At 45.5% G+C, this 72,089-nt stretch overlaps 1 protein-coding gene across 1 annotated transcript; it reads left to right on the top strand.

The window, feature by feature from the left end:
* Positions 1 to 39,668: 39,668 nt before the first annotated feature.
* Positions 39,669 to 51,032, top strand: LOC144482171 (uncharacterized). The gene is made up of 4 exons (XM_078201380.1): positions 39,669 to 39,696; positions 41,375 to 42,046; positions 48,492 to 48,582; positions 50,945 to 51,032. The coding sequence occupies exons 1-4, from the start codon at positions 39,669 to 39,671 to the stop codon at positions 51,030 to 51,032; spliced, it is 879 nt and encodes a 292-aa protein (XP_078057506.1).
* Positions 51,033 to 72,089: the final 21,057 nt, after the last annotated feature.

Raw genomic sequence — 72,089 nt, 5'->3', positions numbered from 1 at the left:
ACCCTTATCTGTAACGAATAAAATGAACTATGTAAAATGAATTAATGGACAGAAGACCCCTGTCTGCTCAAGAGAAACAAGACAAAGAAGATAGAAGTATTGTTAATGCATCAGTTAGCTGGACTAGTTGAGCAAGTAGTCGACTCTACTAAAAGGTGGACTGAAAATAAAGAAAAGATTAGAGAGTTAGAATCCAGAGTAAGGGAACTGGAGAAACAAAACCATGTGTTAGAAGAAAAGCAATGGAGAGAGGAAACTGTTCCTACCTCCTAATGAGTCCACAAAACAGGAACCAACCGCTCCTCCAGAGGAGTGGGAAGCGCCAGAACGCAGCTTAGCGCCAGTAACCCGAAGGGGAACAGATGCAAAGCCAAAGGCAAATTATAACCCCTTCACCCCAGATGAGAGACAGCAAATAATGGTTTCCCTGGGTAAATTACAACCTAGAAGCGCAAACACTAAATTCGGGGAAGAATTAGATACAACCTGAGTCAGACACCAATTACACCTGAGACGTACACTAGCTGGTCAGGGCAGCCTGTCCAACGGATAAGTGGAGGCAGGTAGCAGGTGGAACCGCCGCTCCTCCAGCACAGGATTATAGTGGGAGACATGTAGACACAGGTATTCGTCCTAACATTGGAGATAGATGCCCGACAGACACTCCTCACCCAGTTTAAAGCAGAGATTGAGAGGGTATTAGGAAATGCTCCCACTCACTGGTGCAGAAATACCACAACAAAACAGTTAAGAGGGGAATAGTGCACGATAAAGAGGGATCAGTGTATGTGATAATGAGGGAAACACTAAGACTTGGGAAATGTTGAAGTGGGAATGTGAGAAGTATGAGAATGACAAAAGAGATAGAAAAGAACAAGAGAGACTGCAAAGGAAAGACGAGACCGTGAAAAATGACTAGAACGGCAAGCCGAACAAAGGAAAGAAAAAAACCAGGAGGTATCTGGTTTGCCAATGTGGTTCCAAAATACTGATATGGGTGAACAGGAGGAGGAGCATTGGTGGAACAGACCCAGTGCCGCTGCAAAGACAGAAGGGACTCAAATCAGGCTAAATTGGTTAGTCTCAAGTGTGATAGGCCAAAGAGGAGAGTAAAGGTTTAAAAGAAACAAGCAGGCTGTGTACATGGCTCTGTACGGCACAGAGAGAGAGAGAGAGAGGATGTAATTGCGCGATCGAGAGCCTCATGTGGTGGAATAGGGTATAGCAGATCAAAGTAAATTGCTTCTCTGCGTGCAAGTTGAATAGATTACTTTTCCCCAGTTGAAATGTTACGAAAGTGCAATTGAGACCAGGAGCTGTTGAAGCCTGGAGTGTTTGTTCCAGGCAGTGGATGCAATGCTTTGCACCTTGGTTTAGCCTCGGGGGGCTGGGGAAGTGTTAAAACTGTTAGAGATTAAAGTGATAAGATTTCTTGAATTTACTTCTGTTTTGAGCTTAATTACAGTTTGGAGGACAGAAGAATAAAATCGACCGTCTTAATCAACGTTCTGTATTATTTTTAAATGTTTTACTTTCTTTAATGTTTTCATGTTCAGAAAGGATTTTAACCTTGGAAGGGACCATGTGCTCTTTCCTTTGTCTTGAAGTCGAAATTATAAGAGAGTTAGTTGAGAAGTTAGGGAAAAAAATAAGTAATTTTGTGGAGAAGTAGAAAAGTATGAACAAAAGAATGAGGCAAATATACTGTCTATGAGTCAGTTTAAGGTATATCAAGTTAGTGAAATGAATCGTAGTTCTGATTACTCCAAGTTCCAGCCGGAGGTTAATTAATTAGAACCTCAGTTGTCAATGCAGATAAGGATGTTGTCGTTAAGTATTTTTAATCTGCATTTGTTGCCAAACATTGCTAAACTTTGTAAAAACATGGATTGTTGAAACTTGTGTTGCCATCAACTGGCCAACAGTCCTTTTACTCGTTCGAAATAACATTTGGAAATTCAAGGCTTGTATTATGTTGTTTCGTTAACATGCACAAATTACATCGTCTAACATTGATGATCGTTCTGACTCGCCCATCCAATGGAAAACCTGACTACACTAGTAACACCAAGGCAAATTGCCCAGTTAGAATGCAGTATTAAGGTCCACAGAATATAGTGATTTACGAACGTCTGATAGTTTAGTATTCTGTAACTGGTTAAAATTATGTCCTGCCGTTGGAATTTCATGTGCCATCTATTGTTCAAGGTTTTTCAAATATAAAAACACTGCAAAGCTTAAAACCTAGCCAGTTAAAAAATCAAACCAAAACGTTTCTAATCAATCAACTATTGTTATTGTTGTATGTATTGTACCTACTTTGATTTTGGTTTGGCGTCTGTTATTTTCCCAGAGTGCAGGGGTTTGATCTGGAACTCAGTTTAAAAATAGAAACAACTTAAATTAAAAGGGTTTGGATATCACAGTTATGATGTGTAAAGCGGCATGATACACCTGCCGCTCGAATATTATACAGTATAAGCACTGCCATATAGAGCCGAGAATAAAATCAAATCCTGAAAAGCCTTAACCAATTTTATATAATATATATTGTGTATTGATAACAACATAATTCTGTAGGAGAAAAAGCTATTTATTTCCAAGCTAAATGTTGGTGCATTTGAATGCACTTCTTTGTAGGTAGGGTAGTGGCATTTTGTGAAGTACTGTAATGCGGCGCTTGCACGCTAACAAATGATCAAATAAGATGTAATGGAAGAGTACATCATATAAAGATCGGAGGTGTATAGCATGTGATTTTAATGGGGAAAGCGATGTCTTTTGATAGAAATATACACAAATTAATGGATGTCCAGCTGCAGCCAGTGCAAAGTGTTATTTGATTCACACTGAGCTTTCTATGGAAGGGGGATATGTAATTAAATGTATAATGCACTAGCTAAAGCCATACAGACATCGGCAAAAATGTGGGCAGAGGTATTGCCCACTATACTAATGCGATTAAGGGCTACCACAAACCGGACAACCGAATTATCCCCTTATGAACTAATGACAGGACGGGCGATGCAATTACCAGAAAGCATCATAACAGATGGGACCGATGTTGGTCCACTAAAAGATAAAATCAAGAGATATGTTTTGGAACTAAGCACCCAACTAAAAGGGATGCGCAAATTGGTAAAAGGCTGTCAGGAAATAAGAGACGCAGAGAGAGAAATGCTCCCTGACATCCCAACAGCGGGACGTCCTAGTGAAAACACGACCTGACAAACCAGGGTTTGCCCCAAAACGGAATGGCATATGAAGTTATAATTAGTGGTGACACCTGTGCCTGTATAAGAGGGAAAGTTATATGGAAACATTAGACTCAGTTGAAAGAATATGCTGGGACTAATTGGAAAAATATGTGATATACTTCAATTGCAGATATAAACAGACAACGACTGACCTCCAAACAAACTGACCGGGTTTGCGGGAAGTTGCGCGCGGGCGGTATAGCCTTTGAACCATTGTATAACGGTTGCGCAGATGATTAATAAGTGATAGGATGCTTCTCATGCTGCTTCTCACGACCCGGCCCCTGTCAGCCACTGAGAGAAAGTATGGATGGAATTATGAGGATTTAGGGATGAAGAACAGTGGACATCTTTGTAACGATGACTCTGTCTATTGTATGTACACCTTTGTGTATATGTCTTATCTGTATGCATCACAGTCGAATCTGAGCAAGTGCTGGGTCTGTTTACGCATTCCCACGCACGGAGGAAAGGGAGGAAGTCCTTTATTCCCTATCCCTTTATCAGCTCCGGAAATGATAGAATGGATTTTAAATCAGAATGGAACCCAGGAAGGGACAAGGAAACAAACATTTAAATCCCCATCGGCTACCACCATGCAGGGTACGTTTAATATCAGCAACAGTGATGTTGTTTTCGGACTAGGGGGGCGGAGGGTGCACTTTATCGACCTTTAAGAAATATTACCAACCCAGCTATGACAGATCAGATTCACCACCCTCAACAATGGGGATCTGTCTGCCTGATAAGAAATGGAACCATACCTGTTGGCCATAGCTACTGTCTACAGCAGATTAATGTCACTAATGAAGCCTGGGCCATGGTACAATAGGTCACAATCCAGTACCCCACAGCCACTGTCCCAGTGAGCCTCTCCTCCGCTTATGTAAGCAGGATGACTGAATATAATGGTACCTATTTTGTCTGTGGAAACAATGCCTATTCGCGGCTTCCCTGGAATTGGGCAGGATCGTGTTATTTGGCATGTGTGGTGCCCTATATTCACCATTACACTGACTGACGGGGCCACCCCGAGATACACCTGCTTAGGGCTGCTCGATTATGTGCTAGCCTCCCAGGAACATGTGACATAGTTGGCTCCGAATGCTGTACATATATTCCCGATGCTTCGGAGAATATAACTCGCTTGGAAGATCATATTAAATATGTGGTGAAAACAATGCAGGATGTGGAGAACCAATATCACAATTAAAACCCTCCAGGCTGGCTGGGGGAATGGTTCGGGTCGTGGGGTTCATACCTGATGCATGGATTGATTGTATTAATTGTAATTGTAATTGCTTGCTGTGTTTGTATGGCATTATTGAACGCCTGTTGTAAAACAGTAAGGGCGCAGATTATGCCGGGCACAAGTGTACAGGCAGAGGGGGCAGACCTCCTGACAAAGAACGAGGCCCATATGTTGATAACATTTGGTTCTAAGTTGGTCATGGGGTCATGTTTGGACCTGGCCCGACCAAAAGGGGGAATGAAGACGGGAATGGGTTAATGAACTTTGTGATACTTTGGGATTTGTGAGAAGCATTGTACAGCTTGTTTTTGTGTCGGCAGAACATGTTTTCGTGCATCCACCCAGATAAGAGAAACAGCTGCTGTGTGCAAGCGCATGATTTTCCCAGCTAATTGTGTTCAGGAATGTGGCTAACCCAGCTGGCATAAGCTAAACTAGGCTCCACTTTATGTTATTTTATATTCTGTACCTTTGTTTAACACGGTGGAGCTGCCAAGTATGCCTTCTGTGATCGTATAATCATAGATTCATATGTTTTCATTATATACTATTCATCCTCACAGATATAAAGTGTTATATAGGCCCCTGTACGTCAGTTAACTTGTTTGTGCAAACCTATAATCTAAACAACCAACAGGAGTCACATAGAGGCGACAAAACAGACAGCCTTGAGATGGCTATGATTACGCGGACTACGCAAAGTATGGAATCGCTCAGGAAGCAATAATCGTGAGAAAGTGCGGACGTTACCATGGGCGAAAATATATGTATAAATATTTGATCTTAACTCGTATTCAATGAGAAGTCTGTGAAAATAAACTACTGTACTTCGACTCACGACTCGTCTCAGAAGTATTATTTAGCTGCAACAACCTCTCTCCACTTGCATTATCTGCAACTGCAAAGACTTGATTACCTGTTAAGACTCGCATTAGGGGGTAGGGGGCAGAGAATTCAGATGGTGTTCGTAAAGCAGAAGTGGAAATAAATAGGGTTGGGAAGCATTTTCTGATCAGGGCCAGTGTGATCTCCTGGACTCGTTTCGATCACCACAGGGGGTCGGAGAGGAATTTCCCAGATTTTTTTTTCTCCCCATATTGGCCCTGGGGTTTTCACTCTGGGTTTTCGCCTCTCCCTGGAGATCACATGGTCTGGAATGGGGGGGGGGGCGGGTGGGGGTGAGTTAATAGCTTGTGATGAACAAAGCATCGTAGCTGTGAGGGACAGCTCGGTGGATAGGATATTAGGATGTAGATAGGCTGGAAAATTGGGCGGGGATCCTGGATTCAGGATTCAATCCTGGACCGGGGAGCGGCACGGGCTTGGAGGGCCGAAGGGCCTGTTCCTGTGCTGTATTGTTCTTTGTTCTTTGTTCATTATCTTGTAATTGAGTCTGTATCCATATATGCCCGTTTTGTGAACCCAACTCTCGACTCACCTGATGAAGGAGCAGTGCTCCGAAAGCTATCAATTAAACCTGTTGAATTTTAACCTGGTGGTGTGAGACTACTTATTGAGCTCCAAAAGCAAACAGCAGCAACGAACTCAAACAGCAAAACAGAAACGACAAGCTCGAGCAGCAAACAGTAGCAATTAGCTCCAGCAGCAAACAGCATCAAGGAGATCCAGCAGCAAACAGCAGCAAGCAGCTCCAACATAAACCGCATCAACAGCAACCAGCCCCAGTAGCAAACAGTTTCAACAGCAACCAGCTCCAACATAAACAGCTCTGGCAGCAACCGGCCCCAGCAGCAAACAGAGGCAAGCAGATCCAGCAGCAAACAGCAGCAACCAGCTCCAATCACAGACAACCCCAGCAGTTTACAGAAGCAATTAGCTCCACTGGCAAACAACAGCAACCAGCTCCAGCAGCAAACAGCAGCAACCAGCTCCAGTAGCAAACAGCAGGAAATAAATTCAACCCCAAGCAGCAGCAAGCAATCCAGCAGCAAACGGGAGCAAGCAGATGGAACAGCAAGCAGCCCCAGCAGCAAAAAATTCAAAAGGAAACAGCAGCAAGCAGTTCCAACATCAACAGTTTCAACAGCATTCAGTTCCAGCAGCAAACAGCTCCAGCAGCAACCAGCTCCAGCAGCAAACAGAAGTAGCCAACTCCAGCAGCAACGTGAATCAACTAGCTCCAACAGCAATTTGCAGCAACCAGCCGTAGCAGCAAAGAGCAACAACCAGCTCCAACAGCAAACAGCTCCCACAGCAAACACCTCCAGCAGCAAACAGCGGTTAGCAGCTCCAAGAACAACCAGCTCCAGCAACAAACAGCAGCAACCAGTAGGGTGAGACATAAGCTTAGTTATCAGAGTGAAGATTGGCTGTTCAGGGAGCTGGATCATAATCACAGTCTGTTCCAAAACGGACCTCTCAGAGAATCAAGCTGCTGTTCAACAAATAAAGTAGAAACACATTTGTCTGTGCCACACTCCATTGGTTATACTCTAAATTAGACCACTGGCCCCAAAACAACGCAACAGTCATTGATCAGAAAGTATATTGTATTTGTTAAAAAACATCAGATGGATTTTGGGGGATTTTGCATTGTGGGAATTCCAAAAAGGTAAATAGATTTAGATTGTAGAGGATGGGGTGGAGGGTCATCCATGTATATTCTCTGGGTAAACAAAACCGCTCTTCATTACTGATGTTGTTCTTCATTGTTAATTGTAAATGTTGTTTTTCATTGTTAATCGTAAATGTTGTGTACTGTTAATACAGCTCTATGCAGCTGTCATTCTTGTTGTTTATTTTACAATTTAACAATTGTTTCATTACTTGAATAACGTACAATAGGTCTGACAACTTTTTCTCACTGTGTTTGGTCTCCTTGCTCATGTTATTTCCAAATCGCAACAATGAATAATTGAGGACCAACAGTCTGGGATTCCCTTCTGTGATTTGGGTTGTGCTCAGATTGAACATCAGCGAGATTTATAACAGTAGCCATGAAGTAACGGCAAAACGGGGTGATCAGTTATGGGAACAGGGCCTACAAACCTGTTAGAGTTCTTTGAAGAGATAACAAATAGGTTAGACCAAGGAGAGCCAATGGATGTTATCTATCTTGACTTCCAAAAGGCCTTTGACAAGGTGCCTCACGGGAGACTGCTGAGTAAAATAAGGGCCCATGGTATTCGAGGCAAGGTACTAACATGGATTGACGATTGGCTGTCAGACAGAAGGCAGAGAGTTGGGATAAAAGGTTCTTTCTCAGAATGGCAACCGGTGACAAGTGGTGTCCCGCAGGGTTCAGTGTTGGGGCCACAGCTGTTCTCTTTATATATTAACGATCTAGATGACGGGACTGGGAGCATTCTGGCCAAGTTTGCCGATGATACAAAGATAGGTGGAGGGGCAGGTAGTATTGAGGAGGTGGGGAGGCTGCAGAAAGATTTAGACAGTTTAGGAGAGTGGTCCAAGAAGTGGCTGATGAAATTCAACGTGGGCAAGTGCGAGGTCGTACACTTTGGAAAAAAGAATAGAGGCATGGACTATTTTCTAAACGGTGACAAAATTCATAATGCTAAAGTGCAAAGGGACTTGGGAGTCCTAGTCCAGGATTCTCTAAAGGTAAACTTGCAGGTTGAGTCCGTAATTAAGAAAGCAAATGTAATGTTGTCATTTATCTCAAGAGGCTTGGAATACAAAAGCAGGGATGTACTTCTGAGGCTTTATAAAGCACTGGTTAGGCCCCATTTGGAGTACTGTGAGCAATTTTGGGCCCCACACCTCAGGAAGGACATACTGGCACTGGAGCGGGTCCAGCGGAGATTCACACGGATGATCCCAGGAATGGTAGGCCTGACATACGATGAACGTCTGAGGATCGTGGGATTATATTCATTGGAGTTTAGGAGGTTGAGGGGAGATCTGATAGAAACTTACAAGATAATGAACGGCTTAGATAGGATGGACGTAGGGAAGTTGTTTCCATTAACAGGGGAGACTAGGACGCGGGGGCACAGCCTTAGAATAAAAGGGAGTCACTTTAGAACAGAGATGAGGAGAAATTTCTTCAGCCAGAGAGTGGTGGGTCTGTGGAATTCATTGCCACAGAGGGCTGTGGAGGCCGAGACGTTGAGCGTCTTCAAGACAGAAATTGATAAATTCTTGATTTCTCGAGGAATTAAGGGCTATGGGGAGAGAGCGGGTAAATGGAGTTGAAATCAACCATGATTGAATGGTGGAGTGGACTCGATGGGCCGAATGGCCTTACTTCCGCTCCTATGTCTTATGGTCTTATGGTCTTATATATTGGTACACACAAGAGACAGGAACATTAGAGAGGTGGATATAGAAAGTGAGACTGAAGTCTGTGTCGTGTGGCTGGGAGATCTCGAACGGGGCAGCGTGTCTTCATCTCGGACCAGTGAACAGGAGATTAATTCCACAGTCAAGAGAGTAGAAGCAGTGTGAGATTTCCCTGAGGAGCAGCAGGGTACTGTATGGTAATGTTACTGGAGTTTGTTATAGATCAACTATTTAACATGTTATGGCCCAGTTGTCGGGAGCCCCTAATCAGTTAATAACATTTATCAACAAGAGACATTAAGGCACTGGCAGAACAACCAGCAAATAGTTAAATGATGCTTAAAACAAGATTACAAGCGAACAAATGAATAGTTTACATACATGTGAATACAGTGAGAGAGAGTAATTAAGTAATCATGATTTAAAAAGTATGTGCTGATGTTTTGAATGTATTTTAAATGTTGCATGAACCATTGTTCACTTTTGCCAAAGGCAAGTCAGAAACATAGAAACATAGAAAAACTACAGCACAAACAGGCCCTTCGGCCCACAAGTTGTGCCGAACACATCTCTACCTTCTAGACGTACCTATAACCCTCCATCCTACTAAGCTCCTATTGAGTTCGCCTCCACCACCACTGATGGCAGCCGATTCCACTCGCCCACCCCCCTCTGTGTGAAAAACGTACCCCGAACATCTCCCCTGTACCTACCCCCCAGCACCCTAAACCTGTGTCCTCTCGTTGCAGACATTTCCACCCTGGGAAAAAGCCTCTGAGAGTCCACCCAATCTTTGCCTCTCAACATCTTCTACACCTCTATTAGGTCTCCTCTCATCCTTCGTCTCTCCAAGGAGAAAAGACCGAGCTCCCTCAGCCCATCCTCATAAGGCATGCCACTCAATCCAGGCAACATCCTTGTGAATCTACTCTGCACCCTTTCAATCTTTTCCACATCCTTCCTATAGTGAGGCGACCAGAACTGGGCACAGTACTCCAAGTGGGGTCTGACGAGGGTCTTATATATCGCAAGATGTGATGGTAAACACGAATATTTCAGAGCCAACACACGAGGATTTTAAAGTTAGCAAAATTCATATCAGAAATCTTCTTGTGCAGAAACAGATATTGCAGTTTCATGAATTGGTATACTCATTGTCCAAATCCAGGATGGAAGCATGCCCCGGCGTGTCTATCCAGTTTGGCAATGATCCAGTGGGAACATTCACTTGGACCCATACAGTGAGGGTCTAGGGTAACCTGGTGACGCAGAGGGTACTTTAGTCAAAATGGGAGTGAGCGTCCGGATTTAATGGAAAAATGCGATATCATTATGCTGGATGGTAAATTGCAATTGGCTGCGGTGCATGACAGGAATTATTATTGATATGTGTACCTTAAAGATGATTGATTTTAAGCTAAGGTAAGGAGGGAATGATCGTTAAGAAAACCTATATCTGATCTGCTTTGAATTGCAAATGTAAGATCTATTCGGAGTGTTCCGGCTGCTCAACCTGAGAGCTGACTCGACGCTCTGATGACCTCCAGGCAGCTGTTCGTGAAATAAAGTTATGCCTTTCGTTCAGAAACATTGGCTTCGTGAGTCTTGTATTGTCGAAGATTTCCTGAATGTACGGGTCACCTCACGTACCCCACCAATAGGCCCTCAAGCGGGCTTTCGGCTCGCACTTTACGGGTGCACTGTATGACAAGTGCGAGGGACACAGAGAGGGTTTAATTTAACCAGCACTAATTTCCCCTCCCAACACACGCCCATTTCTGAATTCTGAATTCTCCCTTAATATGTGGTCCAGTGCTTTCCACAACCCGTCAGTTTGCAGTGATTTAATTCTCCATGGAAAAGAAAACTGCAGTAAGTTTGAGAGCAGAAAACATAAGAGGGCTTGTTAATTTTTCATACTCAGGGAACGTGGCAAGAGTTTATGACAGCTCCTGCCATTTCTTGCATTCATGCAACAAAGGATGGATAAATGATAGAAAGTGGTACAGAGCAAGACCGCAATAACAGCAATACGATGGTTATAGTTTTCCTGTGAGTCCAGAGTCCATGATTAAAGATCCAGTGGTGTATTCCTTCAGAGGTCAGGAGACTGAAGTTGATGAAGGATGATACGCTCTTCCGGATTGGAGGTAAGATTCAGTTTGTTGATGCATCTCTGTCACAGCAAACTCTAACATCAATCAGCAATTAATTGTTAGGTTGGATATAGTAAGAGATACAGATTGTATTAGATTATGATTTTAAATTGAATGTGTTAACACTGCATTAGTTTTATTATGGCGGAAGTGAATGATAAACAAGCTGGATTGTTTACAAGCTTGTTTACAATTCACTGCAGCCATAATAAAACTAATGCAGTGTGAACACGTTCAATTTAAAATGATAATCGAATACAATCTGTATCTGTTACTATATCCAACCTGTTTGAACAGAGGGAAGTACGATAGGATGAGGGCTGAATTGGCTAAGGTGGACTGGGAGAGCAGACTGGTAGGTAGGACAGCTGAGGAACAGTGGAGGATTATTAAGGAGATCCTTTTCAGTACTCAGGAACAATATATTCCGGTGATAAAAAAGGGTTGTAAGAAAAGGAATAACTAGCCGTGGATAACGAAGGAAATTAAGGAGAGTATTAAATTAAAGAACGATGCGTACAGAGTGGCCAAAAATAGTGGAGAATCGGAAGATTGGGAAAACTTTAAGAAACAACAAAGAACGACTAAGAAAGCGATAAAGCAAGGAAAGATAGGTTATGAAGCTCGGCTAGCTCTAAATATAAAAAATGATAGTAAAAGCTTTTTCAAATATCTAAAAAGGAATTGAGTGGCAAGAGTGAATGTTGGACCCTTGGAGGACGAGAGCGGGGATTTAATAGTGGGAAATGAGGAAATGGCTGAAACTTTAAATAAGTTTTTTGTGTCGGTCTTCACGGTGGAAGACACAAATAGTTTACCGAATATTAACGATAGAGGGTTGGTAGGAGGAGAGGTACTTGATACAATTAATGTTCCCAGGGAGGCAGTGCTTGGTAGACTAACGGGACTGAAGGTGGACAAGTGCCCGGGCCCGGATGGAATGCATCCCAGGGCACTGAAAGAAATGTCAGACGTAATAGCGGATGCGTTAGTGGTTATTTATCAAAATTCGTTGGATTCTGGGGTCGTGCCGGCAGATTGGAAAAATTGTTACGCCGCTCTTTAAAAAAGGAAATAGACAAAAGGCGGGTAACTACAGGCCGGTTAGCTTAACGTCTGTAGTTGGGAAAATGCTGGAATCCATCATTAAAGAAGAAATAGCAGGCCATCTGGATAAGAATGGCTCGATTAAGCAGACGCAGCATGGATTCATGAGGGGAAAGTCGTGCTTGACGAACTCGTTGGATTTTTATGAAGATGTGACTAGTGCGGTTGACGGAGGGGAACCGGTGGATGCGGTGTTTTTGGATTTCCAAAAGGCGTTTGATAAGGTGCCTCACAAAAGGGTGCTGAAGAAGATTGGGTCACACGGAGTTGGGGGTAGGGTGTTAGCGTGCATTAGGGATTGGCGATCCGACAGGAAGCAGAGAGTCGGAATAAATGGGTTGCTTTTCTGGTTGGCAGATGGTAACTAGTGGCGTGCCACAGGGATCGGTACTGGGGCCTCAACTATTTAGCATTTCTATAGACGATCTGGAGGAAGGGACTGAGTGTAGGGTAACAAAGTTTGCAGAAGACACAAAGATAAGTGGAAAAGTGAATCGTGTGGAGGGCGCAGAAGGTCTGCAGAGAGATTTGGACAGGCTGAGTGAGTGGGCGAGGATCTGGCAGATGGAGTATCACATTAACAAATGCGCGGTTATTCACTTTGGAAGAAATATTAGCAAATTGGATTATTATCTAAATGGAAAGAAATTACAACATGCTACTGTGCAGAGGGACCTGGTGTCCTTGTGCATGAGACGCAAAAACCCAGTCTGCAGGTGCAACAGGCGATCAAGAAAGCAAATGGGATGTTGGCCTAAATCGCAAGGGGGATAGAATATTAAAGCAGAGATGTCTTGATGCATCTGTACAGGGCATTGGTGAGGCCGCAGCTGAAATACTGTGTGCAGTATTGGTCCCCTTATTTGCGGAAGGATATATTGGCCTTGGAGGGAGTGCGGAGAAGGTTCACCAGGTTGATACCAGAGATGAGGGTGTTGACTGTGAGGAGAGACTGAGCAGATTGGGTTTGTATTCGTTGGAATTTAGAAGGCTGAGGGGGGATCTTATAGAGACCTATAAGATAATGAAGGGGCTGGATAGGTTAGAGATTGAGAGATTCTTTCCACTTAGAAAGGAAACTAGAACTGGAGGGCATAGCCTCAAAATAAAGGGGGGTCAGTTTAGGACAGAGTTGAGGAGGAACTTCTTCTCTCAGAGGGTGGTGAATCTCTGGAATTCTCTGCCCACTGAAGTGGTGGAGGCGACATCGCTGAATATATTTAAATCACGGATAGATGGATTCCTGATCGGTAAGGGAATTAGGGTTTATAGGGATGAGGCGGGTAAGTGGAACTGATCCACTTCAGATCAGCCATGATCTTCTTGAATGGCGGGGCAGGCTCGAGCGGCTAGATGGCCTACTCCTGCTCCTATTTCTTATGTTCTTATGTTCTTATGTCCTTATTGCTAATATGCAGGTGAAAAAATTTGTTCCAATCGAGATATAAAATTCCAAGCGGCAAAATGAAGTGATAATTAGCAGGATATGTTGAACTTAGTGAAATTGCTCAGCACACACAGTTGAATAAACTTTCAGTTTTGTGTTACAGTGTGAATCGTTTATAGGACACATGAGTAAATCCTAACAATTATTGGGCTTGATGTTATTGCTTGGGGTTTAATGTTAGTAATTATTTGGATATTGTGCTGGATAATCATGAACGTTGCATTTCCTTTCAGTTGTTCTCACATAAATGTAGTGGAGAATCGGCCTCACTCGCTGTGTCCTTCTGAGTTACTCACTCAGTTCATCAGTCGGCCTCACCCTCGGTCAGTCAGCCAGCCTCACTCACTCGGTCAATCTGCCTTTCTCACTCGGTCTGCCTGCATCACTCAATCGCTTGGACAGTCAGCCTCCCTTGCTTGGTCGGTGACGCGGACTCGCTTGCTCAGTCGGCTATCAGCCTCACTCGCTCAGCCAGTGATTCGGCCTCAGTCGGTTACTCGGTCTTACAGGCTCTATCGTTCACTCGCTCGCTTGGTCAGTTGACTTCACTCAGTCGGTCAGTCAGGGGCCTCACTACTCGTTCATTCTGCCTTGCTTGCCTAGTGATTCAGTGAACCTCGCACAGTGGCTCAGTCAGTTGGAGTCTCTCATGATTCAGTCTGCCTTATTCACTCAGTCGGCCAGACAACCTAATTGCTCGGTCTGTCAGAGAGCATCAGTCACTTCATCAATCGCCCTCGTTCGGTCATTCTGACTTCATCATAGAATCATAGAAACCCTACAGTGCAAAAAGTGGCCATTTGGCCCATCGAGTGTGCACCGACCACAATCCCACCCACGCCCTATCACCATATCCCTACACATTTACCCGGTAATCCCTCTAGCCTACGCATTTCAGGACACGAACGGGCAATTATAACATGGCTAACCAACCTAACCCACACATCTTTGGACTGTGGGAGGAAACCGGAGCACCCGGAGGAAACCCACGCAGACACGAGGAGAATGTGCAAACTCCACACAGACAGTGACCCAAGCCAGGAATCGAACCCAGGTCCCTGGAGCTATGAAGCAGCAGTGCTAACCACTGTGCTACCGTGACTTTTCGGTCAGTCAGAAGACCTTGCCCGCTTGGTCAGTCAATCTAGTTTCGTCAGTCAGTCGGCCTCACTTCGCCGGTCGGTCAGTTGGCTTCGCTCAGTTCGTTAGGCAGATGGTCATTCTCGGTCCGTCATTTGGTCAACCTCACTCACTCATTCAGTCTGTTGGCCTCACTCGCTCGCGTGGACAGTTGGCATTGCTCGCTCAATCTATTGTCCTCGGTGACCTGATCTGTTGATCATTCAGCTCGCTCGCTGAGCCATTTGGAGAATCGGGCTCATGCAAATGTTTGGTCGGTCTGCCTCACTTGCTCTGTCAGTCGACCATGTTCACTCAGTCATCGCTCAGTTCGTTGTTCTATGAGCCTTGCTCAGTCAGTCTGTCAGTGGGTCGGCCTGGGACAGTCGGTCAGTCAGAATTTGTTAGTTGTTCAATCGGCATCGGTTGCTCAGTCAGTTAGTCTACTTTGTTCACTCGGTCAGTCAGTTGGCCATGATCGCTCAGTGGGTCAGTCATCCTAACTCGCTCGATCCGTCAGTCGTTTTCGCCTCACTCTGTCGGCCACTGGGTCAGCCTCACTCGCTGAGTCCATTGGACAGTTGGCCTTGATCTGTTAGTTTGCCTTTCTTGATCGCTTGGTCAGTCAGCCTCGCTCAGTCCATTGGTCAGTCGAACTCTCTCAGTCAGTTGGTTAGTTGTCCTCGTTGGCTGCTTCGTCAGTTGTCCTGGTGCACTCGGTCAGTCAATTCACCTCGCTTCATCTGTCAGTCGGTCTTTCTCGATCATTCAGATAGTCAGCCTCGCTAGCTCGGTCAGTTGGCCTTGCTCGATCACTTGGTCAGTTTGACTTCTCAATCGTTCAGTCACTCAGCCTCGCTTGCTCGTTTGTTCAATCCATCTCGCTCCCTCGATCATATGGCCTTGCATGCTTGGTCAGTCAATCGCCCTCACATGCTGTCAGTCAATCTCATTTACTTGGTCAGTTGGACTTGCTCGGTCGGTTGGCCAGTTGGACTTGCTCAGGCGGTCAGTCGGTCAGCCTCGCTTTCTCGGTCAGTCGGCCTTGCTTGCTCCTTCAGTCAGTAGGCCTTGGCAGCTTGCTGCCATACAGCACCGTCTTTGCACTTCTGGGGACCTCAATTCCTAGGACTCTCCCCCATCCTCATCCGCTACTTCTGATTGCAAGCTATTACACAATCTGTGTGAGGAATGAGATTATCAATAGGCTGACTGGACAATGAGAGGGCGGAGAGATTTGCAGGCTCGTGAGGGATTGTGTTGATCTGCATTTTGGATGGGGAATGGGAAAGGATGAATTATGGGAGGCCCATTTCTGTCTTATCAGTGTCGGGAACCATAATGATTGACTGATGGACCGACAACTTGCAGAGCGGAGCTGCTGGGCATGGTGTTTAATCTATCCAATCAGTATGAGGGTGCTTGGTGCTTTACAGTGCGAATTTCCAAGAGGAACAGAGAGAGGCCGTGTGGGCGGGTTTTCCCCTCAATGTTTAATGAATTGAAGAATTGTAGTAAAGGGATATTTGAGCACATTTTTCAACTGATCTCTGAACTGAGTCTGTGTCACGGCGTAAATTGCAGTATTTGTGCAGCAACTCAGGATCTGCAGCATGAAGCCAAGTTCCCTAAAAGCCTTAGGAAAAGTTTTAGTATCAAGCCCGAACCAAAAAAGCCGGTTCGATATAGAATAAATCATGAACAGTGACCATAACAGGATGAAATTGGCGGAGATAACAAAAAGAAGAACAATGGATTTCCTTCGACTCTCCATCTCGGGGTCTCTCGCATTCTCCCCACTGCTGTGAGCCCGGAGTCTCCTGCGGGCTCTGTTGCTCACTAAAATGTGTCTGACGGTGAAAACGTTGAGCAGCAGAATCAGGACAAACGGGACACATGGGTTTAGAATGTTGTGGAGGAACTCGATTGTTACCCAGACCGGAAATTCCACACCAGTGATTGTGATCTGACAAAACCAGGGGTCGTTCGTGTTCCAATATTCACGACGTAACATAAAATACCAGAAAATGTTCTTTAAACAACTGAGCACACTCACTGTTCCCAGAACCACAGCCGCCGTTTTCTCACTGCAATATTTACTTTTCAGTTTGGGGCAGCAAATGGCCACAAATCGGTCAAAGGTGAAAGTGACGGTGAACCAGACAGAACAATCAGTGGCAGCAAAAAGCAAGACGGCGTGGATATTACACACACCGATGGAGGACAACAAAAAAAACTGTTCCCCATAAACAATGGGAATGTGTCTCAATATCAGGTCAAGGATAATGACGAGTAGGTCCCCCACTGACATGGCCACGAGATACTGAGTTGTGCATTTGGACAGACCACAGTTTCTGCTCTTCAGCGTCACAATTGTGATTGCATTCACTGTAAGGAAGAGAAATAAAGAAAAAAATCATACAGCAAGCTGGGAAAGAAGTTAACACTTTCAGTGATGTGATGTTGAAAAGGCGCATACACACACACTCACACACACATACAAACACACACACACTCACACATACAAACACACACACACACACACACACCACACACATACACAGAAACTCTCTTAGAGACACAAGAACAGAAACACACACACACACACAATGTCTCCAAGTGGCACAGAAACCCAAGCCCAAACACGCAAAATATCTGAGAGGCACAGAAACACAAGCCCACACACAAACATTGCCAAAGAAACAGGAACACACTCTCACACAGAGAAACTCTCTGAGAACGCAAGAGCACACACACACGCACACGCGCGCACACACACACACAAACGCACACAACCTCATACGCACTCCCACACACATACAGGCAGAAACTCTCTGAGAGGCACATGAACAAAAGCCCACGGACAAACTCTCCGAGAGACACAGAAACACAAACCCACACAATCACAAATTCTCCTACAGAATCAACAACGCAAACACACCCACACAAACACACCGAGGGACACAGGAACAGAACTGTACCGACATACGTTCTCGGAGAAACTGGAATGCAAGCGAACACATGCAAACTCTCCTCAAGGCACAGGAACACACACCCACACGCATAAAACAAAAACTGACAAAGGCTCGGAAAAAATACACTCTCCTCGATTGGAACACATCCACGAACACAGAGAGATATTAATGCACGCAGGTGCGCACACATAAACAAATACAAGAACATAACAATGTAAATACACACATGCAAAAAAAATCTCAAGCACGAGTACACAAAGTTGTGCACACACACACAGGCACATTCGTACCCACATTCGCACCCACCCACACACAAATATTTTCAAATAGACAACCACGCCCACTCACATGCACACAAAAACTGATCCACACGCACAGGCACACAAACAGCCAGACCCTCATACACACCACACCCACATACGTAGACACCCAGCCACAGACACACACACACACACACACACACACATATATAATTCAGGTCAGAAACTTCAAAGCGTTTGATGAAGTCCGCCTGGATCTTAATTTTGGAATCTGAATTTGGCTCTGGTAAACATGTGATGATTCACTTCCTGTATGATTCAAATGACAAACCAGGGAGCTTTTCTCAAACAACGTTTAAAATTATATATTTTCCATATCGCAATATTGCCAATTACATACAAGAAAAAACAAAGAAACATGATATTACATGAACATATCCAACTCTGTGAAATTTTCCAACCAAACAAATCTCCTCATAAACACACCACAGCCAGGCGTTCAATACAGAAAACAAGATGACTCTCGTAAGGCTGGAACTTATTCCTTTAGTTGGAGAAATGAAACTCTGACGTCCCAGCTTTCTATCTTCTATCAGTCCTCGAGGCAGAGACATGTCATTGCTGGCCTCTTTTTTGCCAGCAAACCAGTTGAAGAGTCAATGGCGTGCTAGTTACTCGCTGGGAAAGCATCAACAGCTGGACGTTCACTCCAGGAAGGCAAGAAAACCAGATTCCAGCTAACCAGATTAATTTACAATACGAGGGAGAGTAACACAGACACACTGCTGTTTAGGCTCATGTCCAAACACCTTCTGAACCAAAAGCCAGCAGCCCAAAACTGAATTGGAAATAACTCCTGTCACCTGACCTGTCAATTATTTTTTCTCCAGCAAATCAGAATCATAAAAATCCCAAGTACATGAGACCTAGAGTAAAACTGAACAAACACCATTTAAATCACTGAAGCAGCAATGGAAGGACTTTTAAGCAGATAGTGTGGGACCTACTTATAACTGCAGAGAACATGAATAAAACACATTTTTTCACTGCACATTAGCGTCACACACACATACACACAAACACACACACACACACACACACACACACACACATCACTGCGCATATTCAGAAACATAGAAAAAGAAACAAGAGTAGGCAATTTGGCCCTTTGAGCTGGCTCCGCAATTAATTTTGATCATGGCTGATATTCGAATCAAACATCCTGCATCCTCCCTCCCCCACCACCACCCCGCGGCCCCCGCTTTCTCCAAGATGCCTTGAATCATTTATCCTCACGAGATATGTCTAAATTCTAATATCTTGGACAACATTTTCGCTACAGCTACATTCTGTGATAGTGAACTCCAGACGTTGAGCACACTGTAGTGAAGAAACTTCTCCTCACCTCAGTGTTAAAAGTTTTACCTCTTACCCTCAAACTATGACACATAACTGTGGACTCCCACAACATTGTGATTATTCTTTATGGATCTACCCTGTTTAACCCTGTTAGAATCGTATAAATTTCTATGAGATCCACTCTTACTCTTCTGCACCGGAGTGATAATAATCATAACTCGGATCGTGTTTTCGGGATCCTTAAGAGGGAGGGGGACCAGCCCCAAGTCGTGGTCCACATAGGCACCCAAGACATAGGTGGGAAAAGGGATGGGGATGTAAGGCGGAAATTCAGGGGGAGTTAGGGTGGAAGCTTAGAGCTAGAACAAACAGAGTTATTGTCTCTGGTTTGTTACCCGTGCCACATGCTAGCGAGGAGAACAATAGGGAGAGAGAGAGCAGTTGAACACGTGGCTACAGGGATGGTGCAGGAGGGAGGGATTCAGATACCTGGATAACTGGGGCTCATTCTGGGCTAGGTGGGACTTGTACAAACGGGATGGTCTGCACCTGAACCAGAGGGGTACCAATATCCTGGGGGGGGGGGGGGGGGGGGGGGGCATTTGCTAATGCTCTTCGGGAGGGTTTAAACTAATTCAGCAGGGGGATAGGAACCTGAATTGTAGCTCCAGTGTACACGAGGTTGAGAGTAGTGAGGTCACGAATAAAGTTTCAAGGTCGCAGGAGTGTACCAGCAGACAGGAAGGTCTTGAAGTGTGTCTACTTCAACGCCAGAATCCGGAATAAGGTGGGCGAACATGCAGCATGGGTTGGTACCTGGGACTTCGATGTTGTGGCCATTTCGGAGACATGGATAGAGCAGGGACAGGAATGGTTGTTGCAGGTTCCGGGGTTTAGATGTTTCAGTAAGATCAGGGAAGTTGGTAAAAGTGTGGCATTGTTAGTCAAGGACAGTATTACGGTGGCGGAAAGGACGTTTGTTGAGGACTCATCTACTGAGGTAGTATGGGCTGAGGTTAGAAACAGGAAAGGGGAGGTCACCCTGTTGGGAGTTTTCTATAGGCCTCCAAAAGGTTCCAGAGATATAGAGGAAAGGATTGCAAAGGTGATTCTGGATAGAAGCGAAAGTAACAGGGTAGTTTTTATGGGGGACTTCAACTTTACAAATATTGACTGGAAACGCTATAGTTCGAGTATTTTAGAGGGGTCAGTTTTTGTCCAATGTGAGCAGGAGGGTTTCCTGACACAGTATGTAGATGGGCCAACAAGAGACGAGGCCACATTGGATTTGGTACTGGGTAATGTACCAGGCTAGGTGTTAGATTTGGAGGTAGGTGAGCACTTTGGTGATAGTGACCACAATTCGGTTACGTTTCATTTAGCGTTGGAAAAGGATAAGTATATACCGCAGGGGAAGGGTTATAGCTGGGGAAAGGAAATTATGATGCGATTGGGCGGGATTTAGGATGCATAGGATGGGGAAGGAAACTGCAGGGGATGGGCACAATTGAAATGTGGAGCTTGTTCAAGGAACAGCTACTCCGTGTCCCTGATAAATATGTACCTGTCAGGCAGGGAGGAAGTGGTCGAGCGAGGGAACCGTGGTTTACATAAGAAGTTGAATCGCTTGTGAAGAGGAAGAAGGAGACTTATGTGGAGATGAGACGTGAAGGCTCAGTTAGGGCGATTGAGAATTACAAGTTAGCCAGGATGGATCTAAAGAGAAAGCTAAGAAGAGACAGGAGGGGACATGACAAGTCTTTGGCAGGGTGGATCCACGAAAACCCTAAAGCTTTCTATAGCTATGTCAGGAATAAAAGAATGACTAGGGTAAGATTAGGGCCAGTCAAGGACAGTAGTCGGGAGTTGTGTGTGGTGTCCGAAGAGGTAGGAGAGGAGCTAAATGAATATTTGTCGTCAGTATTCACACAGGAAAAAGACAATGTTGTCGAGGAGAAGACTGAGATACAGGCTATTGGACTTGACGGGATTGAGGTTCATAAGGAGGAGGTGTTAACAATTCTGGAAAGTGTGAAAATAGTTAAGTCCCCTGGGCCGGATGGGATTTATCCTGGAATTCTCTGGGAAGCTAGGGAAGAGATTGCACAGCCTTTGGCTTTGATCTTTATGTCGTCATTGTCTACAGCAATAGTGCCAGAAGACTGGAGGATAGCAAATGTGGTCCCCTTGTTCAAGAAGGGGAGTAGAGACAACCCTGGTAATTATAGACCAGTGAGCCTTACTTCTGTTGTGGGCAAAGTTTTGGAAAGGATTATAAGAGATAGGATTTATAAGCATCTAGAAAGGAATAATTTGATTAGGGATAGTCAATATGGTTTTGTGAAGGGTAGGTCATGCCTCACAAACCTTATTGAGTTCTTTGAGAATGTGACCAAAGAGGTGGATCAGGGTAAAGCAGTTGATGTGGTGTATATGGATTTCAGTAAAGCGTTTGATATGGTTCCCCACGTTAAGCTATTGCAGAAAATACGGACGCATGGGATTGAGGGTGATTTCGCGGTTTGGATCAGAAATTGGCTAGCTGTAAGAAGACAGAGGGTGGTGGTTGATGGGAAATGTTCATCCTGGAGTTCAGTTACTAGTGGTGTACCGCAAGGATCTGTTTTGGGGCCACTGCTGTTTGTCATTTTTATAAATGACCTGGATGAGGGCGTAGAAGGATGGGTTAGTAAATTTGCGGATGACACTAAATTCGCTGGAGTTGTGGACAGTGCGGAAGGATGTTGTAGGTTTCAAAGGGACATAGATAAGCTGCAGAGCCGGGCTGAGAGGTGGCAAATGGAGTTTAATCCGGAAAAGTGTGAGGTGATTCGCTTTGGAAGGAGTAACAGGAATACAGAGTACTGGGCTAATGGTAAGATACTTGGTAGTGTTGATGAGCAGATAGATCTCGGTGTCCATGTGCATAGATCCCTGAAATTTGGCACCCAGGTAGATAGAGTTGTTAAGAAGGCGGACGGTGTGTTAGCTTTTATTGGGAGAGGGATTGAGTTTCGGAGCCATGAGGTCATGTTGCAGCTGTACAAAACTCTGGTACGGCCGCACTTGGAGTATTACGTACAGTTCTGATCGCTGCATTATAGGAAGGATGTGGAAGGATTGGAAAGGGTGCAGAGGAGATTTACCAGGATGTTGCCTGGTATGGTGGGAAGGTCTTCTGAGGAAAGCCTGCGGGACTTGGGGCTGTTTATGTTAGAGAGAAGAAGGTTAAGAGGTGACTTAATAGAGGCATACAAGATGATCAGAGGATTGGATAGGGTGGACAGTGTGAGCCTTTTTCCTCGGATGGTGATGGCTAGCACGAGGGGACATAGCTTTAAATTGAGGGGTGATAGATATAGGACAGATGTCAGAGGTAGGTTCTTTACTCAGAGAGTAGTAAGGACGTGGAATGCCCTGCCTGCAACAGGAGTGGACTCGCCAACATTAAGGGCATTTAAATGGTCATTGGATAAACATATGGATGATATTGGAATAGTGTATTTTAGATGGGCTTTAGATTGGTTGCACAGGTCGGCGCAACATCGAGGGCCGAAAGGCCTGTACTGCGCTGTAATGTTCTATGTTCTATGTTCTATAACTGACCTTGTCTCTCATATATATGGCAGACATACCATCCCAGGGATCAGCCTGGTAAACCATCGTTGTACTCCCGCTATAGCAAGGATGTCTTTCCTCATAAAACTGCACACAATACTCCAGGTGTGGCGTCACCAACAACCTGTACAATTTCAATTAAACGTCCCTGACCCCGCACTAAAATCCTTTCGCTGTGATGTCCAACAGACCATTCGCCTTCTTTACTGCCTGCTGTGTCTGCACGGCTTACTTTCAGTGACTGATGCACGAGGACACCAAATTCTACCTGATTATACACTTCTCACAATTTACACACATTCAAGTATTAATCTGTATTCCTATAATTGCTAGCACTTTGCATAACCTCTCTTTATCTGCATTTTATTGCATCTGCCATGCACAGACCCACGCACTCAGCCTGTCCAAAACATGCTGAAGTATCTCTGCATCCTGCTCAGAGCTCACGCTTCCACCCAGCTTTATATCATGTTCCAAACGGGGGATAATGCAATCAGTTCCCTCTTCCAAGTCAATAACATATAATGTGAACGTTGGGGTGCGAGCACCGATCCCTGCAGAACCCCACTATTTCCGGTCCGCCAATCACAAAAATACCAATTTTCCCAACTCTTTGCTTCCAGTCCGGAAACCTGCTTTCTTGCTATCTCAATTCGTTACCTCCAATCCCATGATTTGACTTCACATAGTAGTCTTTTGAAAATCAATGTCGCAGGAGGGAAGAAACGTAAAAAGACAAAGGTACACCGAAATCTGGAGTAAGTATTTCAGATAAGGATCAATGTCATCACGGACCAAACATATTTGCATGTGGAGAGAGAAAGACAAATAATTAAGACTTAACCAAGGACGTTGCACCGAGCTGCATGATATATTTGATCAAAGTTGATGAACTGGCCACGCAAATAGTGACAGATAGGTATCATGTGGTGGGGATTACTAAAACGTGGTTACAAGATAATTAGGACTGGGAGCTGAATGTCTTCGCATATTCAGTATTCCAGAAGGACAGACGAAAAGGAGTAGGAGGTGGAGTTGTTCTATTGGTTAAGGATGCCATCATGGCTGAATTCAGGAATGACCTGGGCACTGGAAACCAAAATGTGCCAGCCTGGGGAGAAATAAGAAGCAAGGAAGAAACACATTACTCGGAGTAATTTCCATGCCATGGAGCAGTACTTTAGAAATAGGACATATTATAAAGCGGGTAATAAGGGATTATGAAAATTGCATAACAGTAATTATGGGTGATTTTAACACGCAGAATAATTGGGTTCACAACTTTTAATTTCTCCAAAAACATTTCCCTCCTCCTGCTGTTTTCCTTCAGTCCCTCAAAAAAACGTGGTTCTCTCAGATTTTCTGGTATATTATGCATGGCTACCTATGTGAAGACAGAAGCAAAGTACGAATTTAATTCCTCGGCATTACTTTTTTTAATTCTCCGTTCTGAATTATTCCGTTTCTGACTGTAAGGAGCCTGTATTCGCTTTTGGAAAAAAAATGTTTCTGTCAACGTACATATAGAAACTTTTCCAGTCAGTTTTAATGTTGTCCACTAGCTTACGTTCATACCCTATTTTCCGCATCTTGATCAAATCGAATGGTCATGCTTTGCTGAATTTTGATCTGCTCCCAATCCTTAAGCCTATTGCTTTATCTTGCCAATTTGTATGCTTCTTTGTTGAATCTGATACTATCTGTAATTCCCCTTGTAAACTGTAGCTTGGCCACAATTCCCTTACCAATCTTGCTATCTTTACTTTCAGTAATGTTTCCCAGTCGATCATGGCCAATTCATACATCATACCATCATAGTTACCTTTTTTGAGATTCAAGACCCTGACTCAGAATCAAGGACATCACAATCCTCCTTGAGAAAGAATTCTACCATATTATGGTGACTCATCACAAAGGGTTCTGTCACAACTAGGTTGCCAGCTAATCATTTCTCATTACATAACAGCCAGTCAAATGTGACCTGTTCCCTTGTTCATTCCTCAATGCATTACTTCAGGTAACCAAATCATATGCACTCCAGAAATTCTTCCTGTGTTACACTGTGACTACTTTGATTCTTCCAATCAATATGCAGATTCAAGTCGCCCTTAATCACAGATGTTCCTTGAACATATGCATCATTTACTTCCTGTGTAATGATTTTACCAATATTACCATGAATGTTGCGTGGTCTGTTAAACATACTCACAAATGGTTTTTTTTGCCCGTTGTTGTTTGTTAACTCGACCGATACGGGTTCCACATCATCTCTGCTAATGTTCTCCTCAATATAGTATGAATATAATCTTTGATCAGCAATGCAACTCCACCGCATTTTCCTTTCTATCCATCCTTCCTAAGCAATGAATAACCCTCAATGTTTAATTCCAATCCTTGGTCAACGAGGAGCCACTTCTCCTTAATGCCAACTACTTTGTACCAATTTACATCTATCTGTGCAACTGATTCATCTATTTTGTTTCGAATGCTCCGAGCATTCAGATGCAACGCCTTCAGCTGGGCATCTTGACCGTTTCTTTTTATTTCCCATGTATTTTTATTCAGTTCTTATCTCGCTCTGGCTTTTTGTTTCTCTGTATATCGCGTTCCTCATTCTCCTTGCTGCTATTCCTGTTATCATAAAGTCACACTGCTGTGAATCCTTGCAAAGGTTTCCATCTCCCTGCCATATTTGTTCAAACCCTCCCCAAATACAATAGCAAGGACACCCTCCTCCCTCTCCCGAGGATACCATAAGAACATAAGAAATAGGAGCAGGAGTAGGCCATCTAGCCCCTCGAGCCTGCCCCGCCATTCAGTAAGATCATTGCTAATCTGAAGTGAATCAGTTCCACTTACCCTCCTGCACTCCATATCCCTTAATTCCCCTACCGATCAGAAATCCATCTACCCGTGACTGAAACATATTCAACGAGGTAGCCTCCACCACTTCAGTGGGCAGAGGATTCCAGAGATTCACCACCCTCTGAGAGAAAAGGTTCCTCCTCAACTCTGTCCTAAACTGACCCCCCTTTATTTTGAGGCTGTGCCCTCTAGTTCTGGTTTCCTTTCTAAGTGGAACGAATCTCTCCACTCCTACCCTATCCAGCCCCTTCATTATCTTATAGGTCTCTATCAGATCCCCCCTCAGCCTTGTAAATTCCAACGAATACAAACCCAATCTGCTCAGTCTCTCCTCATAGTCAACACCCCTCATCTCTGGTAACAACCTGGTGAACCTTTTCTGCACTCCCTCCAAGGCCAATAAATCCTTTTGCAAATAAGGGGACCAAAACTGCACACAGTATTCCAGCTGCGGCCTCACCAATGCCCTGTACAGATGCAGCAAGACTTCTCTGCTTTTATATTCTATCCTCCTCGCGATAAATGCGAACATCCCATTTGCCTTCTTGATCACCTGTTGTACCTGCAGACTGAGTTTTTGCGACTCATGCACAAGGACCCCAGGTCCCTTTGCACAGTAGCATGTTGGAATTTCTTTCCATTTGAATAATAACCCAATTTGCTATTATTTCTTCCAAAGTGAATAACCTCACATTTCCCAAAGTTGTACTCCATCTGCCAGATCCTCGCCCACTCACGCAGCCGACCCAAATCCCTCTGGAGACCTTCCGCTTCCTCCACGCAATTCACTTTCCCACTTATCTTCGTGTCGTCTGCAAACTTTGTTACCCTACACTCAGTCCCCTCCTCCAGATCATCTGTGTAAATAGTAAACAGTTGAGGCCCCAGTACCGATCCCTGCGGCACGCCACTAGTCACCGCCTGCCAACCAGAAAAGCACCCATTTATTCCAACTCTCTGCTTCCTTTTGGATAGTCAATCCCCAATCCACACTAACACCCTACCCCCAACTCCGTGTGCCCCAATTTTCCGCAGCAACCTTTTGTGAGGCATCTTATCGAACGCCTTTTTGAAATCCAAAAACACCACATCCACCGGTTCCCCTGTGTCAAACGCAGTAGTCACATCTTCAGAAAAATCCAGTAAGCTCATCAAACACGACTTTCCTCTCATGAATCCATGCTGCGTCTGCTTGATTGAACCATTCTTATCCAGATGGCCTGCTATTTCTTCTTTAATGATGGATTCCAGCATTTTCCCAACTACATACGTTAAGCTAACCGGCCTGTCGTTACCCGCCTTTTGTCTACCTCCTTTTTCAAACAGTGGCATAACAGTAGCCGTTTTCCAATCAGCCGGCACTACCCCAGAGTCCAGTGAATTTTGATAAATAACCACTAACGCATCCGCAATTACCTCTGACATTTCTTACAGTACCCTGGGATGCATTCCATCCAGGCCCGGGGACTTGTCCACCTTCAGTCCCGTTAGTCTACCAAGCACGGCCTCTCTAGTAACAATAATTGTATTGAGTACCTCTCCTCCTACCAACCCTCTATCGTTAATATTCGGTAAACTATTTGTGTCTTCCACCATGAAGACCGACACAAAAAACCTATTTAAAGTCTCAGCCATTTCCTCGTTTTCCACTATTAAATCCCCCCTCTCGTCTTCCAAGGGTCCAACATTCACTCTAGCCACTCTATTCCTTTTTATATATTTGTAAAAACTTTTACTATTATTTTTTATATTTAGAGCTAGTTTAGTTTCATAATCTATCTTTCCTTTCTTTATCGCTGTCTTAGTCATTCTTTGTTGTTTTTTAAAGCTTTCCCCATCTTCTAAGTCTCCACTATTTTTGGCCACTCTGTACGCATTGGTTTTGAATTTAATACTCTCCTTTATTTCCTTCGTTATCCACGGCTGGTTATCCCTTTTCTTACAGTCCTTCTTTTTCACCGGAAGATATTTTTGCTGAGTACTGAAAAAGATCTCCTTAAAAATCCTCCATTGTTCCTCAGCTGTTCTACGTACCAGTCTGCTCTCCCAGTCCACCGCAGCCAATTCAGCCCTCATCCTACCGTACTCCCCTCTGTTCAAGAAGAGGACATTGGATTGGGACCCTACTTTCTCCCCCACCAACTGCACCAGAAATTCGACCATATTGTGATCACTCGACCCAAGAGGGCCCTTCGCAAGAAGGTCCTTAATTCTACCTGTCTCGTTACACACTGAGGGAGTTCTTCCACAAACCCCAAGAGGCAAACAACGAACACAATGGGACAGCCAATGAACCGGAACAGCCGACAGAGAGATCCGCAGTGCTTGACATGTATGCCCAAGCCGTCAGGAGGTGCGTCAACACCAAATTCATCAGCCGCACTCACAAGACAGCCCCGAACATCACCCAAGCACAACGTAACGCCATCCACGCTCTCAAGACCAACCGCAACATTGTCATCAAAACAGCAGACAAAGGAGGGGCCATCGTCATACTGTACAGAACGGTTTACAAAGAAGTGTACCGACAACTAAACAACGAGGAACACTACAGACAGTTACCTGCAGATCCGACCAAAGAACACACCCGTCAACTCAACACTCTGATCAAGACCTTTGATCCAGACCGTCAGAACACCCTCCGTGCTCTCATTCCACGTACTCCCCGCGTTGGAGATCTCTACTGCCTCCCGAACATACACAAGGCAAACACACCCGGCCGTCCCATCGTATCGGGCATTGGGACCCTGTGCGAGAACCTCTCCGGCTATGTAGAGGGCATCCTGAAACCCATTGTACAAATAACCCCCAGCTTTTGTCGCGACACGACGGACTTCCTACAGAAACTCGGCACACATGGAGCAGTTGAACCAGGAGCGCTCCTCGTCACAATGGATGTCTCGGCACTCTACACCAGCATCCCCCATGACGATGGCATTGCTGCAACGGCCTCAGTGCTCAGCGCCAACAACTGCCAGTTTGCAGATGCAATTTTACATCTCAACCGCTTCATCCTGGACCACAATATCTTCACCTTCAACAACCAGTTCTTCATCCAGACACACGGAACAGCCATGGGGACAAAATTCGCACCTCAATATGCCAACATCTTCATGCACAGGTTCGAACAAGACTACTTCACAGCACGGGACCTTCAACCGATGCTATACACTAGATACATTGATGAAATTTTATTCCTTTGGACTCATGGTGAACAATCACTGAAACAACTCTATGATGACATCAACAAGTTCCATCCCACCATCAGACTCACCACAGACTACTCTCCGGAATCGTTTGCATTCTTGGACACACGCATCTCCATTAAGGACGGTCACCGCAGCACCTCACTGTACCGCAAGCCCACGGATAACCTCACGATGCTCCACTTCTCCAACTTCCACCCTAAACACGTTAAAGAAGCCATCCCCTACGGACAAGCCCTCCGTATACACAGGATCTGCTCGGATGAGGAGGATAGCAACAGACACCTCCAGACGCTGAAAGATGCCGTCATAAGAACAGGATATGGCGCTCGACTCATTGATCAACAGTTCCAACGCGCCACAGCGAAAAACCGTACCGACCTCCTCAGAAGACAAACACGGGACACAGTGGACAGAGTACCCTTTGTTGTCCAGTACTTCCCCGGAGCGGAGAAGCTACGGCATCTCCTCCGGAGCCTTCAACATGTCATTGGTGAAGACGAACATCTCGCCAAGGCCATCCCCACACCTCCACTTCTTGCCTTCAAACAACCGCACAACCTCAAACAGACCATTGTCCGCAGCAAACTACCCAGCCTTCAGGAGAACAGTGACCATGACACCACACAACCCTGCCACGGCAACCTCTGCAAGACGTGCCGGATCATCGACACAGATGCCATCATCTCACGTGAGAACACCATCCACCAGGTACACGGTACATACTCTTGCAACTCGGTCAACGTTGTCTACCTGATACGCTGCAAGAAAGGATGTCCCGAGGCATGGTACATTGGGGAAACTATGCAGACGCTGCGACAACGGATGAATGAACACCGCTCGACAATCACCAGGCAAGACTGTGCTCTTCCTGTTGGGGAGAACTTCAGCGGTCACGGGCATTCGGCCTCTGATATTCGGGTAAGCGTTCTCCAAGGCGGCCTTTGCGACACACGACGGCGCAGAGTCGCTGAGCAGAAACTGATCGCCAAGTTCCGCACACACGAGGACGGCCTCAACCGGGATATTGGGTTCATGTCCCACTATTTGTAACTCCCACAGAGTTTCACTGGCTGTCTTGTCTGGAGACAATACACATCTTTTTAGCCTGTCTTGATGCTCTCTCCACTCACGTTGTTTTGTTTCTTAAAGACTTGATTAGTTGTAAGTATTCGCATTCCAACCATTATTCATGTAAATTGAGTTTGTGTCTTTATATGCTCTGTTTGTGAACAGAATTCCCACTCACCTGAAGAAGGGGCTTGCAGCTCCGAAAGCCTGTGTGGCTTTTGCTACCAAATAAACCTGTTGGACTTTAACCTGGTGTTGTTAAACTTCTTACTGTGTTTACCCCAGTCCAACGCCGGCATCTCCACATCATCGTTACACATTACCAGATCTCAGATAACTCTTTCCCTTGTAGGTTCTGTAACATACTGTTCAAGGAAACTATCCCGACAGCCTTCTAAGAACTCTTCCTCCATCCCACCACGTCCAACTTGAGTCAGCCAATCAATATGCAGGTTAAAATCCCCCATGATTATTGCCGTTCCGTTTTGGCACGCATCCATTATTTGCTTGTTTAAAGCCCTCCCCACCTCAACATTATTATTTGGGGGCCTATAGACCACGCCTACTAGTGTCTTTCTCCCCCTACTATTCCTTATCTCCATCCATATTATCACTCCCTATCCTGCCCAAATATTATTACCCGTCCAGTTTGAATAGGCCCATCCCGCCACAGAACCAGTCTCAATGCCCTAGAATCTTAAACTTTCCCCATCAGACCATCCTTTTAGTCATGTCTTCACACAATAGAACCTAGTGTTTCTACTCTGACTAGCATGTGTCAGTGGTAATAATCCGGAGATCACTATCTTTGGGTTCTTTCTTTTTAGCTTCCTCCAAGCTGCCCGTCTTCTTATTTAAGGACCTCATCACTTTTTCACCGATGTCGCTTGTACCAACGTGTACTAAGACCACTCCCTACCGCTTCATATTGCCCTGCAGCCACTTGGAATTATGCTTGACCCAGCAGCAGGGAGGTAACATACCATCCTCGAGACTCGTTTACGGCCACAGAAACGACTGTCTATTTTCGCTTACGATTGAATGTTCTATAGCTATTGCAGTCCCACAATTGGTACTTCTCCGCTCTGCAGCAGAACCAACATGGTGCAATGGATTTGGGTTTTGCTGTTTTCCCTTAAAAGGCTATTCCTCTCAACAGTATCCTAAACGGTATACCTGTTTTGTTGGGGAATAGCCACAGGAGATTCCTGCACTGTCTGCCTAGCTTTCGTGCTCTGCCTTGTGCTTTCCTCATTTCCATCTGCCTGTGGACTCTGACCCTGCGTTGTGACCTCTCTATACTTGCTAAGAACGGTACTCTCCGCCTCGCGGATGCAACACTTTGTCCACAGCTGCCGCTCGACACTGACACTTGCAGGAGCTCTAGCTGGAGACACGTCCTGCATACATGTTGTCCCCAGGCACTGAAAACGTTCCCGCCCTCCCCCATGGAGCGCGGACAGCAGACCATGGCTTGGAGCTCTCCTGTCATTTCTTAGCGCTTTAAATTAAACGATTGAAATATTTTTGCTTCAGCTTATATATAATTCTGGAGGGCCCTTCTTTCCTGCTCCTCGTTACTACACAATATAACGTTTACAAACAACACATACAGAAATTACTTCGGAGACAGTAAGTGATAACATGAGTAAACACTTAACCCACATTTTTACTGACCAATCAGCTCTTTCCCTTGTGATCTCTGCTATTGCAGCAGCGTAAGACCACACCTATCTTTTATCTATTTTGTCCTCCTCATCGTGCAATTTTATGTTTGGAGGAGGATGAGGGAGGGATGGAGGGAAACAGGGAGGTGGTTTCTCAGGCTATCGCACTCCTTGGCAGCAGTTCTTCCTCTACCCAGTATGCATTCAAGTGACTGCGCCAACATCTCCCAGAATGCTCCTCAGTGAAGTTACTCTCCTGCGCTCTACTGGATTGGCTGATAGAAGGAAAACATTCAAACACAAACACACTCACAAACGTAAAAACACTCAAAACTTTTCCAACTCCCCGCAGAACTACAGGCACTCAAAAAAACTATAACTCCCACTCGCACACACGCACACTGACACAGGCAATATAGACACACAAAATCACTGTCGCTCACACGCAATGCATTGATAGAGTCAATATATGTATCCGCAATCTTTTTCAAACAGAGATAGGGACAATATAGTCACACACAATCTTTCTCACACACATCGATAGAGACAATATGGATTCTGACACAATCTCTCTCTCACACACACATCGATAGAGACAATATAGACACACACACAATCTCTCTCGCGCACAAACCTTGCAGAGACAATACAGATAGACGTACAACTTCACACACACACACATCGATAAAGACAATTTGGACACACACAATTTCTCTCACAAACATTGATAGGGTCAATAACGACAGGCAGGCAATCTCTCTCACACATGCACACATCAATAGAGACAATTTGGACACACACACAATCTCTCTAACATAAACACATTGACAAAGACAATATAGACAGACACAATCTCTCACACTCGCACACAACTGTAGAGCCAACATAGATCAACACAATCTCTCTCACAAACACACATTGACAAAGACAATAAAGATACACAGACAATCTCTCACACACACACATCTTTCGGAAATTATAAATACACACTCAGTCTCTCTCTCTCTCACATCGAGAGAGACAACATAGACTCTCACACATTGACAGAAGCAATTTAGACACAAACACAATCTCTCCCACGTACACACACATCGATGAAACAGGAGGTATATTTGCTTTATTGCTTAAAGGCGACATCAAGGCTGCATTAAGAAATGACAATGGCACGAAGGACCTACATGTTGAATCAATGTGGTTGGAAATTGAAACAAATGAAAAAAGAAAATCCTAAGTCGGACTTATTTGCAGGCACCCGAGCAATACCTCCAAAGTTGAACATCGTTTCAATCAAGAAATAATGAGGGCTTGGGAGCACAGCACAAAGGAAATCATGGGTGATTTTAAATGCATATTAGCTGGATTAATGAAATTGGAAATGTTGCCTCGAGGGAGATTTCATATAGCGTATGAGGTATTGTTTTTAAAGTAATATGTGATGGAACATGTGAGGGAGCGGGCTATGTTACATTTAGTTTTATGCACTGTGGAAGGGATGGTAAACAGTTTTGTCATGAAACATCCTTGGCACAAGTGATCACCACGTGCAAGGATTTCTGATTCAGATTGAGCGAGAGAAGACAATGTGCCATCGTAATGTTTTAAAGTTTGGCAGAGGTGATTATACAGGCCTGAGGAAAGAGTTGGCCCAAGCAGGCTGGGCAGAAGCAATTGAGTGCAGGGGAGTTAACGAACAATGGAGGATGTCCAGGGAGATATTGAATACCTTTAAATTAAAGGATTTTCCTGACAGAAACAGGAATTATAAAGAGAAGAAACACAATTCATGGCTAAGCAAGAAAGTCATAGGGGGCACAAAGGCAAATAAGGTGCATACCAAACTGCCAAGGCTGGTGGCAAGATGGACGATTGGGAGAACTTTATGATTCCGCAAAAGGCTACAAAAAATCAAGATGAACGACGAATGGAAAGCAGCAGAAAGCATAAATACTGTTACCAAAAGCTTCTATCAGTGCATAAAGAGGAAGTGAATAGCTAAAGCAAATGTTAGCCCTTTCGATGAAAATACTGGTGAAGTAATAATGGGGAACACGGAGATGGCGGACGCATTAAACCAATATTTTCTCTCTGTCTTCAAGGTAGAGAATAAAGAATAATTTCCAAAAACTGCAGTTAATGTCGATAAACTTGGTGCAATAAGCATCACCCGGGACAAGGTATTGAATAATGTTCTGGGATTAAGGACAGATAACTTACACAGAGAGTGGTGGGTGTCTGCAACCCGCTGCTAGGGAAGGTAGTAGAAATAGATATGATAGTGACTTTTAAGGGGCGTCTTGACAAATACAGGAATATGAATGGAAGAGAGTGATATGGTCCCAGAGGAGCAGGGGGGTTAAATTAGGTTGTGTAGCTTTGTCGGATTGACAATCGTCATTCCAAATGCTCAACTGTCTCCTCCTTAATGATTGATTCCAGCATCTTCCCCACCACTGAGGTCGAGCTAACCAGCCTATCGTTTCCTACATTTTGCCTCTCTCCCTTTTTGAATAGGGACATCACATTCGCTTGTTTCCAATCCAGCGGGACATTAATGGTGCTGTAATTTTCTTTGTTCTTGATTCTAAATTTCCAGGACATGATGGCCTGCTGTCTACGGTATTAATGAAATTGGCAGCAGAGATAATGGATTCTGTTAATGTCCCGCTGGATTGGAAACAAGCGAATGTGATGTCCCTATTCAAAAAGGGAGAGAGGCAAAATGTAGGAAACGATAGGCTGGTTAGCTCGACCTCAGTGGTGGGGAAGATGCTGGAATCAATCATTAAGGAGGAGACAGTTGAGCATTTGGAATGACGATTGTCAATCCACCATTGTCAGCATGGATTTATAAAGGTTAAGTCATGCTTGACAAATTTGCTTGAGTTATTTGAGGACATAACTAGCAAGCTGGATAGTGGGGAACCTGAGGTTGTGGTACATCTGGACTTCCAAAAGGTGTTTGACAAGGTGCTGCATGAAAGACTGATCACGAAGGAGAGATTGCAGGGGACTAGGGTAGAGTACTGGATTGGATTGCAGATTCGCTGATTGACAGAAAGCAGAGAGTCGGGGATAAATAGGTCCATCTCTGGCAGGTGAAATGCACTTATTGGTGTGCCACATTGGCGAGTCCACAGATCTCATCTGTTTACAATGTATATAAATGATCTGCAAGCAGTGACAATGCGTAACGTAACAAAAACCCTGGATGAAATAGTTCGAAAATCAGGCACTGAAGAAAATATAAAGATTTGGCAGATGATTATAGATATGCTACGACCGTGGACCAAAATCTGCCAGATGGAGTTTAATGTGGATAGGTGTGACGTTATCCATTTTGTCAGAAAAGATGCCAAGGCAAATTGTTATCTAAACGGAAGGCAGATTCAAAATGCGGCTGGGTGTCTTTGTTCATGAATCTCAAAATATCTGAATACAGGTGCAGCTTTTAGTAAAAAAAAGGCAAATGGCATGTTGGCATTTTTTGCAAAAGGACTAGAGAATTAAAGTCGAGAAATGTTACAATTGTTAGTCTGCTGCTGGGACCACATCTGGAGTATTGTTCCCCGTTTTGGTGCCCTTATCTGGGGAAGGAGGTGGTGTTTTTGGAGTTTGTTCAGAGGAGGTTCACCAGAATGATTCTGGGGTTAAAACGTATAACGTAAGAGGAGAGATTTAAACGCTTGGGCTTATATGCACTGGAATTTAGAACGTTGTGAGTGGATATTATTGTGATACGTAAAATGCTAAAGGGATTCATAAAGTATATGTAGACCAAATGTCCCCCTTGTGGCGAAATCTAGAGTTACAGGTCACAGGTACAGTTTGAGAGGAGGCAGAATTAAAACTGAGTGAGGAGAAACTGGTCCGCCCAGAGGGTGATGAATTTGTTGAACTCGCTATCTCATAGCTCAGTGGAGTCTGAATCATTAAATGGTTTCAAGAAGGACACAGATATATATTTCATTATAAAAAAGTGTGAAAGGGATATGGTGAATAGATAGGGAGGTAGATTGGAATGCAGGGAGAGATTAGCAGTGGTCTAATTGAATGGCGGGGCAGGCTGGAAGTGGTAAATTTGCCTACTGCTGCTTCCTAAGTCATGTGTTCCTATGTTCCCAATCAGATAGAAATGAAAGAGAGAAACGTATAATGAAAATGCGGTGCAATGGGATTGTCACTGGACTAGTTATCCAGTTACCCAGAACAATGCCCGTGGTACCCAGGTTCGAATCCCAACATAGCAGATGTGCTTGTCACTTAAATGCCCTCTGGTATTCTCCAACAGGGCAAGTAGGGTTGCAGGACAAATGATTGCTCAGCCAGTGGTGCCCACAGCCCATGATCGCGTTAAAAAAATGCGGGTGACAATTCCACCGTTTCTGGGAACCCCGGGGTGGGCCCCCCTCCTTGTAACTTTTTACTGAACTTTCCTTCTCTGCAGCCTCAACTCCATTTTGTGGTCATGTCAGAGAGCCAGACGCACTGTAACTACAGTCCCCAAACATCACCCAGAGTTGGGACACAAGATCCACTGTCCTTTCTGAATGTATGCAGAAGCTCACCATGCAACCTCCAGAAACCCACGAACAACACCTCCACTAACGCTCCAATCACAGGAGTGAAAAGCCCATCAGTTGCAAGTGTGATGCCTGGACCTTTTAAGTAACACTGGCATGGGTTACTCGTGTTGCTGAACACGCTTTGAGCAGAGAGAGACTCACACATGTGTTCAGTGGACAGACACTGTCCAAGTTTCAGAGACATGTGCCAGATCTGCTGAAACTCCCTGTGCAACATGAGGACACGAGGAACATAACCCACAGGATTTCCTGTATTCAGAACTCTGTCACGCTGGCACCAATGAGTCTGCAGAGCACAAAGTACAAGTCCAAGATTCAGAGGAACAGAAATTCACTTTGATCAGTGAATTTGACAAATTCTTAAAGATAACGGCCTCTACAGATCTAGGAAAAGAGAATGTGACAGATTGCAGGAGACATTCAAACACAAGAATGGGAATATGAACATCATCTAGAATTACATAGCACGGGTAAAAGAGGAGCTGTACCATGGAATATTGGTGTCAGGGTAATATATGTTTTCGGGACTGGGGATGTGGAGACTTTGTGGAGTGGGTGTTTTTAGGCTCTGTATAAATGTGAACAGAGACATTTTGGAAAACGGATACAGAGTGGGACAAATCAGACCGAAAAATCGTGGAGGGATTTGATCAGGTGAGTGAGAAAATTAAGGGTTCACCTGTTCAGCTGGTGATAGAGTTCAGCGAGCACAGGATGATGAGTAAATTGGATTTGCTGAGTTGGGGAGTGGACAGCAGTGCTTTGGATGAGATTTTTTCAGCAGGCTTATATATGGGAAGCTTGTCAGCAAATAATTGGAATATTGTGTCTGGAACTCGCAAGAACAGCTGAGTGGAGCCAAAGGATGATATTCCGGAGATGACAGTAGACAGGATTAATCATGGAATGATACAATGTCAGTAATCAGCTCTGAGCCAAAGCACGGACAGATGTTGCAATGAGCTGCGCTGGACTCAGGTCCAGGAATACTGCCAGTGGATCGGGAACCGAGATTGGAAGTGGAACGGAAGTCAATGTCCATTTCCCTAAGACTGAAATAACAAACAGAGTAATACAATGAAAATGGTTTACACATATAATCTTTGATACAGAAACAAACCAGAAACCACAATGGGAGATATTCAGATAACCTGAACGATCAAAAACACTGAACAGTGTTCCGTGTTGCGCGTGTTTCATGAATGAATATAGAGACGCAACAGCCAGAATAACAAAAGTAACAGTGCAGAGTAAATCGCAAGATTATGAATAGAGTTAAATAGGCTTTATAGAATTAATTACTGCACAGGGAGACTTACCAGGGATACCAATCATTGCCAGGATGGGATAGTAAAATCCTTGAATGAACAAGAGTACATAAAGAATCTGCAATGAGAGTGATAACCTATAAAATCCATCACCTGACAGGAAGTAAAGAGCCAGTGCAAAATTTCCACATGTATTAAAATCTAAAGGTGGCAGGGGTGGTGGGGGTGGAATATTCCGATGGATTGTTCCCAGATTCTGATCCATTGTTGGAACATTCCAGTCCATTGTTCTCAGATTCTGATCCATTGTTGGAACATTCCAGTCCATTGTTCTCAGATTCTGATCTCCCCTCCCCGTCTCCATGCAGCCGCTTATCCCTGTTAGTGCCGGAGTTGATGCTCCCGCTGATTCTATGCTGTAACAAACTGAACAGAACCCTTAATAAGTAGAAGAGGGAAATCCTCCAGTGACACCGCCCGGCTCCACGTAGACTGACATTATTCACAGACACTGAACAAACAATTTCAGTTAACCCCATTCAATCCAGCATTTTAATATCACAAAATACCATATTTAGGAAGGCTGCATGGGATGGTAAGGGTCAGGGAGGGGTGGAAAGGTGAAAATGACGGAGAGTCTGACCATACTCCCTCAGTCTTCCCTGAATATGGCAGTAGTCCCTGTGTTATCATGGTTGTGGGTTATAGATGAGTTTATCATTAGTCGGGATTGATAGACACTGCTGAAATCTAGGCTGCTGTTAGACTTTAACTATCGTTTAACACCCTGTTCCGTACAGAACAACCTTAGCAGAGGCTTCACGGAGGTGATGTGCGTTCATGCCAAATTCGTTCTTAGTTCCGAAATGTAGAATTTCAGATCTGTTATTTCGGGGAGTTCGCAAGTCAATTCTTACGGCACTTACTATCAAATTCGGTCAATTCTTACGGTAGCTGTGCAGTGAAAGATCCTCGCTCTGTTTTCCCCAGTGGGGAGTGGGGATGCAGACTATTCTTGCCCAAATTTCGGCTGCACAACTTGGAGGTTTCAAATGAGCATGTGTGCAGAAAGCTGTAAAACGGCAGTTCTGCTGCCCGCACACTCACCTCCTCCCACTCGCGCACCCACCACCATGGACATAGGAACCCTCCGGAACACAGAAATTGCCTTCTCGGGTGTGGGATCATGAGGAGCCTGACATCAACGTTTACCAACAGGACTAGTCCGATACTGGTCTGCGTCGAGTCAAAACAGAGAACCTCCTCCACAAAGAGCCACAGGAATACAGTTGGCCACACAAAGTGGCAGCTCTGTTGTACTCCTCTCCCAAAATGAAGGGACGCCCTCAGGGACCATTTAACCTTCACGGGACAGTGTTCGGTAGCGTACAGTAATCTGACCCGGGCGAGAAAGTGTGTTCCCAAACCGAATGCCCACAGAGTCCAGAGTAGATACACGTGATTCACCGTATCGAATGCCTTCTCCTGGTCAAGAGACAGGAAGGCGTTCGGCAGAGCAGCCCTCTGGGAATGATGGATTAGACCCCAGACCAGATGAATGTTATCTCGAATGGTGCAGCCCAGAGTAGTGGAGGATTGCTCAGAGTGGATCATGTGATCCACTATGGTGCCAATGCGTGATTATAGAGCCCTGGCAAAGAGTCAGCAGGGCATTTGCAGCCCTGTGCCATGAGAGGGGCTACACCCTCAGGACAACAGAATAGTCCTTCTCCAGGGTGTCACAAAATGCCCTGAAGAACTCCATTGTCAGACCGTCCAGCGCTGGTGATGTTTCCCTTGAGAGGGTGTAGAGGGCGCAGATCCCCTCCTCCAGGCTGATAGAGGCGTTGCTCCTAACGACACCCTCCGGGTCGAACAGTGGCAGGTAGTTCCACAAAGCTCTACGGGCATCCTTGCTGGACAGATTTAGAGAGAAAAGGGCAGTGTGATATTATCAGGCAATTTCCCCGATGCCCTCCAGATCCTAGAAAAGGGATCCATAGTCGGCCAAATAAGTTTAGGAGTTGCTGATGGATCCCATGTTTTTGTTCCAGCGGTTGTAAAATGGGGGGAATCTGCATTCACAACTTCATGTACATTGTGGCCCAATGATTGGAGCACAGATGTTCACAACGTGAAGCACCACACCCCGCCCGCAGCGAACTGTCAAGTGGAGCAATTGGATCTACCCCGGTATGGACCTCACCCAGAAAACGGAAGTGGGTGAGTGGGAGCCCGTTGGGAACAAAGCAGGAGACATTGTATCACATTAAGCTATGGCCGGTGGCCTCTGAAGGGTCTATCTCTACGATGTTCCTGCCCACCATGAAACTTTTCCGAGGCGAGCCAGTAAGAACATAAGAAGTCGGAGCAAGAGTAGGCCATCTGGTCTCTCGAGCCTGCTCCGCCATTCATTAAGATCATTGTTGATCTTTTCGTGGACTCAGCTCCACTTACCCGCCCGCTCACCATAACCCTTAATTCCTTTACTGTTCAAAAAATTATCTATCCTTGCCTCAAAAACATTCAATGAGGTAGCCTCAACTGCTTCACTGGGCAGGGAATTCCAGAGATTCACAACCCTTTGTTTGAATAAGTTCCTCCTCAACTCAGTCCTAAATCTGTTTCCCCTAATTTTGAGGCTATGCCCCCGAGTTCGCGTTTCACTCGCCAGTGGAAACAGCTTCCCTGCTTCAATCTTATCTATTCCCTTCATAATCTTATATGTTTCTGTAAGATCGCCCCTCATTCTTCTGAATTCCAATGATTATACCCCCAGTCTACTCAGTCTCTCATCATAAACCAACACTCTCAACTCCGAAATCAACCCAGTGAATCTCCTCTGCACCCCCTCCAGTGCCAGTACATCCTTTCTCAAGTAAGGAGACCAAAATTGTACGCAGTACTCCAGGTGTGGCCTCACCAGCACCTTATACAGCTGCAACATAATCTCGCTGTTTTTAAATTTCATCCCTCTAGCAATGTTGGACAAAATTCCATTTGCCTTCTTAATTACCTGCTGCACCTGCAAACCAGCTCCTTGAGATTCCTGCACAAGGACACCCAGGTCCCTCTGCACAACAGCATGCTGCCATTTTTGCCATTTAACTAATAGTCCATTTTGCTGTTATTCCTACCAAAATGGATGACCTCACATTTACCAAAATTGTACCCCATCTGCCAGACTCTCGCCCACTCACTTAGACTATCGATATCCCTTTGCAGACTTTCAGCGTCCTCTGCACAGTTTGCTCTTCCACCCATCTAAGTGTCATCTGCGAATTTTGACACACTACACTTTGTCCCCAACTCCAAATCATCTATGTCAATCGTAAACAATTGCTGTCCAAAAACTGATCCCTGAGGCACACCACCAGTCACTGATCACCAACCATAAAAACACCCACTTACCCCCACTCTTTGCTTTCTGTTACTCAACCAATCCTCTATCCATGCTAATATGTTACCTGTAACACTGTGCACTTTTATCCTATGTAGCAGTCTTTGGTGCAGCACCTTGTCAAATGCTTTCTGGAAATCCAGATACACCACATCCACAGGTTCCCCCATTGTCCATTGCACATGAAATGTTCTCAAAGAATTCCACCAAATTAGTCAAACATGACCTGCCCTTCATTAACCCATGAAGGGCAGGGTGGACCACCTACTTTGTCCGCAAGCAGTAAATTGCCGTTCCGAACATTTTAAAGGCATTTGCGGGGCCGACAAATGCCTCTGTAATGGTGGAGTGCGTGTTGCACTTCACTCCGAGGGATTTTTTTTTGTTTTCAGTGTAAACGGCGACGGGGCAATGGGAGCAGCGGGTGCTCCAGCAGGAACCAAACTCCAGAAACATCCAGCTCCAGCAACAGCCAGCTCCAGCAGTAACCAATTGCAGCAGGAAGAAACTCCAGCAGCAACCAGCTCCAGCAACAACCAGCTCCAGCAACAACCAGCTCCAGCAACAACCAGCTCCAGCAGCAAACAGCTCCAGCAACAGCCAACTCTAGCAGCAACCAAACTCCAGCAGCAACCAGCTCCAGCAACAACCAGCTCCAGCAACAGCCGGCTCCAGCAGTAAACAATTGCAGCAGGAAGAAACTCCAGCAGCAACCAGCTCCAGCAACAACCAGCTCCAGCAACAAGCAACTCCAGCAGCAAACAGCTCCAGCAACAGCCAACTCCAGCAGCAACCAACTCCAGCAGCAATCGGCTCCAACAACAACCAGCTCCTGCAGCAACCAACTCCAGCAGCAACCAGCTCCAACAACAACCAGCTCCAGCCACGACCAACTCCAGCAGCAACCAGCTCCAACAACAACCAGCTCCAGCAGCAACCAGCCCCAGCAAAAACCAACTCCAGCAGCAAACAGCTCCAGCAACAACCAGCTCCAGCAACAGACAGCTCCAGCAGTAACCAATTGCAGCAGGAAGAAACTCCAGCAGCAACCAGCTCCAGCAACGACCAGCTCCAGCAACAACCAACTCCAGCAGCAAACAGCTCCAGCAGCAACCAACTCCAGCAGCAATAAGCTCCAACAACAACCAGCTCCAGCCACGACCAACTCCAGCAGCAACCAGCTCCAACAACAACCAGCTCCAGCAGCAACCAGCTCCAGCAACAACCAACACCAGCAGCAACCAGCTCCAACAACAACCAGCTCCAGCCACGACCAACTCCAGCAGCAACCAGCTCCAACAACAACCAGCTCCAGCAGCAATCAGCTCCAGCAACAACCAGCTCCAGCAGCAAACTGCTCCAGAGCTCCAGCAACAGTAAGCTCCAGCAGCAACCAGCTCCAACTACAACCATAAGACCATAAAACATAGGAGCAGGATTAGGCCACTCGGCCCATCGAGTCTGCTCCGCCACTCAATCATGGCTGATATTTTTCCCCATCCCCATTCTGCTGCCTTTTCCCCATAGCCCCTGATCCCCTTATTAATCAAGAACCTATCTATTTCTGTCTTAAAGACACTCAATGACCTGGCGCCCACAACCTTCTGCGGCAAACTGTTCCGCAGATTCATCACTCTCTGGCTGAAGAAATTCTTCCTCATCTCTGTTTTAAAGGGATTGTCCCTTTAGCCTGAGGTTGTGCCCTCTGGTTCTAGTTTTTCCCACTAGTGGAAACATCCTCTCCACATCCACTGTATCCAAGTGTCGCAGTATCCTGTAAGTTTCAGTAAGATCTCCCCTCATCCTTCTAAACTCCAACGAGACCAGAACCAGAGTCCACAGCCGTTCCTCACACGACAAGCACTTCAATCCAGGGATCATTCTTGTGAACATCCTCTGGACTCTTTGCAAGGCCAGCACATCCTTCCTTAGACATGGGGCCAAACCGGTTCACAATACCCCAAATGGGGCTTGACCACAATCTTATACAGCCTCAGAAGTACATCCCTGCTCTTGTATTCAAACCCTCTCAACATTAATGCTCACATTGCATTTGCCTTCCTCACTGCCGACTGAACCTGCACGTTATCCTTAAGAGAATCTTGAACAATGACTCCCAAGACCCTTTGTGTTCCTGGTTTCTTCAACATTTTCCCATTTCGAAAATAATCTGTGCCTCTATTCCTCCTTCCAAAGTGCATAACCTCACACTTTACCACATTGTATTCCATCTGCCACTTCCTTGCCCAATCTCCTAGCTTGTCCAACTGCTTCCGCTTTTGCATTGCCAGTGTCTGGGTGGAGATGTTCTTTCTGCAATTTCACCCTCATCTTTATTCTCATATCAGGCTGTGCTGCACTCACCGTGGCAGAACACATCAGGACATTGATCCTTTTTCACTCTGTAACCACGTGTCTGAAACCTGCTCACCACCCAGCAATCTCCATCCAGACTGGTTTGTACCGATGGGATAATCTTCTCCTTCCATCCTGAGGGAACAGGACCTCCCGCCGAGCCCGAGCAGCCGGGAAGAGTCCCTCCAGGGAGGAAATAGTGATTGGGGAGCAACCCTTGCTCTGCTTTCTGTCCTTTCAGCCCCTCGTTCAGTAAGCAGAGCTCCCTCGCTGCTTCCTCCAGAGCTGCTGTGTTTGAAAGTCCTGCAGGCTGCCTTTGGAGATGGTGGAGATGCCGCACACATGAGGACGGCCTAAACCGGGATGTTGGATTTATGTCACATTATCAGTAACCCCCACAGCTTGACTCCTGGACTTGCAGAATCTCACTAGCTGTTCTGTCTGGAGACAATACACATCTCTTTAACCTGTGTTTAATGCTCCCTCCAACCACACTGTCTGTACCTTTAAGACCTGGCTGGCTTTAGGGATTCGCATTTTAATCAGTATTCTGTAACTTGATGTTGTGTCTCTGTGCACTGTTTGAGAGCACATTTCCACTCCATCTGACGAAGGAGCAGCGCTCCGGAAGCTTATGGTATTTGCTAACAAATAAACCTGTTGGACTTTAACCTGGTTTTGCGAGACTTCTGACTTTGGAGATGGTGCGAGCATTGCCTGAACCGGGACTGCCCCCTGCCCAGGCTGCCTCAGTGGGCAGGTCCCCTGCCTGCCAACCGTTAATTGTCCGCCTCTGACAACATCACCTTCATAACTCTGCCTATCATGCCCACACGGACACACCACCCATTTCCAATCCCCATGCTGGGACTTCAGAGCTTCTGGTAAAATCACAGCCATTAACTTCAACCTCACCACAAACTGCATTCCCAAAGCACTGACCATCCCATGTCCCTCCCGAGCCACTCCGAGTAAGGACATGGGGATCTTGTGATTATGGTCCTGTCCCATCATCACTTTTATCATTTAATCACTCCTGTAATTCCAGTTTGTCCTTTCTTTGTTTCTTCCCCAGCCACCCACCGCAGCCACTTCAAACCTGTCAATTCACTGCCCGTTCCCAGTTCCAATGGAAGCTCAAACTTTACCCCTGTTTCTCTCTTCACATGTATTTAGCTAACCTGCTGAGCATTTCCAGTTTATTTATATTTCATTTTCAGCATTGAGTATTTATTCATTCTACAGAAATGCAAGTTGTGTTTTTGGAATGTCCCATGCAATACATTATTATTGTTATTAACAGTATTATATAAAACACTGGGGATTGAGCATGATTCCTGTTATTCCTCTCTCTCGTCTCCAGTCTGGATAATAACGCTCTCACAGATGCTTGTGCTGAGGATCTCGCCTCCGCTCTCTGTACAAATCATTCAGTGGGGTTTCTGAACCTGGGATTAAGCTCCTTCACAGACCAATCTGTCCCTGCTCTCTGCCACCTCATACTGACCTACAGGAGTTGGAATGGATCTCGTGAGTGTTTGTGTTAATTTTTAGTGTAACAATTAAAATATGAATGGATTTAAAATATAAATGATTCTGAATCTTCCAAGCAGCAGCAATGGTAAGCAGATTGTCGGTATGTGTGAAAATCCCCCCAATCTGAAACTGCTGCATATTTCTCCCAGAATCTTCAGCACTGCGACATCGGGAGCTCCACCAGACCAGACTAGAGTCGGGGAAGAGAGAGCACACACCCTATTTACAGCACTGTGACCCCGGGGAGCTCCATCACAGCAGACTAGAGTCGAGGAAGAGAGAGCACACACCCTATTTACAGCAAAGTGACCCCGGGGCGCTCCATCACAGCAGACTAGAGTCGAGGAAGAGAGAGCACACACCATATTTACAGCACAGTGACCCCAGGGCGCTCCATCCGAACAGAATAGATTCGTCAAAGAGAGAGAGCACGCACCCTATTTACAGCACAGTGACCCTGGCGACCTCCATCACGGCAGAGTGGAGTCGCGATAGAACGAGCACGCACCCTATTTACAGCACAGTGACCCCGGGGAGCTCCATCAGAGCAGAGTGGAGTCAGGGTAAAGAGAGCACGCACCCTATTTCCAGCACAGTGACCCTGGCAATCTCCATCAGGGCAGAGTGGAGTGAGCACACCTTATTTACAGCAGTGACCCCGGGGAGCTCCATAAGTGTTAGTTGATTGGGGGAGTGAATGGGTTGGTGTGTCGCTGGATGAATGGTTAGTCAGGGAGCTAGGGAGAGGTTTAAGGATTAATTCTGGGTGTCGGGAGGGTGGTCGAGTTGTATTGTGTTGGGTTGGAGGGTTAATCAGCAGATTGGATGGTGGCTGGGAGTTGGTAATGTTGTTGGGTGTTTAGTCAGATGTGGTTGCATTGTCGGGGGTTGGGATTGGTAAATAGCTTTGGAGAGTAGTGGGTTGGGGTTGGTTCTTGAGTAATCAGTGTAAGTCAGAGATATAGTCAAGAATGTATTCAAGAGGCGGCTGGATAGAGCACTCGGGGTGAACAGGATCAAAGGTTATGGGGAGAAAGCAGGATTAGGCTATTGAGTTGGACGATCCGCCATGATTGTGATGGATGGTGGAGCAGGTTCGAAGGACCAAACGGCCTCCGCCTGCTCCTATCTTCCATGTTTCTATGTCAGGTCAGGAGAGGTTGGGACAGATGAGGACAAGTTGGGAGGTTTAGTCAGATTTGTTCAAGGCCGAGTGGGAGGTAGTCGGGCTGGAGGGAGGTAGCGATGATTTAGGGGAGTGACAGCCTGTCAGGGGGAGATACCAGCAGCAGCCAGGCCTGTGACACCACAGCTGGTTCTTTCCTATAGCATCTGTACCCTGGAACATTAAACTGCCAGTCCTGTCCCTCCGTTAGCCATGTTTCAGTTTTTGCTATAATATCCCAGTCCCATGTACACATCAATGCCCTGATTTCATCTGCCTTGCCCATCAGGCCTCTTTCATTGAAATCAATGCAGTTGAATCTGGACTTCCCTTGCTCTCTGTCTTGCTTCTGTCTGATGTGTCTGGTACTAGGATTACTGACACTGCCTTTACTGGTTCTGCTGTGGGACAGGGTTGGGCAAGGAGCAAGCGAGCAGTAGTAATAGGGGACTCGCTAGTTAGAGGCACAGACAGGTGTTTCTGTGGCTGCAATTGAGACTCCAGGATGGTGTGTTGCCTCCCTGGTGCCAGGGCCAGGGACGTCTCTGAGCAATGGCAGGGCATCCTTCAGGGGGAAGGTGAGCAGCCAGAGGTCGTTGTACATATTGGTACCAACGACATAGGAAAAGGAATGAGATCCTGCAATGTCAATATAGAGAGTTAGGCAGAAGGCTAACGTGTAGGACCTCGAAGGTAGTAATTTCAGGACTACTATCGGTACCACGTGCGAGTGGGAGTAGGAATAGGAGGATTAGGCAGATGAGTGCCTGGCTTGAGAGCTGGGGCAGGGGGCAGGGATTTAGATTTTTGGATCATTGGGATCTTTTCTGGGGAACGGCTGATCTGTTCAAGAGGGATGGGTTACATTTGAACTGGAGGGGGACGAACATCCTGGCGGGAAGATTTGCTAGAGCCGCTCGGGAGGGTTTAAACTAGTTTGGCGGGGCGGTGCGGGGGGGGGGGGGGGGGTGGGGGCGGGGGCGGCGGGGGGTTGGGCGGGGGATCCAAAGCAATAGGGAGACAGAGAGAAGTTTGAGGACAGCAGGGAAGTTAAAGAGAGCACGTTAATTAGTAAAGGCAGTGTCAGTAATCCTACTACCAGACAGATCAGACAGAAGCAAGAGAGAGAGCAAGGGAAGTCCAGATTAAACTGCATTTATTTCAATGCAAGAGGCCTGACGGGCAAAGCAGATGAAATCAGGCCATTGATGGGTACGTGGGACTGGGATATTATAGCAATTACTGAAACATGGCTAAGGGAGGGACATGACTGGCAGCTTAATGTTCCAGGGTACAGATGCTTTAGAAAAGATAGAACAGGAGGTAAAAGAGAAGGGGGAGTTGCACTTTTGATTAGGGAAAGCATCACGGCCGTGCTGAGAGGGGATATCTCCGAGGGTTCGATCACTGAGTCTATATGGGTGGAACTGAGAAATAAGAAGGGGGAAAACACTTTGATAGGGTTGTACGATAGGCCCCCAAATAGTCAGCGGGAAATTGAGGAGCAAATATGTAATGAGATTACAGATAGCACCAAGAAAAATAGGGTGGTAATATTCAGAGGTTTTAATTTTCCCAACATTGACTGGGACAGCCATAGTATTTGAGGGTTGGATGGAGAAACATTTGTTGAGCGTATTCAGGAGGAATTTCTCATTCAGTATGTGGATGGCCCGACTAGAGAGGGGGCAAAACTTGACCACCTCTTGGGAAATTAGGAAGGGCGGGTGACAGAAGTGAGGGATCACTTTGGGACCAGTGACCAAAATTATATTAGTTTTAAGATAACTATGGAGAACGATGGGTCTGTCCCAAAAGTTAATATTTGAAATTGGGGCAAGGCCAATTTCGATGGTATCAGGCAGGAACTTTCAAACGTTAATTGGGGGAGTCTGTGGGAAGGAAGAGGGATGTCTGGTAAGTGGCATGCTTTCAAAAGTGTGTTAACCAGGGTTCAGGGTAAACACATTCCTCTCAGAGTGAAGGGCAAGGCTGGCAGAAGTCGCGAACCCTGGATGACTCGGGATATTGAGGCCCTAGTCAGGAAGAAGACCGAGGTACATGACGTGCATAGGCAGCTGGGATCAAGTGAATCTCTTGAAGAGTATAGGGCGTGTAGGAGTAGAGTTGAGAGAGAAATCAGGAGGGCAAAAAGGGGACACGAAATTGTTTTGGCAGATAAGGCAAAGGAGAATCCAAAGAGATTCGACAAATACATAAAGGGCAAAAGAGTGTTAGCGCGAGTGGGCGAACACGACCACTTCGGACTCAGAGTCAGGTTCAACAGCGGTACAGCTTTATTAACGTCGACGGAGGTGCAATCAGGACATACAAACAGCACTGTCCCGAAAGCACTCTGAAAGCCTGCCGCAATGGGCTGCAGTTATACTCGAACTTTGACACGTCGTATGATTGAAATGTTAATGTTTTGATTACAGTATTTGACTCTGACCATTCTGTTTAATGGGTTTTTAGGTGCGGAGTTGATGTGTTAAGTCTGGTGATTGCCCAGTCTAGGGAGGTGGTAATTGTCTGAGATCTCCGGAGTTTCTTGTACAATAGGTGTTTTATCGGGAAGTCGTTCATGTCTCGGAGACCTTCTGTTTGATAAGGGCTTCCTGATATCCGTGGAGCCAATTAAATTAAATGGAAGGTTATGCTAATGTGATTCCTGAGTTCCTTTGTCAGCCTTGTTTCTGCATTTTAAAAGACCTCCTTGTCTGTTCACATTTTGTGCCTGGGTGCTGCTTTGTCCTGTTTCATTTATTTGATTTTATTCTAAGAAATATTTAATCTAAGGAATCACAGAAATTTGTGTCTGCTTACAAGAGTAACAAGGGGGAGAGTAGGGGCTCTTAAGGATCAACAAGGTAATCTATGTGCGTATCCACAAGAGATGGGCGAGATCCTAAATGAATATTTCTCATCAGCATTTACTATTGAGAAAAGCATGGATGTTAGGGAACTTGGGGAAATAAATACTGATGTCTTGAGGAGTGTACATATTACAGAGAAGGAGGTGCTGGAAGTCTTAAAGCACACCAAGGTAGATAAATCTGTGGAACCTGATGAGATATATCCCAGGACGTTGTGGGAGGCTAGGGAGGAAATTGCGGTTCCACTAACCGAGATAATTGTATCATCGATAGTCACAGGTGAGTTGCCAGAAGATTGAAGAGTGGCAAATGTTGTGCCTTTGATTAAAAAGGGCTGCAGGGAAAAGTCTGGAAACGACAGGCCAGTGAGCCTCTCATCTGTGGTGGGTAAATTGTTGGAAGGTATTTTGAGGGGCAGGATCTACAGGCATTAGAGATACAAGGACTGATTAGGGACAGTCAGCATGGCTTTGTGAGTGGAAAATCATGTCTCTCAAATTTAATTGAGTTTTTTGAAGGGGTAACGAAGAAGGCAGATGAGGGCAGTGCAGTTGATGTTGTCTACATGAACTTTAGCAAGGCCTTTGACAAGGTACCGCATGGTAGGCTGTTGCATGAAGTTAAATCTCACGGGATCAACGGTGAGGTATCCTAATGGATACAAAATTGGCTCCTTGACAGAAGTCAGAGGGTGGTTGTAGAGAGTTGTTTTTCAAACTGGAGGCCTGTGAGCAGCGGTGTGCCTCAGGGATCAGAGCTTGGCCCACTGTTATTAGTCATTTATATCAATGATTTGAATGAGAATATAGGGGGCATGGTTCGTAAGTTTGCAGATGACACCAGGATTGGTGGCATGGTGGACAGTGAGGAAGGCTATCTCCAATTGCAGCGGGATCTTGATCAATTGGGCCAGTGGGCTGACGAATGGCAGACGGAGTTTAATTTAGAGAAATGCAAGGTAATGCATTTTGGTAGATTGAACCAGGGCAGGACTTACTCAGTTAATGCCATGGCATTGGGGAGAGTTACAGAATAAAAAGATCTCTGGGTATATGTTCATAGTTCCTTGAAAGTGGAGTCACACGTGGACAGAGTGATGAAGAAGGCATTCGGCATGCTTGGTTGCATTGGTCAGAACATTGAATACAGGACTTGGGACGTCTTGTTAAAGTTGTACAAGACATTGGTAAGGCCACACTTGGAATACTGTGTGCAATTCTGGTCACCCCTATTATAGAAATGATATTATTAAACTAGAAAGAGTGCAGAAAAGATTTACTCGGACGCGACTGGGACTTGATGGATTGTGTTATAAGGAGAGGCTAATAGACTGGGACCTTTTTCCTTGGAGGGTAGGAGGCTGAGGCATGACCTTATAGAGGTCTATAAAATAATGAGGGACTTAGATCAGCTAGATAGTCAATCTCTTTTCCCAAAGGTAGGGGAGTCTAAAACTAGAGGGCTTAGGTTTAAGGTGAGAGGGGAGAGATACAAAAGTGTCCAGAGCGGCAATGCTTTCACACAGATGGTGGTGAGTGTCTGGAACAAGCTGCCACAGGTAGTAGTAGAGGAGGGTACTATTTTATATTTTAAAAAGCATTTAGATAGTTACATGGGTACGATGGGTATAGAGGGATATGGGCCAAATGCGGGCAATTGGGATTAGCTTCGGGATTAAAAAAAAAGGATGGCATGGACAAGATGGGCCAAAGGGCCTGTTTCCATGCTGTAAACTTCTATGACTCTATGAGTGGGTCTAGTCAGATTGTGGGAGGTGTAGTATGGGGATCGGTGGGAAGTGATTGGGGGCCTCGGTTGTGCTATTCAGGTATTAGTCCAGGCGGTGAGCTGTCTAACATTACCTGAGTAACTATCCAGGTAAATTTTGTGGATCTGTCCCAAGTATCTGACTCTAACTGCAGCAGGGGAATTCCCCAATAGTCGTTAATATCTCTGGGACAATTCCCAGGTAGATCAGTGCGTCAGGACATCCACAGGGTCCCGATGCTCATCTTCGGATGTGTGTCTGGTCTCTGGCGATCCAGAGACCAGAAGATTTGTCCCATTAACTCCAGTCTCCTGTTATTTACTCTGTTGTTCAATCTGTTTATTTCCTGTTTCATCTTTAATCTGTTTCAGGCTGGAGTTTAATCGGTTCAGTCCAAATGGGAAGAGACAGCTGGAGTCGCTGCGGGGATGCAGACCGGGATTGAGAGTGACAGTGTGAACATTTCAATCTATAAACATTGCTGCTCCACCGGTTACAGTGAAATCCTGAATTGTGAAGATCTTCGACAGCTCCTTCCAAACCCTTCATTCCTGCCCCTCTCCCTCCCTATTCCATCAGCCCCTCCAGCCTGGCACTGATTTCCCTGCTTACCTGGTTTCCCAGCTGGAAAACTGTTGTAGTTTTAGTCTCCACATTGAAGGAAAGATTGCTGCAAACCATTGTTTAAGCAGCAATGTGCTTTCAGTGTTCTCAGCAACAGAGTCTTCAACCTCCTTTCAAAAGGGAGCAGCAGAGATCATTCTCCAGAGAGAGAACAGTGTGTGTGAGATTCTGACAGTACCCAGCAGGGGGCAGATGGGTCAACCTTGTCAGAGATTCCTCTCTGTCTCTGTGAATGAATTAAAGGCTCCACCAGCCTCTCCTCAAAACCTCTTTCACTATCTGGTGATTAAAGTGACACAATGCCACCATCTGCTGGTGGCTCCCAGCTACTGCAGGCGCTGGTTTTTGTGATCCTCCGACAAGTTCAGTCAGTCCCATGTCTGCATCTGGGAACCGGTCCTGCAGCGTGAATATTGAACAATATTGACAGGGATTGAAGTTTGCAGCAAAAACCCCGGCTGGTGTCACCAGACACTGTACATGACCTCTGTTCCCTCATTCCCTATGGGAGATATTGTCTGGAGGTTGTAGTTGGGGATGATCTCAGACTGTAATGTGTACATTTGGTGCAGTTATCAGACACTAATCCCATTCACAATGGGAGTGGGTAAACTGTGCTGCACTCTGTAATTCCTGTGTCAGACATTGTCAGTGTTTAATCTTCCACAGTGCATCTTGCTAACGGTTCTTTTAATGTTTCCAAGATAATTGTCTCAATCTCAGACTGATTCTTTAAAAATTGGAAACACAAACATTTTAAGACACAATTGCAACCTTTAATCACATTTTGTTCGTGCTCGAACAGAAAATAAGTTGTAAACAAACTATTCCCCTTTTGCAGTTCTTGCTTTACAGTTCCACAGGTTTCGGTGATACAGAGAGCAGCTCAGTTGGAATCCAAATGCTCTCATTCCACTCTCGCCCCCCGTTTACCCTGCCAATTATCAACCTCAACAAAAGCTCCCACATATATATTAGGGAAAGTTTCAGTGTTGAAGCAGGGTGACCAATCCTTAATCCACAACATCCATTCACACGGTAAATGTTACTTCAATTATTTCTGGAACTGTTAACATCCCGAATGCACAAGTTGATCAAAGTGATTCCAATCCAAAGGTGGAATGTGTTTCCGATTTATAATCTGAATCACACAGAGGCACTGACATTCCCACATAAAAACGCACAATCACAAGCATAATCTCACACACACACTCACACAGGGAGACACACAACGAGGCACAATCATGGAAACAGAGACACAGACATACAGACACATCATCATACACATACACACACCTGTGCATCCTACACATCCCTCCAGACATACGCACACATACACACAGACATAATCTGGCACCCACACACTCATTCACACACTGACAAACTCACACACATGCTCACGGGTACAGAGATACACACTCTCACAAACACACACATACAAACCCAGACACTTGAACACTTTACCCACTTACTGACACACAGAGAGACTTGCAGAGAGAAACACAGAATCTCTCTTAAATACACACAACACGCAGCCATACACCCACAGAAACACAAACCACAAACCCATGCATTACAGCGGTTAATGAATTCTCAGCACCCCATAACCAAATGAAATTTAAGTTGGACAACAGTAATAACATTTCCTCTGAAACCGACATCCCTAGAACGAAAGCAACAAAGGAACACTGGTGCAGAATTGCACAAGACCGGAGCCTCGGAAATGCAGTTTCCTCTTTCCTTGTTCCTTATATCTCACTGAGCAGATGCAGAGCTATAGCATAGAAAGCTAGAATTCACAATTTCACTCTGTCCCTGTACACTCACCTCAGCTTTATTTAATTTCTGAATGTATGATATATTTTGGATTGTCCCAACGATCTCAGGATAGATTCATGATGTCCGATATTACCATTATTTATAAAACTGTTTATTTTACCATGACAGATATTACCTGGTGTTTGTCAGGTTGTTGCTTTTCATCCATCTACATTTGCAGATGTCGGCGCTGAAAAGTGGGTAGATATTCTATACCATTAAAAGCATCACATTGAATAGGGGAAATTCTTCAAAGACTATGAATTAATCACTTTCAAATTAGTATCATTTCTTCAGAACAAGCTATTCATATAATCTATTATTTAAATTTACTTTATTGTGTTGTCTGGTCTGTGCTAGTTTTAACTTAATACTGCTCAGTTTGTGACATGATCTATGTTATTGAGTCTTGGAAGAGAAAGGGTTAATGCTATTGCTCTGTAATTGTAATGAATATTCCTGATTTTATAATCTGTATAGCTGTAGTTATTTACAATTCAATGCTTATTGGTTAATTAGTTAAATGCTAATTGTGAATCATTGGAATGCTGAAACGAATACGTACACAAGCTAATAAAGAGCGGGGGACTAGTGGAAATACTGTAGCTAACAGTGAGCGTGAAACTGAAAAGACCATAAGATACAGGAGCAGAATTCAGCTATTCTGCTCATCGAGTCTCCTCCACCATTTAATCACAGCTGATAAGTTTCCAACCCCATTCTCCCGCCTTTCCCCCATAACACTTGATCCCCTTACCAATCAAGAACATATCTATTTCTGTCTTAAATATGATCAATGACAGAGAGAGTGAGCAGAAAGAGTGAGGGGGAGGGTAGGTGAGAGGGGAGTGAGGGAGAGTGGAGATAGTGAGGGGGGAGGGCAATGGGAGATAGCAAGGGGGAATAGGTCAAGAGCGAGTGGAGGGGAGAGATGGGGACAGAGTGAGAGGAGAGAGAGTAAGAGGACAGGGTGTGAGGGGTGAGAGAGTGACAGGGGGACAGTGTCAGGGACAGAGCGAGCTGGTGTGAGAATGAAGGGGAGATAGTGCTGGGGAAATTGAGGGGGAGGGTGTGAGGGGGAAGAAAGCGAGGGAGAAAGTGACGGGGAGGGAGTGACAGGACAAGAGGCTGAGGGAGAAGAGAATGAGAGGTAGAGTGAGGGGGAGGGAGAAGTCAGTGAGGCGGAGACAGTGTGAGAGTGAGGGGGAAGAGATTTAGGGGAATAGAGTGAGATGCAGAGATCGAACGGGAGATACTGAGGGGTCGAGAAGGTGAGGAGGAGTGAGTGTGAGGGGCAGAATGTGAGGGTAGATAGAGTGAGGGGAGGGATTGTGAGCAGGGTAATAGGTGAAGAGTGAGGGGAGAGATAGGGAGGGGCGAGAGTGAGGGGAGGGAGCAATGGCAGCTAGCTTGTGCGAAGGGGAGAGTGAGGGGGAGAGAAGGTGAGTGAATGAGGAAGAGAGTCAGGAAGGAGAGTGTAAGGGCAGAGGGAATGACGGGGAGAGAGTGAGAAGAGAGCGCGTTGTGAGATAGATTGGTGGTGGGAAAGGGGGGGAGGGGAGAAGGGGGGCGAGGGGGAGGTTGGAGGAGGGGCGAGCAGGGGGGACGGGGGAGGGGGAAGGAGGAGGTGGTGAGGATGGGGGAGGAGGGGCAGGTGGGGAGGGGTGGGAAAGGAGGGGGGAGGGGGAGGAGGAGGGGGGCGGGTGGGGAGGGGAGGGCTGGTGGGGAGGAGGGGAGGGGGAGGGGAGGGGGTGGGGAGGAGGAGGGGGAGTGGGTCAGTGGGGAGGGAGGGAGGTGGTAGTGGGGAGGGGGGAGGTGGAAGCAGTAGGGTCTGGGGAACACTGGCTCCCTTTTCCCTCTCATTCCTTCCAGTCGTGTCTGGGGCAGTTTCGGGGCTGGAGAGGATTGTTCTGGTTCACTGGGGGAGGGGGGAGAAAACTGTTGTATTTCCCCGAATTTTAATGCAGCCTCTGTGACTAGGCCTCAATTCAAGGCCTAATCTCAGAGGGCCCTCGGAATGTCCTTTTGTGTTTGCTTCATTCCCGAACAGTGTCTGTGCTGACGTGGGAGAACTCGATGGTTAAAAAACCCCATTTATTTTATTCAGGATGTGATTGTGGGGTTTCCTGCTCTTTCTCTCTCTCTCCCCCTGTCTCTCTCTCTCCCTCTATCTCTCCCCCAGCGTTCTCCTTTGATTGTGAGTTATCAGAGAGAGAGATGGGAACTGGAGGGTAACAGTGAGAGAGGGGGGAACTCTAGGGTAACATAACAGTTTGCTTGTGGGATCTTGCTGTGCGTATTTTTCCTGCAGCCTATCCTGCTGGGAGACCGTGGTTCCGCTCCCCAAATTCAGTGCACTGACATCTGACTGTGATTGCTTCCATCTCCCACCACTGTCCCCAGCCTCATTTCTCAATGTGAATCAGTGATCAACACAAACAGTGGTCACAGGGTGACATGATTTAAAATGGTCAGACAGACACCTTTCAGAGAGAATTTCAATCCAGATTCATCGTCTGAGAGAGAGAGATTATCCAGAGCAGGGCGAGAGAGAGAGAGGAGGGCGATGGGTACGTACAGAGATAGGGGGAGATCAACTGGCAGAGAGAGAGAGAGAGAACGGAGATTGATTATCAAGAGCAGGAGAGATTGAGAGAGAAGGGGGGTGGATAGGGACAGAGTTGGTGGAGGTAAGAGAGAGAGGGTCTCAGAGAGAGAAACAGAGAGGAGTGACTGCGAGAAGTGGAAGGTTCCCTGTTCACGTCAAATGTACAAACAGCACCAAACCTGGAGTGACTTGTCATTATTCTAAGTGGGGAGGGGTGGAAGGAACATAAGAACATAAGAAATAGGAGCAGGAGTAGGCCATCTAGCCCCTCGAGCCTGCCCCGCCATTCAATAAGATCATGGCTGATCTGACGTGGATCAGTACCACTTACCCGCCTGATCCCCATGACCCTTAATTCCCTTACCGCTCAGGAATCCATCCATCCGCGCTTTAAACATATTCAGCGAGGTAGCCTCCACCACCTCAGTGGGCAGAGAATTCCAGAGATTCACCACCCTCTGGGAGAAGAAGTTCCTCCTCAACTCTGTCTTAAACCGACCCCCCTTTATTTTGAGGCTGTGTCCTCTAGTTTTAACTTCCTTACTAAGTGGAAAGAATCTCTCCGCCTCCACCTTATCCAGCCCCCGCATTATCTTATAAGTCTCCATAAGATCCCCCCTCATCCTTCTAAACTCCAACGAGTACAAACCCAATCTCCTCAGCCTCTCCTCATAATCCAAACCCCTCATCTCCGGTATCAACCTGGTGAACCTTCTCTGCACTCCCTCCAATGCCAATATATCCTTCCTCATATAAGGGGACCAATACTGCACACAGTATTCCAGCTGCGGCCTCACCAATGCCCTGTAGAGGTGCATCAAGACATCCCTGCTTTTATATTCTATCCCCCTCGCAATATAGGCCAACATCCCATTTGCCTTCTTGATCACCTGTTGTACCTGCAGACTGGGCTTTTGCGTCTCATGCACAAGGACCCCCAGGTCCCTTTGCACGGTAGCATGTTTTAATTTGTTTCCATTGAGATAGTAATCCCATTTGTTATTATTTCCTCCAAAGTGTATAACCTCGCATTTATCAACGTTATACTCCATTTGCCATATCCTCGCCCACTCACTCAGCCTGTCCAAATCTCTCTGCAGATCTTCTCCGTCCTCCACACGATTCACTTTTCCACTTATCTTTGTGTCGTCTGCAAACTTCGTTACGCTACACTCCGTCCCCTCCTCCAGATCATCTATATAAATGGTAAACAGTTGCGGCCCGAGTACCGATCCCTGCGGCACGCCACTAGTTACCTTCCTCCAACCGGAAAAACACCCATTTATTCCGACTCATTGCTTCCTGTCGGATAGCCAGTCCCCAATCCACTTTAACACACTCCCCCCAACTCCGTGTGCCCTAATCTTCTTCAGCAGAGGGGCGGAGGGAGAGAGGGAGAGGTGTGGTCCCTCGTTGCCCACTGACTTCACCCCAATCTCACTTAAATATCGCATTCTTTCTCGCCATGTTCAGACTGTGTGTGTGTGTGTTCGTTCATGCTGTGAACTCATGCTCTGTGCCTCATCCCCGCCCCATATTCCTCACACTGTATCAGTGTCCACAGTTTAAACATAAAAGATTAAGGGAAGGGAGCGTGTGATATAGAGAGGAACAGGGTAAGGCAGAGCTGTAGAGAGGATGTTTGATCGAGTTCTCACAGGGGCTTGGAATGAAAAAGGCTGCGATTGGGACCCGGTTTAATTGACCAATTGGACAGTGCCTGTGTTTTACTCTCAGTAATGCCACGGTGCTGTGTGAGGGCTCAGGGCAGAGCTTCAATCTACTTATACTGAGTTTCTGTTTGTAACATTCTCAGTCTGCCTCTCTCACTGTGAAGCATTTGGAAGGGAGAGGAAGCTGAAATTCACATTCCTGAGCCTGGGGAAAGGCTTATTCTCCATCCCCGAGTCCTACGTGTGATTTTAGACAGGGTGGTGGGATTTGTGGAAGGAAAGGATTGTTTAGTTTCACTAGGGATGGGGGAGGAGAGGTGGGTGGGGGAAAGGCACTTGTTCTTTGTACCTGAGGTATAATGCAGCCTTTCTGACGAGGCCTCAATTCAAGGCCTGTGTGACTAGACCTCAATTCAAGGCCTGTGTGACTAGTTCTCAATTCAAGTTATGTGTGACTAGGCCACAATTCAAGTTCTCTGTGACCAGGCCTCAATTCAAGGTCTGTGTGACGAGGCCTCAATTCAAGTTCTGTGTAACTAGACCTCAATAAAAGACCTGCGGACTAGGCCTCAATTTAAGGCCTCTATGACTGGGCTTCAATTAAATTTGTGTTTTACTAGGCCTCAATTGAAGGCCGGTGTGACTAGGTCTCAATTCAACGCCTGTGTGACCAGTCCTCAATTCAAGGCCTATGTGACTAAGCCTCAGTTCAAAGCCTGTGATCCATTGTGATCCATTGTGCCATCCATTGTGATCATGGCTGGTCATGGTTTCCTCCGGGTGCTCCGGTTCCCTCCCACAGTGAAAAATTTGAGGGTTAGGTTGATTGGCTATGTCAAATTGACCCTAGTTTCGGGGGGATTAGCAGGGTAAGTGTGAGGTGTTATGGGATAAGGTGGGACTGTTGTCGGCGCAGGCCTGTGATGGGCTGAATGGTCTCCTCCTGTTCCTATTTGCCACGTTTTCCTTGTGAAGAAACTCAGAAGAGGTTGTAGTCGGATCGATTTTCCCAAAACACAGATCCTTTAAGGCAGAACCAAACAAAGAGGAAAAAAAACAGGGAGGAAAACAGTCTGCTTCTTAGCATGCAGGTAAACTGCTTCCAAAAACATAACTGAAAGCCCAAAGGAAACAAACCCTATCACCTGACTGCCACAGCTTAGCTGCAGCCCGCAATGACATCGCTGAAGCTGTAAGCTGCATGGCATTTACATTGCTTTAATGTCCGCTCACATGACAATGTCCAAGCAGAGAGTTCCCATTAGATGCAATTGTTCTGTTCTAAAAGTGTTTGTGATTTGCAGTGATTGAAGGGGGAGGGGTCTGGAATGGGGGCGCTTCAGTGAGACTGCAATTAATGTTGCTGCAACTGAAATATACCTTTATACTGACAAAGACCCTGCAACTAATGGGGGCCCTGAATCTAATAGACACAAAATCTAACATAGACTCTGAAATATTGCTAACGCATCGCAACTAAAGCAGATTCTCCAATTCTAGCTGAAAAGTGCCACACCACATCGCTGCAACTAAAGAGAAATCCCACGGCTGCACGTTTCACCACTATGGCAGCACAATTTGTATTGCGTTACTAAGAGATTAACATCACTCCAAACGTGCCCCAAAACAGATGCTCATCAACGTGTTACCCTAGTTATAGGTCCCATCCCTGCTCTGTGAAAACACATAGAGCTGTTACCCATACTCTGCCAGCACAGTGCTGGCACCTTCCATGCTTTGTTTGATTAGCAGCAATCCTCTGCCCTGCTCGGCTACCATCATTTTGCCTGCATTCCATCTCTATTGCAATAGAGATATTCTTCAGCCAGTTCTGTTGCCATAATGACAGGCTCTGCACCCCCCCCCCCCGCTCTGTCATCCCCTGCCCCCCCCCCCCCCCCGCCCCCCACCAACCTTTCTTATCATAGATTAAGATGCACCACATGTTCTATTAGTGCAGGGACAGTTGCTGCACATGGACAGTGACATAAACGAACCACACGCTGTCTACAACTTAAAAGAATTGGTCCATTTACAAGTAAAATTAGATATTGAGTTCATGGGAAATTTCAATTAATCATCTATTCGAATCATTGGATACATTTCACAATTCTACTGAAGGGGTATTTTAGCATAGTTTTCACCTGCTGTCTGAACTTTGTCTGTGTTATTGCATAGATGCAAGTATTTGTGCAGCAACTAAGAAGTTGAAGCATGGTGCCCAACTGCATGATAAAATAGCCCACAGCAATATCCATAACCTGGAGAAATGTCATGCGTGTCTGTATGGAATAAAACACCAACAATGCCCATAACAGAAAAAAATTCGCTGATATAGCAAACAGTAAAATAATGGATTTCCTCCGATTCTCCATTTCTGGATCAAAATGAGTCTTCTCAATGCTCTGAGCCCGGAGTCTCCTGCGGGTTCTGCTGGTCACTAAAATGTTTCTGACGGTGAAGGTATTGAGCATTATAATCAGGATAAATGGAATACAAGGTGTTAAAATATATTGCAGCAATTCGATTGATGCCCACATAGGGGAGCTTATAAAGCCGCCTGTAAGCCTACAAAGCCATAGTCTTTTTATAAACGCATATAAACCTGTGAACGTAAAACACCAGAACATGTTTTTTAAACAGCTCAACCCAGTTACTGTTCCCAGAGCCACCGCTGCGGATTTCACGGTGCAGTGTTTACTTCTCAGCTTTCCGCAACATCTGGCCACAAATCCATCAACAGTGAAAGTCACGGTGAACCAGACAGAACAGTCCGTGGCTGTATGAAGAATTGTACTGTGGATATTGCACACTTTGAGAGAGTGCAGCAAATAATAAAAAATGTAAAAGGTAAACATGCGGAATCTGCTTCATTATCACGTCGAAAATAATGACAAATAGTTCTGCTGTTGCCATGGCCACTAACTAGCAGGTGACACATTTGGAGAGACCACATGTTCCACGTGTTAGTATCAAACCAGTAAAGAGGTTAGTTGCAAGAAAGTGAAATACACAGTCACATAGACAATGGACATAGAACAAAGTAAACACTTCAATTAAAAAGTTATTTTAATGTTCAGCGTTACTGCTCCATTCACTGTTGCCTGGGAATGTTGCACCTGAACAAAAGAAAATAAACTCTGCCGTGTGCGTGCATGTGTGTGTGTCTGTGTTGTGTCAGGAAGACCAGAGACAGGACATGTGCGAGTGTGGGTGAGAGATTGTGGGGATGTGAAGATGAGTGTGATTGTACGTGTGAGAGAAAGGTGTGCAAGAGAGAAATGTGTGTGTGTATCTGTGAGCGTGGGAAAAGACAAAGACAGTGTTTGTGTGTGTTTGTGAATGTTGGCTTGCATGTGAAATTGGGAGTGCATGCATGAGTGTGAGAGGGATATAGACTTGCTGTTTTCTCTGTGCTTGTTTGAGTGTATCTATGTAAGTGAGTGAGGTGGTTAGTCTCTATTTGTGTGTGGGAATGAGAGATTCGGTTTGTGGTTGTGTTGCATTGAGGAAGTGAGTGTGTTGCAGAGAAAGCTTGAGTGTGACGGTAACTGGAACAGAGAGTGAGTCTCTAGAATGTTCGTGTGCATCTGTCTGAGTCAGACAGTGAGTGATTACGTGTGGGGTAAGAGAGCGACTGGGTTTGTGAGCGGGTGAGTGTGAATTTGATGGGGGAGTTGGAGAGTGTAAATTTATACTGTAGTGAGAGTGTGAGTGTTGCTGTGTGTGGGAGTGAGGGAGCGAATGTGTGAGCGGATGAGTGAGTATTTTGAGGGGGAGTTGGAGAGTGTAAATTTATACTGTAGTGAGGGTGTGAGTGTTGCTGTGTGTGGGAGTGAGGGAGAGAGTGCGTGAACGGGTAAGTTTGTATTTGGTGGGGGCGGGCGGTTGGGGAGTGTATGTTTATACTGTAGTGGGTGTGTGAGCGTTACGGTGTGTGGGAATGAGGGAGTGAGTGTGTGTGTGGCAGCGGAGTCACAGGGTATGCATTAGTCAGAACATTGAATACAGGAGTTGGGGCGAATTGTTGAAGTTGGACAAGACATTGGTGAGGCCACACTTGGAACACTGTGTACAGGTCTGGTCACCCAAATCTAGAAAGTATACTATTAAACTGGAAAGAGTGCAGAAAAGCCTCACTAGGATGCGACGGGACTTGATGTTTCCAGTTATAAGAAAAGGCTGGATAGACTGGGACTTCTCTCTCTGGAGCGCAGGAGGCTTGGAGGAGATCTAATAGAAGTCTATAACATAATGAGGGGCATAGATCAGCTGGATAGTCAATACCTTTCCCCAAAGGTAGGGGAGTCTAAAACTAGAGGGCATAGGTTGAAGGTGAGAGGGGAGAGATGCAAAAGGGCCCGGATGGACATTTTTTTGACACAGAGGGTGGTGAGTGTCTGGAATAAGCTGCCCGAGTTAGTAGTAGAGGCAGGTACAACTTTGTCTTTTGAAAAGCGTTTAGGAAGTTACATGGCTAAGATGGGTACAGAGGGATATGGGCCAAATGTGGGCAATTGGGACAAGCTTAGCGGTTTAAGAAATGGCGGCATGGACAATTTGGGCCGCAGGGCCTGTCTCGATTCTGTAAACCTCTATGGCTCTATGACAGGTGTGCCATATGACGAGAGATTAAGCCGGTTAGGGTTAGATTCCCTTGAATTTAAACGAGTGATAGGGGATCTCAGAGAAATTTGTAAAATTCAAATAGCGTTAGACAGGGTTGATTCCGAAAGAATCTCTGTAATGGCGGGGGGAGTCCAGAACTAGGGTCATAGTTTGTGGATACGGCTTAAACCTTTCAGAGCGAAGGTGAGGAGGATTTTCTTCACCCAGAAGTTGGTGAGCATGTGGAATTCAGGACAACCGATTGTAATTGAGACCAAAACTTTGTTTGATTTCAAGAAGAAAATAGATGCAGCTCTTGCAGCTGAAGGGGACAAGGTATATTGATGGGGCGGGGGGGAGGAGGGAGGGGGGGAGTAGGGAGGTGGGGAGGGGGGAGTAGGGAGGAGGGAGGGGGGGAGGGCGGGGGAGGGGATCATGATATTGAATTTGATGATCAGCCATGATCGAAATGAATGGCGGAGCAGGCTCAAGGGGCCGAATGGCGTACTCCTACTTTTGGTTTCGATATTCCTCTGTTTAGCACTTTTGCCTGAAATTTGCCTTGTAAGAATCTGGTCATGTTTTTTTCTTTCATAACAATGCCATGGACTCATCGGAACCATCCCCTAAATTCCTTACATGTACCAGATCATACATTGCAAAAAAATATTTCTGTCCTTGCAGAATCGAAGTTTCACATTTGGTTTTCCTTTTGGGAAGCCATTCACCCGGTTAATTTTGGGATTTGCAGTCTCACAGGGGCGGCACGGTGGCAGAGTGGATAACACTGCTGCCTCACACCGCCGGGGGCCCGTGTTCAATATCGGCTTCGGGTGACTGTCTGTATGGAGTCTGTACATTCTCCCCATGTCTGCGTGGGTTACCTCCGGGTGCTCCGGTTTCCTCCCACGTGCCAAAGATGTGCGAGTTAGGATGATTGGCCATGCTCAATTGCCACTTAATATCAGAGGGACTCGCAGGGTAAACATATGGGGTTACAGGGAGAGGGCCTTGGTGGGATTGAAGATCATTGAATTTCACTTCTTTTTTTGTTAATTGTTTGAACTCTCATCAGTTATCTTGCTGAAGGATCCTGGTCTCAATTGGTCTCAATTCACCTCGCCCCTCTCATATTCCTCGATGTCGAACATTTCCGCTAGTTTGTGCTAATGCCCATGCACTTTCAGTCTCTGTCATCTTACTTCCACTCTTTAAACTCACTTACACTCGGACCCCCCTCCAAAAGAAACCCCACACCCCATTTTAAGGTGACCTTTGTGAATGGATGTCGGGATTGAGGTTTGCGACAAACCAGGCACACAGATTCAGCCTGAGTGGCGACAACGATAGGGCAAGGGGAACGTGAATGGCAATTTTTCTTCGGGGGGGGGGGGGGAGGGGGGGTGGGTGGCGGGGTGGGGGGGGAGTGGGAGGGGACGTTGGGGGGTGGGGGGCACATGATGGTGGGTCGAGTCGATGATTCAAATATGCTGATCCTGAATGCGGTTGGCTGTCCAATCTGTCTCAGGGAATACACCGTTTTGATTTCAAATATCAAAGTGGTGACACATGATGTGCCTGGAGAATGCAGGAAAGACAAAGTGCATTCCTTGCTCCTCTCTCGGTGCTCCTCTCGGATCAGTGATCAGCTGTCAACTGTCGATTTGTCTCGGCAATGCAGATAATTTGCTGCAGCCAAACTGTTTGTTATCAATAACTATATTAAATAATGTTAAACTAGTCACCGACAGTCAACTGACCATTGTTGTTTTTGAAGCTCCGGAATCCAAAAATCAAAACGGGTTAACATAACCTGTTTGTTTAGTGACAGAAATTATTTTCATTCTCCATGGATTCGTGACAAATATGCCTCACGGGAGGGCGTCATTGTTTCATTAATAAGGGAGTAACCTCGATAAGTTATGAACTGGTAACAGCAGCAACAGGAAACGGTGGCTCAAGTGAGAGTTATGGGAGGGATTGGAACTGTAGTTTGAAAGATGACAACTATTGATCCAGTTCTGACAGCAATAATTTGGAATGGTTCAGCAATGGATGAGAATCTGAGAACAATAGTTTGGGATGAAACAGCAATGGATCAGGATCTCAGAACAATAGATTCGAAAGTTACAACATTGGAAAGGGGTTTATCAGTGTGGCTTCACCTTGCCACTACAGCCAGATGGATGGATACACGGATCGAATACGCACTTTATGTTATTCAGTACTTTTATTATCCTATTCTCGCTCTGATTGGTGCTCCTTGTGATTTTCTCCATCCACTTTTTAACGGTATACGTAACGATGATCTGTGCTGCTGTTCCTATATCTGTAAGTTGGATGAAGGAACGATATCTATCAATTATAAATTTGCTTATGATATTAAGGTAGGCAGGGAATTAACTGTGAGGACACTAATGAAGAGTGTGAACATATTGTATGTGTGAACTTTAATCCTGGGTTTATCATAGAATGATCATAGAAACCCTACAGTACAGAAAGACGCCATTCGGCCCATCGAGTCTGCACCGACCACAATCCCACCCAGGCCCTACCCCCATATCCCTACATATTTACCCACTAATCCCTCCAACCTACGCATCTCAGGACACTAAGGGGCAATTTAGCATGGCCAATCAACCTAACCCGCACATCTTTGGACTGTGGGAGGAAACCGGAGCACCCGGAGGAAACCCACGCAGACACGAGGAGAATGTGCAAACTCCACACAGACAGTGACCCAAGCCGGGAATCGAACCCAGGTCCCTGGAGCTGTGAAGCAGCAGTGCTAACCACTGTGCTACCGTGCCGCCCTAATTGAACATGTCCAATCCAACACTTTGTTGTGAATTTGATTTCTGAATTTTCTAAAATTTATTATGTCACCATTTAAAGAATACTACACAATTCTGTTTCTCCATCCAAAATGGATAAATTCACATTTAATTACATTATACCATTTTTATCTACGTTACATTGCATTTCCTATGTATTTGCCCACTTAATCAACTTGTTTAAATCACCTTGAAGCCACACAAACACACACCCACCCACCCACCCACACACACACTTGTGATGGTTCTTCAGCGGGATTTGGACAGGCTGTATAAATGGGCAAGGACAGGGCAGATGGAATATAACGGGAATAAGTGTCTAATTCTCCAATTTTGGTAGAAAATACAGAGAAACAAGGTAATTATGCAATGGTGCAAAATTGGAAATAGAAGATGTCCAGAAAGTTCTGGGTGTCCTTGTTCATGGGACTCTAAAAGCCAGCATGCAGGGACTGCAATCACTTAGCAAGGTTAATGCTCCGTTGGCCTTCATCGCAAGGGGATTTGTGTAAAACAGTAAAGATGTCTTGCTGCAATTGCACAGAACCTTGGCCAGACCAGACCGGGAGCATTGTGCACAGTTTTATTCTTCTTAACTCAATTAGGATTTGCTTGCTCTAGAAATCTGCATTAAATTAAATTTTCTCATTGTGAGATATAATATTTCCACTTACTAAATACAGCATCTTCAGCAACATCACAGTGGGAGAGTCACTGGGATTTTTAACTGGACTCCTCAGATGTGAATTCCTTCAGATAGAAAGTTAGAATTCATGAATTGAGATTCAATTCAAACTGGCCAGTATATTCTGCTTTCTGTTAGCTCCCCTCTCACCTCAACAATCTCTCTCCCATCTGCTCGTCCCTTACCCAGTATCTCACTCCCTCAACTCCTTTATTCCTTCCCCCTCTTACTCTGTCATATCACACTATTCCTTCGCACCCTAAAACCCTTCTCCCACTCACTCACTCTCCCCCTCACTTTCTCTTCCCTCACATTCTCCCGAACTCTTTTCCCGTTACACTCTTTACCCGTCGCCCTATCCTCCTCTTGCGCTATTCCGCCTTGCTCTCTCCATCTCACTCTCTCCCCCCTCACTCTTTTTCCCTTCGCATTATTCCCGCACTGTGCGATGCCTCAAAGTCGCATCTCACTGTCTTCCCTCACTCTGTCTCCCGTCACACCCACATGCACACATGCATGCACACACAAACGCACTGAGACAAACTAACACACATACACTCACGCTCGCACACATACACACACACATATATATATAGGCACACACAAGAAGACACACATACACACAAACACAAGGAACACACAACGCTGCACACACAGAAACGCAAACTGAGACAGAGACACACACGCATGCACACAGACAAACACATGAACACAGACACAAACACAAACACACACCGAGAAAAACACACACACAGGCACACGCACAGAGATACACTCATAGAGACAGACACACACAGACACACGCACACAGACAGACACAAACACTGAGACACACGCACTGAGGCACACACAAACACACATGGACACCCAACACTGAGGAACACACACAGATACTGGGACATACACGTAGGCGGGCACACACGCACACACACACAGGCACAAACGCACACAGATGCTTACACTGACAATGGGGCAAACACACAGCAACGTGCAGCACCCACAAACATAGACATATGCACACACACAGACACACAAACACTCTCACACGCAGACACACACACATACATAAAAACACACCAAGACACGCGGCCAGACAAACACAGACGCACAAACATATATATACACACACACACACACGCACACACACACCTCTGTGTCTGTGGGCATTTTCTTAAGTCTCGATATATCCCTTCTGTCCCTGAAAGGATAAACGTCCCTCATGAAAAGCATGACGGCTTTTAAAACGAAGTCCCTTGTGCTCAGCAAGATCCCACAAGATGCAGTCAACAGTGTGGAGTGCGTTTTAAATGTGGTCAGTTCTTATACAGAGGTACAGAGTGAGGCAGAGTGAGGCTGGGGCAGTGAAATCCACATCCCGGGAGCCTCAGAATTAAATGGAGACCCTGTTCCCCCATTTAGAACCCCCGCACCTCAATAGCAGCTTTCACCGCTCCCTCTGCCTCCAACACACAACATCCAGCCGCTTCTATCTCTCTCCTCGATTCTTTTTCTTTGTCTTTCCCTCTCTCCCTTCATCTGTTTCTGCAACATTACTATGATGTAGAAAGCCACACACTTGCCCTCTTCACACAGCAAGATCCCAGAAACGGCAACATGCTGACAGATGAAAACCCTCCTCGGTCCAATAGGTACCCCGAAATGTTCAATTAACAACCTCCCTTTCCGCTGTTTTCAAGTTTATGAACTGTTTAAATCAATACATTCAGGCGATACTTTGTATCTGATCTCTTTATGCTGGGTTATGTCACGTTCACCTCTTGTCCTCCGCAGCCTTTCCTCGCCCTGTCTGACCTCCCTGGAGAAGTCAAGCTCTGGTTCTTCCACTCTCTCTCTCCCTGCGCCGCGCACATCCCTCCAATGCAGTTCATTCCTGCAGACTCTTCCCTTCACCTCCTCCCCCCATGTCACATCTTGCTCTTCTTGAGCTGGATATCTGTCATATCTCTGCTCACAGGGCCACCATGTTCCTGTCCCTCACACGATGGATTTTTTAAAACTGTTGTTTCAATCAATGTATTGAGCAATCGATACAAACGGATATTTCAGCATTTTCTTTAACTCTGTTCTGAATTTGGGCTGAGTGGCCACATAAATAAAGGTGTTTGTGCAGCAGCTTAAAATCTGCAGCATATAGGCGATGTCCTCAAAGATGTCATAACCACTGCCATCTAAAAAGAGTTCTGGCACATCAAGCCTATATAAAACATAGAATAACCACAGAATTATGAAGTTGCTGGATATGGCAAAGAGTAAAATAATAGACTTCTTTCTACTCTCCATCTCTGGGTCACTGTGTTTGTCTCCCTCGCTCTGACCCTTCAGTGACTTGCGAGCTCGGCTGGCCATTAAAATGCGTCGGAAAATCAGAGCGTTAAGGATCAGAATTACTGCGAATGGGATCATTGGAGTTAATGCTATTGAAAAGTTAGTGAACCCCTGCCACCTAGGATCAGTGTAAAAGATTCTCTTATTTTTGCATAACCACGATACATTGTTGATTATTTTACTCGGTTCATATCTAAAGTAACGAGGCACATTTTTCAAACAGAGTAGAATGGTTGTTGTTGCAAGAACCACAGCCGCAGTTTTTTCGGTGCAATATTTAGCTTTCAGCTTTTGGGAACCAATGGCGATAAATCGATCAAAGGTGAACATGACGGTGAACCAGACAGAACAGTCTATTGCTGCACGGCGAAGGACATTAACAACACTGCACACGGGGGTCAAGTCCAGGAAACACCATGGGTAATAATAGAAAGAGAATCGCCGCAGTATGATCTCAAAGATAATAACCATCAGATCCCCGGCTGCCATGGCCACCAGGTAGCGAGTGCTGCAGCTGGAGAGGCCACATTTCCCCCGGAGCAGGACCAGAATCGCCATTAAATTAACTGTAGACAGAGAAGGGAACAGAACATGGAAATGACACAGCAACTCTGAGTAACATATTATTTCATGGCGGAGGCACGCCTCTGAGAAGACCAACAGTTTGTGTGAAAGCCCAGGTTTCCTTTGAGAAGGTGATCGGCCTTCTTGAACTGACAGTAAGGTGGGTGATGGAGGAGGGGAAGAGTTACAGATAAGAATCTAACCTGAGGATGCATGAGTCCACCTATGCTTGGTTGGTATTGGGTCCTTGAGATTTGCAGTCTCCCCTCTTAAAAGTGAATGTTAACTCTTCATTTGATGGTAACTATGACCTAAATCGCCAATCATAAATCGCCCCCCCCCCACCATTCGTCCCAATCGTCCTCTTACTATCTGTTATTCAAACTAAAACTGTGATATTCTCTTACAACAAGAAGCCATTATTTTATCCTGCTTTCTCTTTGCTTCTCTTGTTTGAGTTGTTTGTAAGTTCTCTTCTCTTTCGACAGTGAATCTGGTCCTTCGTCATGTTAACATAGAACATAGAACAGTACAGCACAGAACAGGCCCTTCGGCCCACGATGTTGTGCCGAGCTATATCTGAAACCAAGATCAAGCTATCCCACTCCCTATCATCCTGGTGTGCTCCATGTGCCGATTCCAATAACCGCTTAAATGTTCCTAAATTGTCTGACTCCACTGTCATTGCAGGCAGTCCATTCCACACCCCATCCTCGATATTTTCTTACTTTTTCTTATTGAACTTAATCCCTGTCTTTTTCGGTATACAGTGAGCTCTGTAATTGTTCTCTCTGCCTCTCCCTTTGCTGGGAACATACGTTGACTGTGGCCAAATTATCCCTGAGATGATGATGGCCCATTCCAGAGATGGTGCTTCTGCTGTTCACTGTTCATTGCAGTTGATCACTTGGACACCGCTGATAGTAAACATAATGACTCAATATACAATTTTCAATGCCATTATTCCTTTCTATTTTAATAAAAGCAACTGTTTGAACAAACCACACCATCATTAATAAAGCACAACTCTTACAAATATTGAAACACTCTGAAAATATAAATAAACCTTATCAACATTGAAACATGTTGCCAAATAAATAGCCTGACTTCTTGCATTAATAATGTTAGAAATATGAAAAATTGGCTTTCCTATTTTAATTAGTTTCAGTAGGATTAACAAAAACTTTAAAGAACACGAAAGTCTCACCGTCTCTTCTGGCCCGACCGCTTAGTAAACTCCATCACCAACCATTTAACTTCGAACTTTCCTGCGATGACAGGAATTGTTTTAATTTCAAACTCCCCAAAACTCCCCTGGATGTCTCTTCCTGCTCTTTCCTGGTAAGCGAGTGGCCCTGAACCAGGGTCTGGATCAATATTGTCCCTGATAGATCCTCGCATGGCTCTTGTTCCCGCTTCCATTCCCCACTCTCCACAAGTCGTGGAAAAACACATTCTTGAATCTGCTTTTCTCTTCTCTCCGGTCGGTCTCCTGTTGTGCTAAGCAAACTCATCTCATTACACTCCCACAAACAATGTGATAATGTGCCATCGCTGCCAGACTGGTTGAGATGTTTCCACATTTACTGTTTCAATGCCTGTTTTTCAGCATCAGCTGTATTTTACTTTAATGTTTTTGAGATCTTGAGGGCTCTTTAAATGATGGGTACCAAGTGGGTGACTCCTCTTGGAAGGGAGACTACAAATGGAAGAGAACAAAGAACAAAGAACAGTACAGCACAGGAAACAGGCCCTTCGGCCCTCCAAGCCTGTGTCGCTCCTTGGTCCAACGAGCCCAATCGTTTGTATCCCTCCATTCCCAGGCTGCTCATGTGACTATCCAGGTAAGTCTGAAACGATGTCAGCGTGCCTGCCTCCACCACCCTACTTGGCAGCGCATTCCAGGCCCCCACCACCCTCTGTGTAAAAAACGTCCCTCTGATATCTGAGTTATACTTCGCCCCTCTCACCTTGAGCCCGTGACCCCTCGTGATCGTCACCTCCGACCTGGGAAAAAGCTTCCCACTGTTCACCCTATCTATACCCTTCATAATCTTGTACACCTCTATTAGATCTCCCCTCATTCTCCGTCTTTCCAAGGAGAACAACACCAGTCTACCCAATCTCTCCTCATAGCTAAGACCCTCCATACCAGGCAACATCCTGGTAAACCTTCTCTGCACTCTCTCTAACGCCTCCACGTCCTTCTGGCAGTGCGGCGACCAGAACTGGATGCAGTACTCCAAATGTGGCCTAACCAGCGTTCTATACAGCTGCATCATCAGACTCCAGCTTTTATACTCTATACCCCGTCCTATAAAGGCAAGCATACCATATGCCTTCTTCACCACCTTCTCCACCTGTGTTGCCACCTTCAAGGATTTGTGGACTTGCACACCTAGGTCCCTCTGTGTTTCTATACTCCTGATGACTCTGCCATGTATTGTATAACTGCTCCCTACATTATTTCTTCCAAAATGCATCACTTCGCATTTATCCGGATTAAACTCCATCTGCCACCTCTCCGCCCAATTTTCCAGCCTATCTATATCCTGCTGTATTGCCCGACAATGCTCTTCGCTATCCGCAAGTCCAGCCATCTTCGTGTCATCCGCAAACTTGCTGGTTACACCAGTTACACCTTCTTCCAAATCATTTATATACATCACAAATAGCAGAGGCCCCAGTACAGAGCCCTGCGGAACACCACTGGTCACAGACCTCCAGCCGGAAAAAGACCCTTCGACCACTACCCTCTGTCTCCTATGGCCAAGCCAGTTCTCCACCCATCGAGCCACTTCTCCTTGTATCCCATGAGCCTTAAACTTCTTAACCAACCTGCCATGTTGGACTTTGTCAAATGCCTTACTGAAATCCATGTAGACGACATCCATGGCCCTTCCTTCATCAACCGTTTTTGTCACTTCCTCAAAAAACTCCACCAAATTTGTAAGGCACGACCTCCCTCTTACAAAACCATGCTGTCTCTCTTGGTTTTAGGATGTTTAGAGATTATTTCTATCAATCACAGAAAGTCATTTTAGTAGATTTATTTGATCAATAAACGACTAAAGTGTTCGTGCCAGACGGGAGGAAATTCGAATTGAGAAAAGGTCATGTCATTCGTGATCTTATTGAATAGTGGGGAAGATACTAATGCAATACTCCTGTTCCATTCTCACATGTTCTGATAGTCACAATCAGCACAATTTCCCCGTGACTCAGAGCCCAAATTTTGCATGGTCAGTGTCCCCTCGAGTTAGTGCCAATCTAACATACAATCACAGATACCTGTATTATAACTTTCCGGTAAGAAGTCTTACAACACCAGGTTAAAGTCCAACAGGCTTATTTGGTCGCAAATACCACATTTGGTAGCACAGTTATCTGCACAATAGTCAGCATCAGATCAGCGTAGAACACATTAAACAGCATATGGCACATTGAACAGATTAAAAGCAGGCACAGACTCACACATAGATTCACATAATTTTAAAGCATTTGTGATTTACCAGGAACACCAACGACAGCAATAACCATATAGAATATTTTCTTGACCCATTGCATTGGACGATGCATTGTATTCCGTGTCGAGGTCTATCTCTCTGTATACTGGTGGAAATCTGCCTCAGATAAACTTTGAGTTGTTTTCAGAAAGTCCTTAACTTATACTCTGCGGAATGTCCACGGGGTATAGAAATTACATCATTATTTAGTGTTCTTTGAAATACTGAACAAACAGATGACGCCACCTGT

This window comes from Mustelus asterias (genome assembly GCF_964213995.1).
Source record: "Mustelus asterias chromosome 26 unlocalized genomic scaffold, sMusAst1.hap1.1 SUPER_26_unloc_7, whole genome shotgun sequence".
In the NCBI taxonomy this organism is placed as follows: Eukaryota; Metazoa; Chordata; class Chondrichthyes; order Carcharhiniformes; family Triakidae; genus Mustelus; species Mustelus asterias.
The sequence above is the reverse complement of the archived record's forward strand: the minus strand, read 5'-3'. Positions and strand labels throughout refer to the sequence as shown.

Excerpts from the sequence above, each read along its gene's own strand:
- LOC144482171 (XM_078201380.1), top strand. The coding sequence starts at position 39,669 with ATGGACCTCACCCAGAAAACGGAAGTGG. Across the intron at positions 39,697-41,374 it reads CACCCAGAAAACGGAAGTGG|GAAGAAACTCCAGCAGCAAC; the intron begins GTGAGTGGGAGC and ends CAATTGCAGCAG. Across the intron at positions 42,047-48,491 it reads AGCCACGACCAACTCCAGCA|GTGTTTTATCGGGAAGTCGT; the intron begins GCAACCAGCTCC and ends CTTGTACAATAG.